Source organism: Rhea pennata, chromosome 7 (assembly GCF_028389875.1).
Source record: "Rhea pennata isolate bPtePen1 chromosome 7, bPtePen1.pri, whole genome shotgun sequence".
NCBI classification, from domain to species: domain Eukaryota; kingdom Metazoa; phylum Chordata; class Aves; order Rheiformes; family Rheidae; genus Rhea; species Rhea pennata.
In genome coordinates this window covers 7317197-7389285 of record NC_084669.1, presented here as the reverse complement: position 1 = coordinate 7389285, position 72089 = coordinate 7317197, and the positions used below count along the sequence as shown (strand labels likewise).

The following is a 72089-nucleotide window of genomic DNA, read 5'->3' as shown; positions in this document are numbered from 1 at the left end:
GGACAGTAAAAATTAAAAGGATATAAACTATCAGAGTTCAGGGAATAAGCCATCCTCTAACTGAGAAATGGAAGAAGAAAATTCCTGATAGGCAGGTTATAGCTCTCCACTATTTTGTTTCTTGCATGTTCTGGTAAAGTGTTTGAAGAATTGGCAGAAAAAAAACCAAAAAAAGACCTAGACTAGAAACGTGTGTAGGATTTGAGCTCTCACTAGTGATTTGCGTCCCAAGTAGTTCTGTTGCTAAGAAATAATGATCAGAAGCACCATTAACAGGTCATAGTTGAAGAGCTGTAGTAGCTCAGTGGCCCCTGTGAGGTAAGTTTAAGACCTCTGTTCCCTTAACACATATCCTCCTTGCGCTGGTCAGAACCAGAACTCTGCATTCTCTAGTTTTATCTGGAGTTCCTTAGTCCTACCATTAATCAGTTAAATTTGCAATTGTTCCTCTGAATTCCCTCAGTTGCAACTATGAGAGAGTAAAGTCATGAAAATTCAAGGTCAATTAGAACTAATAAGTCTTAATAATTTGATCACATTTAGCACTTTTTTCATTGAAATACTGAGGTCAAAGACAAGTCAAACTGCTCAGGAAACTTTCAGTGCTTTATCAGCACCTTTGAAGATCTGATGAATATTTTCAAATCGTTCCATTTTAATAAAGCAGTGTTTTAGTATATTTTCAAAGCACTGTTCAAACTAGCTTTAATTTTTTTGTTAATTTTTGTTTACTCCTTTTTTTATTGACAGATTAAATCAAATTTACCGATGAACACATTCAAATTTACTACTGCTGCAACTTATTTTTTCTCCAGTATATTATCTGAGACCATAAACTTTGCTATGTAAAAGACTAAGAGTCAGAGATGGTGCGCTTCTCCTTACTTCTTCAGATAGGAAGTTGAGAACCTGAACAAGATGGCAATCCAGTTCTATATGAGTGGGAACCTGTTGTTTTGCTTAGAATTTGACAATCCTTACTGTGAAGAATCCTTTCTTCTCTCCTTGGCTTATCCATAGCAAATAATCATAGCAGGCTTAAAAAGAGAGAGAGAGAGAATGCAAACAAACCAACCTGAATTATCAAAAGTGATAGCAAGAGATGACTTCTCTAAGGCCTCATGTAGGGACTAATCTGTAAATTACAAAGGAGGAGAAGGAAACAGCAAAGCTGGAGAAGAGACTGCACAAAACAGATTCTCATGTAGATACTGATGTCACTAAATATAGAGTCTCACAAGAAGCTGAGTATCTGTAGTAACAGCAACTTGGTATGGAAATAAGCTTGCAAATGGTGTAAAAATCATTTTTATCATGAGAAGCTGTGCAATAACCAAGGTACTTATCCTACCCATTCTGCATTTCAGGAATTCTTCCTCCAGCCTACTGAGAATTATATTTCAAGACCAAATCAGATTAAAAATACAGGGCCCAATTCCTGTCATGCCACATTTGACCACATATATAAGAGCAAGAAAGCTGTGTAAGAACAGCATTAAATACAGGGCTTCATTCTAATCAGTGGGAGATTTATCCTTGTTGATATGTTCAATGCATTGTAAAAGTCACATATAAAAGTGTAAAAGACTATGCACTGAGTCTACAGAATATATTCAAAAGAGTAGAGCAAAAGTGAAGGAAAATTCAAGCTAGCAGAATGACAGATAGAGAAGAACCAGTTGAACATTTTAGTCATCCATTAATAGGCTGTCAGCTGGCACAAATAACTATTCCTTTTACCTAGAGATCACTTTCATTCATACCTCTCCCTCCCCCATTTCCCCAGCCACTCAAAATAGGTCACTGGGGAAGAGGAAATCAGAGTGTTCCTGATTATAGGGAGAAATCAGAGAGGGTACAAAGTTTCACTTAGCTTTAGATTAGTCTAAATTAAATAGAGTGGCCTGGTGAGGGGTCTTAGCCTGTGGGGCAACCTGATAGTGAAGCTAGAATCACAGTCTATCTATGTTCTAAATTGATGGCAATGAAAATAATACTCCCAAGACACAAAAGTACACTTGTTTTCAGATTAATGCATCCTGAATGTGAGCTTTTCATCTCCTTTCTGAATGAGTTGACGTGCGCTCGTTCGTCTCGGCCAGGAACAGAACTGCAGTTTCATTATTTTGAAACGTATTTGTGCTGAAGTCCATAGGGCCAGTAGCTTGGGAAGATGAAAATAGCTTTCCACAGGCTCTAATTTTGGGAAAAGCTTGTTACCCTGGGTTGCCAAATGCATTCTCAATGAAATCCTCCATTTGCCTGTTGTATTAGGCTGTAGTTGAAACAGTGAAATTCTCACTGCTCTCAGGACTGATCCAAAGATCTCTGATGGCTCTTTGCAAGGAAAAATGTTACATTAAAAAAAAATAAAAAAAAATCACTGAGAAGCTTGAGTGCTGTCAGCTTGTACTAGCACTGCGTGTTTCCTCTTGTTACAGAAGTGCACGATTAGCTGCCAGATCCTACGCTCATATCAATTAGTTCCTGGAGTGAATTGTCAATTAATACGTGTAATGGATGATGATTTTACAAATGCTCTAGCTTCATTTTGTGTTTTATAAATTGTTAATAGAAGAGAATTAAAATATTTTTGATTAATACAGTAACAAATTATTTGGTACTTACAGATATTGCCTTTTTATTAGTGAAACTCAGCATATTTTTCTCACTTATCTGTGGATAGAAGATGTGAGATAGAAGATAATTGCAAAATACATCTTTTAAGATAAGCCTGTAACTACTGCTCTTTCTGTGAATGGTGAAACATTATACAAATTTATACAGAGATTTTTTTATTACACTTATTTCAGTGTGACTTACTCTCTTTTAATGGAACAGAAAACTGAAAAAATGAATTAAAAAGTTGGTTCAAACAGCCAAAGCACCATAATCAGTTCATTCCAAAGATATATTTTGATACTGTCAAAACATGTTCAGATGTTCTAGCAACAACTGATTTCACGAAGTATTTCAGTTCTGACAAAAATGTGTTCTAACAGAGCACATCTTATTTCATCAAAGCTCCTCCAATCTGCTGTCATTTTATATTTCTCATTAACAATAGGCTGTTCAAACAAATGAGACTTATTTTTAAAATGTTTGTCACTATTGTTACAACTCTGTGCAACCAACTGTCTTTAGTCTCAGCTGAGAGAAACTTCCCAAGCATAACTGATACGAATATTGCTGACTTAGAGGTACTATCCTTGGCTTCATTTGTTCATACACCTTGATCAAATCTCTTTCTTTATCCAAGCATTAGTTTGCTATCATCTCCCTGTTATCTATGTCTCTGACTGAAACTTCATCATGAACAACACTAATTCCATAGGCTCAGAGCAAAAATAAACTACCAGGACTGTTTGTTCCAAAATCCTTGATAAATTGCAATTAATTCATTAAATTCAGCCTACCTAAAATTTTCCTTGTACTTTCATCCTGATACTATAAATGTCATTCCTGGACATTTAGATACTACCATGTACTCACAAGCATCCTTGCTGTCTCATGAACTGGCTGTATCTTGAAATGAAAAGATGAAGGCCCTACATTGTAAAAAATTGACTTTGTAACCTCAAAAAAGTCATTATGAGCCTTGGAAGAAAGCTGTTAAATGATCTTTTCTTTTTTTTTTTTTTTTGGTATGATACATACAACAATCTCTATTCTGGTTAAACACGAATTATCATCTTACTTATAGAGTACTTTTAAAAAATATTACAAAACAGAAGAGCTGTAGAATTACACAGCCATCCACTAAAGTGAGAATACAAATTCCCCAATCTAATAGTTATTTGACTGAGCTAATATTGAAACACTTAATAGCATTTAAACAAAAAATGTTGAAATTTCTTTTAAAAGTAGTACTCTGATCAAAATATTTAAATTATCATATTCATTAGACACATCCTGTGTTAGGAGTGAAACTCTAACTTTGTAGTGAATCAAATTGACACACACAAATATATTTGCCTTAAAAAGAAAATAGACATTAATGTGGGATATATTGGCAGACTGAAATATTCTTTGTCAGGGTTACTGCATTTTTCCCTAGAACAAGTTATTGTTTAACTTTCTACCATTTTCTATTAAAAAGGCAATATCAGTATTTTGAAAGAATAAATTAAATAGTAGCTTCAAATATGGCAGAAGCATGGCAGCAAGCAGGCAGAAAAGGCATGGTCATATGTCTTCATTTTCATTCTAAATATAAATGAAAACATGAGTGTTTGTTTTTAAGACTGCAGACCATAGCATCTAATTGATCCCACTTGGGAGACAAGGTCCGAATAAAGGGCCATTATATTTTGATGAGATACACAATTGCCTTGAACTTGCCAGGAGTTCAGGTGTGGGCATATCTGTGCCCTGAGCACTTGCAGGAATGTCAAGTTCTGCGCACTCCTGCTCAGGCATCTGCCTCATGTAGCTCTTGTAGGAACCAGCTCTATTTCACTAGAATAACTTCGCTATTCATGAACAATAAGGTTCAAATTGTACTTTTCTTTAACACAACATTAACTCTCAAAGAGCTGGAAATTCAGTATTCTGTTCCCTGAGCTTAGATTCCAAAGCAGTCACTGAGAACATTATATGAGCAGTAATCCCATTAAATATATCATCTTGCAAATATCTAAATCCAGTTAATTAACTTGTATTGCAAAAAAACTCCAAGATATAGTTTTCAGTGAGTAACTTCACATTTTAGGTTTCTAATTATATCAAAAGTAAATTTCATATCTCCTTCTTTATAAAAAAATTAGAGTTAAATCATCTAAAAATATATAAACAACTGCAAAATAGGTGCTATAGACATATAGAAATTAATAAAAACCTGAACACAATCACAGCTGGCTGGTTCCTTGTTAATCTCTTATCTTGTAGAGAGATTATATAAATGTTTGAAAATGAGGAACATTATCTGAGGGAAGTTGTAAAATGTGTTCCCCTTACTAGCTAAACAGGAACAAATGACTGGACAGGTAATAAATGAAGTAATACTGCATGACAAATGCAGTATTACAATTTCTGTACTAGGAAGCTGGTTTACTAAAGGCAAGCAATGGTGACAGGCCAGCTGGTAATGAGAAAAATACAAAAAATTCTTTGCAACCTAAAAATATTTTTAAAATGATAGGTAAAATAAAAGATATGTTTAAGGAGTATGAACTAAACTATTTTCCCTTTTTTATTTCCATAGTTAAGGATGAGGCATTCTTCCAGAGAGGATATATTTAAAATAAACTGCAAAATTATCATTTTATGTGATTTCATTTTATTTACAAACAAAACAAAGACAAAATCAACAAAAGGCCATCTCAGACTATTTCGAGATACTGCTCATTAAGTTCTTTTCTTAAAATCCTCACCTATGATTTCTCCTTCTTTTCCATAGGTGTCAGTGCCTCACTAAATCACCAGAATAGCTATGTTATTCCACAGCAGAATCAACATCTATCTGTAGGATACTGGCGAGGAAGAGAGGAGGCCTAGTAAATCTCAGCATGTTACAGAGCAGAATTCTAAGCAGGGATCGGGTATGAATAGATGAATGCAGTATTTTAAGGGCTGCACATGAGTCCCTTTGCTTTCAAAAGAAACAGTAGTTGGTAAATTAAAATATTTTAAAATACTTAAAAATAACTTGACACGACTCCAAGTTTAAAAAGAAAAACTCAAAAGCCTTCTTAAGGTATTTTCTGATACCACACAAAAGGCATATGGCCTGAGCACGTCACCTTACAGACATACAGATATACAAAGGTATATTCTGAGCTGTAAGATTCAGCTGAAAAACCTATTTTTCCCAAAGTTTCTGTGCAATGGAGGACAGATATTCAGGCTAACTAGCTAGTTGAGACAGAAAACATTCCATATGCTAACCGGTATTTTTTGTCTTAAACCCACCCCCAGGTCTGCGCAATATAGGATTATATTGGACATTGTCTCTCCTGGTAAAAATACAGTTATTTTTTATTGCAACTAGATATTTTTCATTGCAACATGTTCTCTCTCAGATCCAGCTGTACTACTTGCTGCTGCTCAGAGCCCTGTTGGCCATTACCATTCTCTTTGATTTCGTGGCTGAGCTACTAGTGTGTCTCACAGAAGATGAGTTAGCTTGAATGCTTTAAGTTGTAGATCTTTGCAAGTGCAGTCGTTTTCTCTAAAAGGAGCCTAGGGATCATTCACATGAATAGCTCAGCTTATGGGTTGAAAAGGATATGTATCAACACTCTAAAGTGAAAGTCAGCCAGGAGTAAGGCAGCATTAGCAAGATGAGACACAGATCCTGTTTGCTCTGTGGGCTCAGCAAGGTTTCTCAACAAGTAGCCTAACCTAGCTGTTTCCTTTGCTGCAGAAAGTGTTCTCCATGATCACGCTAAAGCTTAGAGTAAATCTGACAAATTTCTGTATCTTTTAATGTCCTGGGAACAGTTTTCTCATCTCTGTACGTGCAAGGCAATACTACGATTTCACTTAAATCAGTACAATTCTATGACTGTCATGATTTTAGATGGAACTGCCATCCGTTTCAGATCCTAAGGCATGGTCTCTCTGTTTCCAAAATGAAAATAAGGCCAAAGTTCAAAAAAATGCAGCAGAAGACCTAAACCCCGCTCTCCTTAAAAGCTGGCTGCAACAGACAATGCATTTCCCTGTTACAGTATGGGAGAGTATAATTTTGAAACAAATCAGCCACAGCATGTGGTTTGCTGTTTTATTAATTGAATTCTGCCGATATTAACAAGTGTTACTAGTTTTTTTCTCAAATTATGCCAATTATGATTTCGCTTATGAAAATAATGATTCATGTTTTAGATTGAGTTGTGTGAACATGAAACAAAAGCACTATGGAGTTAAACTGAAAAGAATTTTGAATTATTTCCCTTCAGTTTATCAGTACTTCAGGTCACAGTCCACTGACCAATTATCCAAATGGTGCTTGGTCTCAAAGAGCTAATAACTACTTAGTCATCAAAGAGGAGCTTTGGAGATTCACAAAACCTTCATTGCCACATCATCTCTTTACGCGGCCATGAGATATACTGTGGTACTGCAGTGTCACTACTCAGAGTGTCACAACTGGCACAGCATCACAGAAAAGCCACTGCACTAGAATATAGGCATACAATAAAAATTGTTTTTTCCCTACTGTGGGACTTTATCTCCTTAAGAGCTGCCTTTTCTCCGTTTAGTCCAATGTACTGGACTTTTCTGATATCTGTATCTTTGATATACCTACCTTACCATTGAAAAACTGTCATTTTATCAAAATGCTCATGCTCTCTGCCTCAGGCATACTTCAATACCCCAAGACTCCTTCCTTTAGGCATTTACCCTACTTCATTGATCTCCATCCAACTCTTATCTAAGTTAAATGCCCGAAGTAGACAACACACCCACTTTGTTACTTGCTCCTAATGGGAGAGCTACAGCCTATTTAACACCCTGGTAACTCTGTACTTGTGGCATCCACAAGGATCAATTCACATGCTCCCAGACTGTTGAAAACAATATGTTGTTCCATAGTGCTGGAATGGTCTGTGGTTTAACAGCAAGCTCCTGAAGAACAAAACGTGAGCTAGACTCAGTCTAGAAGAGTAAGAAAATAACTTTTTTGCACTGGACAGATAAAGGAAAGGGTATTCCACTCCAGATCTTGGGACTGCGATCCAAAACATAGAAGCATTTGAACACTAGGTAAAAGATATCTTATGATAGCATCTAATAGCATACAATTTTTGATATCTTGAGCTGCATATGCCTATGATTTTGGATCCACTCCATATCCAAGACTTGAATGTACAAATCCAGGCCCCTAAAGGAAAGAGAAAAGCCTTGTAGTTATGTTATAGCATCATCTGCAGTTTGAAAGTTATACAAAAATGAGAGTATTTTTCAGCTCATAGATGAAACAGCTGCTTCATGAGTTGAAAGTGACCTTGAACAATGTTGTTGTCTGTAGTTCAAAAAGTTATCTACTTTTGGCTCCTTTTCAGTGGTTGGGAAAATAACTTAGTGCCAGGAACTTCACCTAACATTTACCAGTCCGACAACAATTAGATCAGCAGTACAGGTATAAAGAACATTTCTTTTTTCTTTTGGATAGCTTAAGAAACATACATCATCACTTCTCCATCTTTGGCCTCTGGCAGTAATGCGGAGTGGCTGGGTAATTCACTCTTCAGTATTGTTTACTACTGTTTTTTCTTTTTAACTTTTTTTTTTCAGAAACCTCAAAAATACTATATCTTGACTTTAAAACAAATTCTACTCTTTCAATATGCCTAAATGTTTGGCTTTATTTTCAGTGAAAGGGTTAATGCCTCTGTTTCAGCCTTTTTGGATCAAGTTGTTGAAAGAGGGACAGCTTCATGCACTATAGGAACCTGCAGTAGAACCCTAATGACAGTATAATTAGAAGTATCATTGTGGTAATGATTCTTTTCATCTGGCAAAAGGCTTCAACAGAAAAGGTCTCTTATTCAGTTAGCTTCACCTGCCCACTCTCTTACCTCTGCAATACTCCTTTCCTAGGTCAGTATCAGAAGTTAATACTGGGTGTTTGACAAGGCCTCAGACTTTGTGCTCATCAAACTAATTAAAGAGAAACACATCCAAAGCCTGGTGAATTATTTTACTTTTTTAAAATGCTGCCCATTCATCTTGTTTAAAGATTTATCTGGCTCAGTGGGTTTGATTAACGAAAAGGACAATGGGGCTCTTGTCACTGCAACCTACAGTCACTTGGTTCGGGGTCAGTAGGTTGAGTGAGAGGCCTCCATCTCTAAATTTAGTCTCTTTCTACTTAAAAAAAACCTGAAGGATTGAAAAGTTACTGATTTTATCAGCATGCTGAGGTCTGGAAGAAAAGACAACAGCTGTCTTGATCTCAAACTTTATTCAACTATTTTGGTTTGTTTAAGTTAAATAGTACACAGCAGATCTCCCATGGACATAGATAAGTAGAATGACTTTACAGTAACACCAAAACTGACTCTGAATATTTTGGAAGCAGAATATGTACTCTGAATAAGGTGGAAATGTAGATTCCTTTAAATTGCTACTGGAGATGATTTATGATAAGCTTCAGATAATATACAAGCTTCCATAAGTTGCAAAAAGTATATGGTGCATATTAAATACCAGTGAACTTATAAAATAATCATAAAAGCTCTGATCCTGCAAACATTTTTGCATGTAATTAGTTTTACTGTCATGAATTTAGTTGAATTGGAGATTATTATTAATAAAAAAGAACTATGACTTGGCAAAAAAAATGAAATGAGATGAAAAAAACATTTGTACAATCACAGAAAAAATAATTTAGATTGTTACTCAGTCGGTACAGTTACTTTTTCCCCTTTGCTTCAAAAGACAGATGCAACCTCCATCAGATTTTATTGAACTCAGACTACTTCTCCAGGCCCTCTGTGTTAGTGCTGCTGCCAACTGTGTTGGGAGCAGCTGTGTGTTGACTCTATCCACTCCTCATCCTGCCTGCCTACACCTGCTTGCATGCCAGAGAGTAAGTAACTGAGAGCTATTGCCTCAGGCAACAGGCAGTGAGCAGTGAAGTATCCAGCACGGATTATAATCTGCCCTCTAGTGATTAATAAAGTTAACATTTGGCAGTGTCATTAGTATTATTTACACATTACATAATTACATATGTATTACACAATTATTATGTTTTGCAACAATGATAATGGTGATGCTTTACACCTTTCTAAGAAGTTCATTAACATAATCAATGGATTGAGCATCTAGCAATTTGCTGATAATTATGGAGTTATGATAATTAATAACTCCTACTGATATGCTTATAGCTATATAAGACACACAAATCTTGTCTATAATCCTAGGACAGCTACTGTTGCACAAAAGCCATCTGTAAACACATACTGAGATTGTGCAAAACAACCACTGAGTTGTTTAATTTCAGTGCTTAAGGCTAGCATCTTTGGTTGTGTAAATTATTAGTCAACAAAGCCCAGATCATCTCCAGTGAGGGTGAACAGAATTTTTCTTACTGATTTAAATGCTATAGAAGCAGGGCTGGAACACGTGTCTTCAGCCAAAGCACAACAAAAAGGTGTCAGTCTTTTGGAGGGACAGGCAGCACAGAATAACCTTTGTTCTTGTACTGCCTTTGACAAGCACAAGACTTTGTTATTGTGTTGTTATATATTGACTTTAAGACATGTTGAGTTTTTTTTTTTTTTTTTTTATCAAGAATTAATTGCAAAATAACTCAACAGTATAGGTCATGGCAGTGCTCCACGGCCCTGTTACAAGCTCTGCTTTAGGAATTTGGAAGAGTTTCTGTAGCTGTTCCTAATGTTGAACCTACTTTAGGGTAGGCACCACAGCCCCACTGTTGCCCTGCTGATTTAGCGAGGCAAGAACATGGCAGAAGGCATCATCAGAGTGTGCTGTTGCATCCAGCTGCTGAGTGGGTGCACACTCTGGCCTCATGTTTCATTCACTTGCACCCTAGGCAGCACTGACTCCAGCCGCTGGTTAGTGCAACTGTGGAAACACGCTCTGTGTCAACATTCACTTTATTCTTGCAAATAAAACACTTATTTGCTTGATCATTTTATCTAATCTATCATCAAGGAAATGCTCATGGATAAAGGGTTATTTATTGAATAGTCTTTTATCATACAAGTATATCCACTAAAGAAAGATTTCTAGGATTTAGTCTTGTGCACTTAAAATGTAAAATTCAAAGAAGTTTTATTGATAGACTTCCAGTTCTCAATAATATGCCTTCATTGTTCTATAAGCGTGCATTACAATTGGTCTTGTATTTCAGGGGTTAGGTTAGAGAAAAATAAATCTTTCTTTTGCTTAAAAAATAAAATAAAAAACTTGTCTTTTTAAAGCTGCTTTTAAATGCAACCATGCACTGGTATTGTCCCTAGACTTTATAATAGGTAAGCACTACAGTGGTATGCTTGCAAGAATAAGAAAGGAAAAGATTAAAGTGAAACGAGCTCACATGGTTGGGAGAAATGGCATTTTTTTCCACATAGCAAGTTAGATACAGTCAGATAACAAAAAGGAGATCGGACACTGAACTCAATTTTTATTGCATTAAATTTGCAATACCACATCCATTCATACCCACGAGAGAATTTTATGCAAGCTTCTGAGTTCTTTCACAGTGAAGTTCTGTAAGAGCCATTTACAATCATGCTGCCTATGGCTTTCAAGGCCTATATTTCTAAGATATTGAGGTAATTTTTTCTAGTATGCCATTAGTCATAATGCACCCACCTACCGAATGTCTGAATATTTCCTGCAGAGACTTTGGAGAGAAAGATTTCCGGTTGCTTGGAAGCCCTGCAAGAAAAATATTGTTTACAAATGAAAAATTCTGATGCCTGACATTCCAGGCAGCACTAAATGTTGGGTCTTCCTTCTTCATGTCTTTACACATATTCAGGTGTTAAGTATTTTTTTTTATCTCAGCGCAATTAGAAAAAAAGACCATAAGTATTCATAAAATGTCACACATTCTCCAAAGAGATGTTTGAGTTAATATAGGCCAGAAAGCTTTCACTTTCATCGTGCTTGAAAATGATAGTTTTTCAAAGGAAATTATGTCACCACTGAAAATATTTTACCAGAAGAAACTGCTGAGCACCAAATCTTTAAGCCACCAAGAAACTCTTGAGAATTTCCATTGTATTACAGCTTTCTGCAAGAAAAAATAATCTTCCTATTCTGAGTCAAGAATATCAAGGCCATGTTTGGCCAGAACTTGCCCCAGTTGTGTGCCCAGCTTGGTGATTATCCATGCTGTTAACCTTCTGAATCCAGTCTTCTGCAACTCCTCAGCTAAGTCTGGAATTCTTTGGGGCACCTGAACAGACACCAGGTCAACTGAAGGGCACCTCACCAAAAAGCCCGAGTTTCCTCACATAAATAGCAGTTGGGTGGAGACAGAAACTTGGTTGAAGAGTAAAATTAACAGCTGAGAGGCAGTACAAAACAGCTTCTGACACTATTCTGCAGCTGAAGCAGTACTTTAGATCTCAGTTGTTGCCTCTCGGGTACAGTGCCTGCTTGTTTGTGCGCTAATTTGAGCCGCAAGCTAAGAGGCTTGCTATACCCAGAGTATTCCAAAGACATACCTGCACAGTGGTGCTATTCAGCTTCCCATTCAACCCTGTGTGGGACTAAAACAGCCATTTTTTTTCAGCTGATGTCACTGAATGGAGTCGCAGGAGTCTTGCCACGCTCTCATTTTAGCAGAGCTTATGAACAGTTCTGAAAAGGGAAGAGCCAAAATGCAGGAAGACAATGCATGTGAATAAACAGCTGTAAAAACAAACAGGATCATGAAAGCAGAAATCATGTTAAACAGGTTCTTGCTATTGCCACAGTGTAGATATAAAACAAAATCAAGATATCCAGATTTGGATATAGAATGGATTTCAGCTCCAGCTAGACTTTTGCGACTGTGGCAAATACTTGTAGAATATTTGTTTAAAGTCTAGATCAAAGTCATTACTTAAACTACGTTGTTGCTTACACCTTTATAGAAATCCCAGTATACTGAAAAAAGCCTAGTAGTCAATAAAAGAGGAAGAGGAGTAACTCTCTGAGATAACTGAAGACTGTTTGCACATAAGGATTGCACACTGTCATAAATCAGACATACATTTTATCTGTCTAGCTTTGCAACACTAGTAAGGGCTATTCACCTGAGAAGGTTCATTATCTGAACACATACATCTTAAAATAGGATGAACAAGTAATAAGCACCCAAGTATCCCATCACTATCCATATTTCTGATCCTGACCCCCCCACACACCCCCAGGATAGGGTCAGAAATCAACAATGCTGCATAGCACATTAGCTAACTAGAGACATAAAAAATGACATTCCCAATTGATAGCATATATTCTTCTAGGAGATTGAACTGGGGCTATCTAACAGAGCTTTCTTTGTTATTATAGAATAGATCTGAATTAGCAAATAAATTCTGCAGTAGAGAACATTCTTGGCATCTGTTCAAGTATGTAAACAAAATAGTGACAATATATAAAAAAGGGCTGTGATACAGCTGCTGAGTTGTCTTTGTGACTTTTTCTGGATTCTTGAATACAGTCACTCTGAAAGTCTTAGACATTCAGTCGAAAAAGTATACAAAAGTCATAAACCTTATTTGTGTTCCAAGCCCCTCATGCTTCAGTAAGGTTGTGCTCTTTCCTGTAAAGGCAAATTAGGTTTTTCTTTCAATAACATTCACTTGTCATTAGAAAAATAACCTATGCTTGTCACTAGAAAAATATCCTAATTATGAATTCAGAAGTGACAGATTGTGAGATTCAGTTTGCAAAGATGATGTCACTGGTAGGGAACTGGTGGGTAACCTGCAATTACCTCTTTGAATAAAGACATCAGTGTGTATCTCAAGAAATAATGCCTAATGATATGTCTTCCAAAAGGAAATGGCGTTATTAATTACCTTACTGTGAACACACCACTTATTGACAGCTTTGAAGGCCATTCATCCAATTAAGTATAATGACTAAAAGGTTCATTTGGCCTTTATGGTTATACAGATGGGCTAAAAACGGAGAGCAAGATCTTGATTTCATTTATAACCTTATAAATATTCAGAAGAAAGTCAAAAACACCCATGCAGCTACCCTGGATTCTATTGCCATGATTAGAGTCAGACGTGGCAGGTAATGATGATATAGAAAACACTGTAAATTGATATCTCTCATACCTTGAAAACTTATTGTTGTGCAATAATACAATCTGTCATCTCTTCTGATTGTTACTAAGCACTTTGCTTCCAAGCACTTTCCCAGCAACATTTAATGGGGAGCTCTTTCTTGAACTACTGTCCAGGCCTGCACACATTTCAGTGACAGATGATTTACTTGCAGCTAGAGTCCCTCCTAAGTCACTAGATTGCTTTCTTTCTAAAAACCGTATCTTTTGCAATATTTTTCTTTAATAGATGAATCTAACAATCATTCTAAAAATCACTCATTCATACTACACTTTGCCTCAGTTTCACTGATCTGCCTCTGATTTTATCACAGACTGGTATAAGAAGAAAATTCCACTGAAGCCAACAGAATTTCTTTGGATTTTCACTTTTGTACACGAGACCAGGATCTGGGCTCAAACCTAAAGAATCATTTTTATGGATCCATCTCAGCATCCCTCCAGTCCTCATTAACATGCCATTTAATTATTAACATGACATTTAATTATTTTAATGGATGGCAGGACAAATCCTAGCGCAAGGCACACAGCTCAGCTAACGTCTCTAAGATAACAGCGCGGCTATTAACATTGCTTCTGCCATAACCGGCTTTTATCTTTGAACAGCAACTGGTTGCTAATGATATATAGTTATCATTTTCACATTTTGGAACATCAAAAATGCTGACAGACTAAGGTGGCAACAGTTTGTAAGCACTCAGGTAGAACATCAAAGACCTTACTGGCGGTTTAGTACACACCAGCAGTAGCAACAGTTTTAGATCCATCTGTACCACCAGTCTAATTGCTCAGAAATCTGATACTGATACTGAAATAACATCCAAGAAATGCTTTTGTGTTAAATGGAAAGCAACATTACAGCCAAACGACAAAGCAACTGCAAGTGCTTTGTTTCTATGCAACACTGAAAAACCAAGAAACTCACAACCTTGTAACAGCTGACATTGTGGAATAACTTAATGCTGCCAATAGGTCTTGAGAGAATGCTGAATTATATGTAAATATATCAAGTAAATGTTTTTAAGTGATAGGTCTTCACCTTGTGCAAACAAGTTGCAACAGAAGTATTTATCAAGGATGCCTGATGCAAAGAAGTCAGATTAATTGTTTATGCAGAGGCATTCAGTCTGCATTGCAATGAGCGGAAGCATGGACAATAAATATTTCTAGAAATTACTTCCTTCATAGGAATGACTGTGAATGAACTAAACACAATGGGAGCAATTTTAGGCATGATTTTAATACCTCCTGCCAGTTTGCATTGGTTATGTTTCAGAATATTTAGATTTGACATGAAGAATGGAGAGTAATTGTTCCTGAGAAGTCCAGAAATATGTCTGCTTGGTTGATGAGCCTCACATATACAGAACATGAAAAACACACTCCTGTCTGGAAACCCATCTTCCCCAGGAACAAAGTGATTTTTTGAACTTGAAGCTAGTAAAGTTATTGATCTCTACTTGCTGTGTTACCTTATTTTTATTATTATAATTAAGATCTGATACTGTAGCAGATAGTAGTTCCTGCATGAACAGAAGATGTGCAGAAATCCCAAGGACAGGTCTACTTTGCTTTTCCCAGTTACCCTTCGAAAGTTCCATCTGGCCTCCATATTCTCCAAGATAAGGCAACCATTTCTGCTACCATGATCTAGCGGTTATCAAAGCATAGTTAAACACAAATGGAGCAGATGATAGCTCTGAAATGAAAGTCCAAACTGTGTTCAGAGATGTGTTGTACATGCTTCAGAGTTGTTCAGTATCACAGTCCAAAGCAAAGCTTCAAAACCTTTTCAGTCTAGATAGAGATTCAGTCAGCTTTGGCACTGAATTTGTTTGTTTGTTTGAGACATCTTTTTTTTTGTGTGTGTGTGTGTGTGAAAACAATAGTGAAACTTCTCTCTGATATGTTTGTTTTCTGTAGTTCTGATACTACATAAGCAACAGGACTGTCAAGTGACTTTGCTTTCCTCATATCATTTGCCAAATAGCAATGAAGTACAGCCTTTACAAAAATGTAGTCATACATCCTCTTGTCTTACGTGGATGGTAGTAATGATTCTTACATACCAAAATCAGAAAAGTGAGAATAAGACACTCATTTATTTTTAGGGTTAGAGTTTGCTGAAATGGAAAGCTGAAAAACTAGTCTAATCAGTATGACCAGTCCCCCAAGGCAAACAGAAACACTGTAACCACCCCACATGACATCCTGTCACCCCAAACTCTTTCTGTTCAAGGCCATCAGCGGAAACTGAGGAAGGCAGCAGTGATATAGTTCCTCTGGGATCCCTTCACTCCTACCTTGCCAGACTCTGTGGCACACTTATGTAGTTATTTGTTTGGCCCATAGTAAAAACAAATAAACAAACAAATGACCCTCATATTCCATATAACTGGATGACTATTCAACAGCCATACTTTGTGAGATATGAATTCTAAGCATCTCTGTGAAAAATTCAAGAGGACAAGCTCACTGTGCTTTATAACATGTACAATAAGCAAAACTATCGTTTGATCTTGCACTTGGTTGCAAAGTCAGTAAGTACACATAATGTAGAAAGTTTCAGCCTTCAAAATTCTCAGAAATTCATTAGGGGAACAGTTTTAAAGATCATGTCATTTTGTAATGAAAGTCATGCAAAAGTCATGGGAAAAGACACTCCAAAATTATTCTCAAATAGTAAACAAAACATTGTTTTCCAATTAAAGTATTTAATTATGACAACTACCATGATGGGCAAAATAACAGAATATTACCAGTGAAAATCTAATTTCTCTATTGCATCCGAACTGAAGATCTCCTTTTCCAAATATGTTTAATAGGAAAAGTAGCATCACTGATTTTATGTGCTCTTTTTATTACAAAAGGTAATCGTGTAATCACGAATACAAGCATTTTCAGATTGCAGTTTAAAGTTAGAACTGTCTCCACAGTACAAAAATAAAAGCGTGTAATAACTTTTTACTTTCTAAAGGCCACAACATTAAGCTAAGATTTACATGAGCTTTCAATTTCCCAAATAAACCAAATTATACACTATCAAAGTGCCTCTGTATAAAAAAGGATGAATGCTTGAAATTAACAGAAAACATTGTTAAATGCCAGTATGAATAAAAATATTAATGGATAACAGTAATCTTACCACAGAAAAATTATTCAACTCAGTGCTTACACACAAAGACTCCTAGATACCATGAACCATGATAAATAAAATTAGAAGCAAAGCATAGGAAAAGGAATCACATTTCATGATATACTGATGTATAGCTTATTATACACCTGTGATGCAAATACCACTCTGCCCCACTTTCCATTATATGCTTCTTACTGGTCAAAATACTAATAGCCTTCTATTAACCCTGAATACCATTACATAATTTGTGATTGACACTATTTTAGAAAGATTAATGGGATTTGGGATACTTACACTTGTATTATTATATCACTAGCCAGACTATCTATTTATTATTCATGGCAGGCATTAAAATGGGACTGAAACAATAGTGTATAAACTATATCCCAGTAAATTATGTCCATTACATCAGTGAGACAGAAACAAAAATAAAAAAGAGATAAAAAATGTGTCTGAAGCACATTAAGAAAAAGTGTTCTGTTAATGTTCTTGCCTTGAGAAAATCTTCCAATGAAGTCAATGGGAGATTATCTTGGACAGGGAGTACTAGGCTGGCCTTAACACATTAAAAGATAAATCATACGTAGCTGGGGCAAGTCAAGGAGAAAAAAAAAATGTTACAGGAAATGTTTATCTTTTCCAAATCTTTCTTGAGGGCAGTGTTAAAAAAAGGTTGATGTGATTGAAGCATAATGTCATTACTTGCCAGGGGAAATACGGGATGTTAAGAGGCTGATTAACCTGCCTTCACAGTGCAAGCATGTTGGCCCTAAATTTATATCATACTAGCTTTTTATCTTCTGAAATTCTCCAACTGCAAATGCACAAGTAAACTCGAAAGATATCTTTTCTGCAGTTAAAGTGTGAGATGGCAGCTGTGTGCCATATTTAAACCCAGAGCTCATCTGAACTTTTTGCAAATCTGAGGAGGGTCAGCTCCAAGGATTTAGTTTAAATCCATGCTTAGCTAAAAGTAATTGAGGGCAAATTATGACTCTTTCAATTAGAGGAAATACAGAGTAATATTGCTTTTGTCAGTATTGCTTGGACTTGCATAGAATTTCTTGATGGTAAGAAAAGAATTTGATCTGAAACATTTATCCCTACATGCATTTATAAAACACACTGTTTATGAACTGTATGTATATTTTTATATGCTTCAGGATAGATAAGCATCTATTTGTCAGTGGCTTCCCCCAACTTAGTAACTAACACTTTGCTTTGATTTACAAAACAAAGTTCTCACTTTTAGTTGTTAGGAGTTTCTATTTTTGGTTTGGCAATACTCCTGGAATGCTGCAGAGCACAAATGGGAGCTGCACCTTCTCCCCATATATAGAAGATGGCTCCCAGGAACAATACACTAAGCTTTGAAGACTGCATGCTCCAATAGGAAGGTGCAGGAGGAAAGTTTCAAAGAACCTGACAAAAAGCACCACTCCAGCAGAAAGCCCTGAAGGCAAATATATACATGCCAGTTCATGCCTGTTAAAACTGTAAGAACAGGCTATTCCAGAGCATATATCATGAGATCCTCAACCTTGTCGACACCTTGATGTCTGCTGGAACATCAATGAACAGCATCATTACTCCTAATTCATTAATAAGGTCACTCGCTCTCAGGTGACTCTTTCCAGAGACATAAGCTTATTCACCTGAACATAAAGCAAGTGTGTTAATACCTTCTCCCAAAATGTGTGGAAAATAGCCTCATGTTAAAATTGCATCACATTACAGATTAAAAAATATTAGGAAAATAAGTTAATAAAATTACATGCTCCAAAGTTCAGCAATTACAGAATTAGTGCTGCCTTACTGTTCACATATTACATTTTCCACAGGATGTACAATGAGATGTACAATATACATTAAGAGCTGAAATTACACTTCTTGCTTTCTCTCTATCATCTCTCAATCTACTAGAAGAGTCAAGATTCATTTCCTAGAGACTTTTCTAGGAAATGCAACACTATTGCATTTGATGTGTTTCATACATCTTTTACAACATCTCAGTGAGATGAACTGGTCTTAATTCATTATCAGTTAATATAGAAGCACAGAGATGTTAATACAAGAAGTATACAAAAATTTGGGTGTCTCATTGGAAAGTTTTCAGATATTTTAGCCTTTAGTCTCTTCTGCCATGTGATCCTGATTCATCCCTGGAGCAGTTCTTCTGGCTGATGAATGAAGCAGAGATTTTTGCAAAGAAAAAAAAAAAAAGTAGTAGTAGTACTGAAAGAGTATGACTCCTAAGAAAGGTGAATAAGATCCTGGAGCATGTCATAGGACCTGTTTTCCAGCACTGCAGCAAGAAGTCTTAATACTACTACAAAAATTGATGGAAAGTATAGATATTAATCTATACTGACCTGATGAAAATCCATGACTTCACTGAATTTTGGATCAACTCCTCTGGAATTCTGCACTCCTCAGTCTAAAACTCACCAGTCCTTTGTTGCTCTGTGCAACAGATCATCAACTTCTCTCTAATCCAAAGTACATAAAACTCTTCCCCTCCTGACATTTTACTCTCTTCTCTAGCCTGTTTTTAGCTCTCTTTCACACCTACCTTTTTCTTTCTCCACTGTGTCTTTTTTGAACTTCTGTCAGCCTGTGTATATTTAATCACTCTAGGGCAATTTTCAGTGTTCCTAAAGGTTTCTCGATTCTGTTGGACTCGTGGGATTTTACCACAGCTCTTTGTAAACAGTTGCCTGGTCACACGGGCAGGTCTTACTTGAGCCTTTTAGGATTCTCCATTGTTGTCCCTAGAACCTGTTACGGGGAGGACTGCTTTCAGAAAAACCTGATCACATACATCTATATAGGCCATCAAGAACAGCACACTAGGACAGCAGGATGATTTGCTGGTTATACCACTAACCTGAATGTTGGGTGATTTCCATTTTTTCCCTTCATTAGAGCTTTCTGCATCACCAAAGCCATCGTCTGCAGAAGGACACAAATGCAAAAGATAAGACTAGAACAAAATGTAGGCACTCAAGAACAAAAGCAAGACTCTCGAAGTCACATATACACTTACGTTTTGGCAGTAAAAGTTCATAAATGTTTACAGCCCAGCATCACTGTGATGACTTGAAGGTTCAGGGCCTAGTTCTAATCCAATGCCTAAATTTGACTGGCATTGCCTTCAACATCAAACATTCGTCAAGAGTTCTGGTTAAGAACTCTTTAAGACACCTTTAACCAAGGTTAAGACACCTTTCCAAATGACATCATTACTGAATTAGAGAACCTCGATACTCTTAGATTCTCCTGCACCAATGAATAATCGACTACCTAAACTTTTCAGCACATGCCACTGAATGCAAGAAATTCCTACAACTGTATGCAGTGTGTCATGCCAGTCAAATGTTTTTAAAGTGAATCTAGAGAAATAGAAGTGGTGTAATTTACATGCTACAGTGAGCATACATGTTCCTTGCTTATCAAAACTTTTATTTCATTTGCTATAACAAAGTTTCCAAAATTGAAGTTTACACACAGGACCACCATTTACAAGACCCATTTTTGAGGTATCTGCAGTTAGTGGCCAATCAAGTACAGGAAAATATTGTAGAAAATTCATAGTTCACATACTCTACTATAAAACTGTCCAACTCTATAATACCTTCCTTACAAAGAACAACTCTCCTCTTATATACATCAAACAGCAATTTTCTTAACTGCAGCAATTTTATATGTGATGATAAATTCTGGTGGAAATTTGCCCAATAGTTTGAATTCTCCAGAAAAGTAGTGCAAAGAAAACCCTCAAACTTATCAATGTATCTTTTCAAAATTCATGTACAATTTAATACTTAAATATACTTGAAATTCTTTAGAAAAATTGGATGTTTGTGTTCATGATACTTGCATAGGTCTTTCTCTCCCAGCATTAGTGTCGCTGTAGTTTGCAGGATTTATCATATCTACTTACAATCACTACTTGAAAAATTGACAGGCAAAGTTCTTTTTTTTTCTAAGAAAAGTACTTTGTAGGGCTTAAGAAATATATACCTTGGTAATTGAATTTAGAAAAAGAATGCACATATGTGTAAAGGAAGGTCATTGTTACCTTAAGTGCGACAGATCCAGTCCATATTAATCTACACTGACTTGATGAAAATCCATGACTTCACTGAATTTTGGATCAACTCCTAACAACTGCAGTTTCTATGTAGATCTCAGCCAAAGATAACAAACTCTTACTATGGTGATTTTCAGATTGACCCTTTTGGGATAATATGCCTCATAAAAAGTAAGACTATAAAACTCAGTTGGTTCTTCAGAGTTTAAACAGTTCAAGTAAATCAATTGCAATTTGAACTCTGGTTGGCATAAGCCTTTATGATATTTTGAAATATTATAATACATCTTCATTTTTCTATTATTATTGTGTATTGAGTATCTTGAGTCTCCCTTAGAAAAACTGTAAGTCCAGCAAAACATCAGGTCTATTTCAAAAGAAGACTTGTTCTTTGCTTTTTGTTTTGCTTTCTTTGTGTCAAAGCATAATGTCTTTTTGAACCATGAGTTTTGCTTCAGTCCAGTGATTTGGGATTTCAAATATAAGTTGTAAGTTATAGCCTAAGCCTGTATCAACTTACTTTATGGGAGTCTGGAGTGCTTAAATAATGCTAAATTCATGATAAAATGTCAGGATTAAAAATAATTTATGTTTTATAACTGTCATTACTGTGGCCAAATTCCACTCTGTTTTAAAACAAGATTAAATATTTTTTACTTTATTTTCATTCACTATTATGAAAGTCATGACTTTGATTCTATGGAAATCAGAGTGCAGTTCATGTCCTTCTCATGCTTGGTTTATATCTTTCCCATCTAGCTTTTGTTGTGCTGGGTTTTCTGGTTTCAGCTTGGGTGAGCTTTGACTATTAGCAAAGTCCAGAACAATTAGATTAGGTGTTCTTCAGCTTCACACTCTTTGTTCTTCATTTATTCACTTTAAATATCTGTAACTAAAAGGAAACAATTAAAAAAAACAGACTTCAAAAAATTTCAATTACAATCTTTAAAAAAAGAAATGCATTTCAATAAATTTACAATAATTCTGTTAGTTCTAATCTTACTGTAATCCATGAAATTATAATTTGGAAATATTCAAGTCAGTAAAAGTTTCCTTTAAATTTTGAAGAAAGTCAAGCTAATGAGCTAGTCAATAAAGTTAGCAGCTAGTAAGCGTTTTGAGTAAACAGCTGTACAAGCCAGCTCCAGTCTTAAGCCAGCTTTTGACAGCACTATCCTTTTCTACTGTATAAGAATATTTTCGTTGCTTTAGTTTATTCTGCTAATTCTGATTAGTGATTAGTTCCTCCAGAGCTAAAAAAAAAACAAAAAACCCCCCAAAAAACAAAAAACAAAACAAATTGAGAAAATAGAAGAGAAATTTTTCTGTTCTTCCAATCTGTTTATAGAAACAGGAAGAGATCTATCATTGCTTAACATTTTGAAGGATAAGGATGAGCATAAGTAAATTGTTCAATTTTCCAATTAAAAACAATATTTCCTTTATTTAATAAATCAATTTAGATGAATATATATAGTTTTATTATATAAATAGCCTGTTTAGGGTAATTAATTTAAGCAGCATTAAGAAGAATAATTCCTAGATGTTTTGTTCATTGAAGTTTTAATTTCTCCACAAATGAGATATAATCATACATACCATATATAAATATGGAAAAAATCTATGTAACTTCTTAAATAATATATTAGATACAGTGTGCTTTATATATTAGCACATTTAAGTTATAGTAGCCAGTAAAAATCACGTTTCTTTCAGGGAAATAACTACTGATTACATTCAAAAGCTTTCTTATGCTGATGAACATTATTTAAATCACTTTTAACTATTTTGATTTAAATCAACTCAACTTGGCTAAAAAGAACATTTTTCTCCTGAGACCTGGAGCTTTGGTAGGTATTTGTATCTTACGGTAGATATTTGTTGTCCTTTATCTAAAAAAGATGAATTTCATAGAACTGTCCTTTTTTAAACAAGCACTGGCTGATCTTGGATGAGCTTTTCATCATTACTACCACAATCAACGTACCTGTTTGTAAAAACTTCACCTTTCCTTGGATCTATTTATTAGTTTTTAAAAGAATTCCATGCATTCTAAACCTCAATACTTACTGAACAGATCAAATAACTTACCTGTACTGCCCCTCTTTTCATATTAAGTTTTACTGCAATCTTGAATTTGCCTTTAGAGCTACTTTTCCTAATTTCAGTCTTGAAGAGAGGTTGTTTGGATCAGTAGAACTGTAAAAAAATTAACTGGACAGCAAATTCCCATGTATTTAGCTAATTTCACAGAGATGACAAAACTTTCAAACCAGGTACCTTAACACTATCTAGTAGGAAGTGTCACTGTTTCAAAAAAGTATTTAGACAACTACTGTAGCAAATTTTTCAGTTTGGAAATTCAATTTCTAGTACACTTGAAAGAGAAATGCTTCACAAACCTAACTTACATTTTTTATTGCATTACAAGAACGTGTATTACAGTAAGTTAGTATTTGCTCAAATGGTGAAAATTCATTTTAATTGAATTGTTTTTCTGAAAAGCTTCATGGACATAATAGCCATAATAGTTTTATAAATCATTTATTAGAAAAGATGGAGCTTTTCAAGCAGATTCAGCTGTAACTTCCCAGAATGTTGTACAAATTCTTTAGTAAGTACCAATGACTTTTTTGTGTGTGTCTGTATGACTGAAAATGACACCCAGTAGTTTTATCAATGGAAAAACTTGTTAAACTTGGTTCTCCTTTTATTGAATATAATCCTTCTGCTTCCCTTATTAAGAATTCTTTAATACCAGTACAAACAGAATTATGTGCACCTCAGATTCACAGTGAAGTGAGACAATATAATGGCAGTATGTTTTGATGTTTTCTGAACTAGAAAGACTACAGAACATCTCTACAGTGTTTTGGCATGGGGATAAGGATTCATAGTATAGCACATAAGATTTTTCTTTCATTCAGAAAATAGAAGTAAAGTAGACTTTTTGGAAAATTAATTCCACATAAAATATTCAAGTAAACTAAATCTGACCCATAGCTTATTCTAGCATTTCTGGGAGTCACCATTCGACACCGCTGCATGCTTTTTCATGTGTTCCAATTATCTGAAGGAAAAGGATTTAAGAAGTTAGAAAAACACTTATTTTGCAGTTTGGTTTTAAAAAACTAAATACAATCAGTAAAATTTGCTCTGAGTGAGTTGTTTTCTGTCCCTTGATTAATTTATTTCTAGAGTCAGAAGTGTTGCCTAAATGTTCTACTTATGCAAACCAGAAAAATGCTACAAGGTACCAAATACTGTAAAAGTCTCATGCTGAATCTGCAAATGTTCCTGGAATCACAGAATTTTCCTTTTGAGTTACTGATGAAAAAGACCTAGTACTTCTGACAGAATTATATTCTCTTCTGTCAAGATTCAGAGGGAAACAAAAGTAAAACGCTCCTGAAATTCCTCTGATATTTACACCTAGGCAACTTCACAGAACCTAATGGAGACATGAGGCTGTAACTCAACACATGATTTTGCATAAATTGGACCCATCTTAAATTACAGCATTCCAGTATCACTAACAGTGAATTCTGACCTTGATTTTAATTTTTAAAAGTTTACTTCGATAAAGCTTCTCCTTCTCACCTTCAGTGATATATTCAAAACAAATGACAGTTTCAAGTAACTTCAAAGTGTGCAAATGACAGCGCTCATCAGGGTTTTTGTACTTTGATACTATTTTAAACATTCGCAATACTAGGAACAGAGCATGACAGAAATGTGCTTTGACATGGGAGATGATAATGGGGTAAGATAAATGTTTTAAATCAAATTTTTGTGGTATGCAAAGTAGCTACTAGACTCTGCTACATTTAAAAGTGCAACTATGCAGACATAGGCTTAAAAATACACAAGTATATCTGGAAAATGTATTCAACGTGCAATTATATCAGTAAAGAAAATACAATATCCTTGGGCAGTATGCCATTTTATTTATTATTGTTCTTCAACTAACTTTTACAGCTTGGCAAAGTAAAAAAAGTGTTCTGTAGCACTTTGAAGCCAAACTAAAACTACAGGTGCACCAAAACCAGCTTTTGATAAAGTATTTGAATAGCCGAAGAAAGAGTTTATATTCACAACCGAATTTGTATAAATCTTACTTAAACTTTCTTGAGTCACGTTTAAGAGGGAGAAAAGTCCTCCCTCAACCACCATGTCCTGTAATTTTTTAAAGGCAAGATTTTATTTTTATATAAATTTCAATGTACCTTCAATAATTTTAGTACAATATTAATAGAGAAAGGCTGTGGAAATGATAGTAACAGAAAAGTAACAGAATAGACAGAAGTTGCCATTATGTTTTCTCATCGAGGAAATGGAAAGATGCTTTAAAATAGATACCTTAAATCAGACCTCATTATTATTATTCCTCTTTATTATGATTTTTCTCTAGGTTTTCAATAGTCTCCTAAATAAAGTTAGCTGAACAAGACCAACGTTTTGAATTGCTTACCTGTGTATGTGAAGAGTAGGCCTCAGAAGAAAAAACAGACAGTTGCTACTGCCATCAAGAATCCTAGACAACAAATACATATTTTTTGTGTAACTTTACATAAGACAAATCAAAACATTTTATTCATAAGGATTGAAATTTGTACCCAGCTATAAGTTATTCTCTATGTCAATAAACTAATTGCGGCTTTGTAAAAAGCTGCAGTAAGGGTCTGTTGCCTTATCTTATGTAGCCATTAAAAACAGTGCAAAGTGGGAATAACTGCTAATATTGAAATTTAGTGGCCTTTTAAGAGCATTTTGACCTAGTATAATAACTGCATAAATGACAAAGTTTGAAAAAGAAATACACTTGAGAATTCCACAACTTTGTACTTAGTACAGAGACAAAAAAGTATTAGACAGTTTAAAGTTTTAAACAGGAATGAGACTCCTGAATTTTGCACCTAATGAGTAGTCTGAGAACAAGACATTCATGGTAGTTGGTATATATGCTGCTATCTCTTGTCACAGGCAGCAAGCAGACAGTGGAAACTCCAAACCTACAGCTAAAATAAACACGTATTATACTTAAGGTAAGTGAGAGCTTTCAGTTTCCCAGAGATCTAAATAATTGATATCCAGCAGCTGAGAGGTAGATACTGGCTGCTATAACATACTGTGGTTTCATTGGATATCATAGAAACAGGGTAATAGCAATCAAAATGTCATGTTGAGATCCACTATCATACAGACTGCAAGGTGTACAACAAACTTGATCGGAGGACTTCAGACTGACTCAGCCGTCCAAGCCCCAGCTCTAGTTTGTCTATTAGAAAAAACTGAAGCCCTGGAAGTGTTATAATAGATTATAGCCTCATCTCTCAATGTCTTTTAAAGTGCTTTAAAGACAAAGCATGGCCTTCTAAAATATTTAATTAAGACTTGGCATTTGAGACTGTACAAAATGGTTATTTCAGCTGGCCAGTAATATGCTAGTAGCTCTGCCCAAGCCAGAATGACAGCTATTCTGTACGCGAACTAATTGAGGGAAGCACATCTGTCAGGACAGCAAGATCACATGTTGCAATATGCACCTGATGATCACCATTTCACTAAAAGATTTCCATTTTAAAAAGAACTCTACAATCAGTTATATTTGTATATAACTGAGATCATCACTCCCTTTTTTATATGTCACTCTTTGAACAAAGCATTAATGTCCATTAGCCTCTTGTCGGATTAAATTCAAAATTTTTCTTCTGAAGCAGAGTCAAAGGAGTTATCAAATAAAGCAGTGAAACATTCAATATTTTATGCATGTGTTAATTATCCTCTGGGTTAAAAACAAACAAACAGGGCCTGGTAATTCAAGTAATTTGTTTAGAGGGAAATTTTGAATATTTTTTTCCCAGACACTAGAGAAATCTGCTACTTGTGTTTACAGCACCTTGCACACCCTTCAAGTGTGACACTTACTGTAGCTAGTCAATTCCTGCCTCCTGCAAGGAGTTAGTTACTGCTTCTCATGCTTACCAAGCTAATTCCTCGCCTTTCATATTCCCTACACAATACTGTTCCCTTCTATAGCTACCTCATATAGTAGCAGTTGATCAAAGTTCTTTAATACAGCGATGATCTAAAAATTGTATTACTGCCATTCCCTCCAAAACTAACATTTTTCTTATCTAAACTCATAGCTCTCTATTGCTAATGGTCAGCATTCCTAAATAGCTTTCTCCTGCTTCTCTCTTCCTAACACCTTAGAACTATAGTGTTTGTGAGCGGAGCCTGGCTACATTTTTCACGTAAGAACTCCAGTGCTAGGGTTTGTTTGTTTTTCTTTAATCAATCTATATATTCAACATCAGAGTACAGCTCTCTATTCAGTTACGCAGTTGTGTTTTACAAGTTTGCAATTCTCTTAAATGAACACAGGGGAAGGGAAAAAAACAGTTTCTTTTATTATTCAAGTGAACAGGCTAGTGAACTTAAGCTGAATGTGGTCACATTTTTAAGTTAGGTGGGAAAGACACTGAATGTATTCAACAGTCCCTCTCCAAACTCAGTAACTTTACAGACAAGTTAATGTCACACAAGACATCATTAATAGATGTTGTCTTTTATTTGTAATGCTTTTAGCCAAAACTCTTTTTAACTATTTCTGTGTACTAAATCCAAATAAGAATTGTAAAGCCTGCGGCAGAAAGATAGCTGATCCTGGCTGATAAGTATTTGGAAATTTATCTGCTTATTTGCTTCCTTTCTGCTACAACTGAAGTGCCTGTATAGTTCTAAACCCTCATCAATACTTGATAACTCCGCTCACACCTTGACCTTTCACTGTGTTTTGCTCCAATTCAGACTATGACTTTGAGTTTTTCTTCCATTGTTAAAGGCAGTTTTCAGGCAAGCTCTTCAGAAACTTACTTTGATCTCAGTTTTGGCAATCAGCTCTTAATACATATTATATTTTTTACTTTAGACATAAGTCCCCATCCAAACCAGACAAAGAGCAAAGAAGAGGAACAGCCTCCAAATACAGTGACAGCTTAACTTGTTTCTGGAGTAATTTGGCACATTAGCATGCATAAGAATGAAGAGAACTGGAACAAATTTTAAAAAATGCTCTTAATAGAATGAGATGTTCAGAACTTAGAAGAATAACTAAGACCCCATTAGTAAATATGATTCTATCATGACGCAACTAAGCAACAAAATGCTCAGTCCAATCTTTGAAATCATTTGAAATAAAATAAATGTTAAATATAAGTCCATAACTTAATATTTAGTTTATAAAGACCAATAAAGTTTATACGTCAAACACTAAGGATAAGGTTTTCCTCTAAAGCAACTGGGCAATTACAATAAAAAGACTTACCAAAGAAAATACTTTTCAATATTTACCAACTGAATCTTAATTCAGATCATATAATTTGTTTGGTTTTAATTAGGAATTAAGTCAAGACCATATCTCACAAAGTATCAATATCTTTTTTTTGACTCCTAATAACAATACCTAGTATTTGTTGTAATCCGATTCCTATTCTCTTTTCTTCCATTTTATAAAGAAAGGTCACCAAATCTGATGCCAGCCTATTTGACAAAGGAGTGCTTGAAGCTATATACCCATGTCTAGCTGCACTAAAGTTCAACACAAAGGTTAGTACCTTTTTTTAAAGAAAGATCTTAATTTTCCCAGTGCTTTATTTTAACTTATACAATAAAGTATATCACATATTTTGACTATGTATATTTTGGAAAAAAATAATTTGGGAATTTGCATTATTACTTTACAATACTACAACTGAAATATTTGGGGTTTTTCTGAATCATAAAATTTTAGAGCACATTTCTATAAAGGAATCAAAAGTATAAACTGTATCAGCAACCTAATACTTTTTTTGTTTATACAAGTTTAATGATTTCATTTAAAAACAGCACATGAAAACTTCTTGAAAAACGGGGCATTTCTTCAACAGTTATCCAAATGCAATTGCTCTACAGATAAGTCCTTCCTTTTAAATAAACCCACCGACATTTTGTATTGGATGCTTAGTCTTCCTTAAAAATAAGTACTAAGTAGTCTGCAATTAGCAAAATGATAAAAGCTGATTCAATGGGGAAGACGTTTTAAGAGAAAATAGAAATACTTATAGTTGGGCAGTCAGCAGCTGTTTTTAAAGGATGCCATTAAGTTGCCAATATACTGACAAAGTTCAGGCCTCAAAAATAGACAGATTTTCTTAATGCATTGTAGAAGTACTCAGCAAATTACAAAAAATTCACTAAATTTAAATGGAGACCCTTGATGTCTCCTGCAAAGATGTCCCAGGGAGAAAGTTTTCAAGGAATTCATAATGTGAGCAACAACTTACTGGAAAAAGACACATTCATGACCTAAGAAGGCAACAAATGAATCATTTAGAAAAGGTGGCATTATGACAGATTCCAGTGTTTTATTTATCAGACTTCATGCCCCTCTGAGATAGGCATCTACATGAAACAACAATAGAGGTGATGTGGCCAGTTATGTGCTGCACACACCAGACTCCCTCAGACACTTTCTAACTTTCCTAAGAAAGCGGTTAGCTTAATGCCTACAAATAATACTGTGTCAGAGGAACTAAGCTGGCTGAAGCACTTTGTTTTCTTCCTGACTTCTGCCTCATACCTAGTACCTTAGAAAATAATCCATCTGCTAAACTGCACACACTTTTTCTTCCCCTGCCTCCATCACAGCAATGATCCTGTTAGCAAAGAATGCCATGTTAATTTTTCCTGTTACCAAAAGAATCTGGCACATCCTAGTCCCAATGCTCTTTCCACTCATTCCCTATTACATATTCAGCCTTACTTTTAAGGTTGAAACAAAAGACGATCCCAGGAAGTTTTATCCTTGCAAGTATTTGACTCTATTTAAATGTTGCATGTCTCCAAAACCTTTTTAAATTGCTTTTAAAGTATAAACATATCAGTGTTTAGCCACAGAAGGTTCCTTTCTGTTACCAACCACTGTCAGTTTATAAAAGTCTGATCTATGCTGCCACATGCAGTAAAATCACATTACAAATACATTACAAAGATCTCTGTGGAATATCCATCAGCTTCCAGGATTTAATATACTGATGTTTATATAAGTTCTGCATTGACAGTGTCTTAAAATGCCATACGGTTTTCAAATTGAACTGTATTTACTATGGCAGCACAGCATCATCATTATTCAGTATGTAGTACAGAAATGAGAATAACGACTTTCTTTAACAGATCTTATTCCTATCTCTCGTAAAATTATCCTATTACAAAATAATCCAACATTTAATTTATTAATGCAGACGAAGAGATGGGATTTGTTTTTCATGATCATTATTTATAACTTTATGAATGTGTCTAATGTTACATGAAAGGGCAATGTATCCCAAGAGAGCTGTAGCCAGAGCTTGCACAACACTCCTATAACAACAGATGAAACAATTTGAAATATATGGAAATGAAATTTTGATTTTTACTCTGTATGGTTCCATAAAGAACTAATTTCAATATATGTAACTGAAGACAGAAGAATTATTCTTCATGATCTTCTAGCTTACATCTAATTTTTGCAATAGCTCTTTAACTGTTAAATTATGCTTAAAAGAGCCTTCAAAAACCCTTCTCAGGAGGTTAAGACTATAAATAATGGTTAAAAACCAACTCCATGCTGGAGAAACTGGAAGACAGCTAATCAAGTTAGGCTCTTATATTGTCAACAGAATTACAGATTACAGATGGAAACTCATCTTCAATACACAGCAGTGCTTTAAGAAACCTCTCTTCCTCTTCTGTTCTCATTCCTAATCTGCGCACAAGTTAGGAAAGCAGTAAAGACAGTGAGACTTGAGGTGAAGCACTGGATGGAGACCTGAATAACAAAGCATGCGTAAGTAAATGTACTTCTCATAAACTGAATACATTTTCTCACAACCACAACATTTCATGGATATCTAAAAAAAAAAAAAAAAAAAAAAAAAAAAAAGTCATTATTAAGGTTCATTTCAAGTCCATAGTGCTACATTATATTACATTATATGACACAGTCAAGGAGAAGGTTAACTGCAAGGAAAGAAATCACATCCCAGTGAAATTCAAGCCTCCTCAAGCGAACTACTCATAAACACATTTCTTCTGAGCCAGGATTATTCTTCCTATGTCCTTAGCATGCAAGGAAACTATGACTGTCAGGGGACAAACTTGGCGGCCCTGCTGCCTCATAGAAAAGCAAAAGAAGAGAAGTAAAATCATTTTTTCCTGACAAAGGCATTCAAACACTTGTGGGAGCACTGAAAAAATGCCTGTGAGGCACAGAGGTGAGGAGGAAGGCCATAGTTTTCTGTCATTCTGGCTAGGTTCTATTCCGTCAATCAGGAAAAGTAATATGCATACTATTTTCTATATCAAAGCCCTGCAAAGTATTTGTCGTCCTCCTAAATGCTTATTTACTGTAGTACCAAAGATCTCATCATAATATTTACACAACCATAAAATCAGAGGAATAGTACTTTTACAAGGACTGAAGCCTTCATATAAAAAAGACATACATATTAGCACATTAAGAACATGCCTTTTTTAAAACAATTACAAGTTTTAGGGGGTACTGAAGAAGTCCCTTAATGGCTACCTTGCAAACAGGTACGATACTCATTCATGCCATTTAGAACTGCCTCTACGATCTGTGATCATGGTTTTCATATTATCAATAAATACTTGAGTAGAGCTCAAAAGTTATGTACTTTGCATAACACAGACTAATATCACAGTTCAAGAAATATTGTGGTAATGCATTGTGGTGCTTTATTAGTGTTAAACATGCAATATTTATTTAATAAACAGAAATCAAAATATTAAGATACCATTTAAATCAACTTAAAGGAGTTGAAGTTGCATTAATGAAATAAAAATAAGACTTTTCATGCATTATAAGTTTATAATTGTCATATGTGTATACAGCTGTGATTCTGTACCATTATTAAATGTATACAAACTACCATTGATAGCACAAGACAAAAATCAACTCTTTAGTTCTAAGTTCACATCTTTTACAAACTTCTTACATAACCTGGATCTTCAGCTTTTTATAGTACATTGTAATACAAGATATCCGGAAGCTTCTAAGATGAACAGGAATGTACCATTTGTAACACTCAGTGGACTCTTCAATGTACAAATTATGAAAGATAAATTAAATGCCAAATATCCTTTAGGAGACCACACCTTTTTCAACAGAAATAAATCTCTAAACCCTTCATAAACAGATTAAAGTGCTAGCTATTGCATATTAAATACTTCCACTGACTGTGTTTGGACTTAGAAGTAATGAATCCCTGAAAACAGGGTTTCAAAATGAAAGTGCTGACAGACCCTTAAATCTAGCATCATGAGCACAGCAGCACTATAATCCTTCACCATTTACTTTGAAGAGTGGAAGTTAGTCAACATGCTCTAAATATCACCATTTAAAAACCACAGAGCTAACACCTCTATCATATCTACAACAGTAATGGATACATAAACAGTAAAAAAGCATGAGCCTACTTTACAAACTTGATGTAGGGCAATAATTTTTCTTAAAGCTGGAAGTGTAAACAAACCTCCAGTGCAGCAGTAAACATATTAAGACAGCAGTTCTGTTTGTCTGAAGATACATCTAAGAAAGTGCATCCTGTACAGAATGAAATGCAAACTAGTACTTAATGAGCTTGAGTTTCATTAGGTCCCCAAATCGTGAAACATTTCTAAATGCAAGGCAACATTTTTACAGCTGGAAAATTACAAACAGCTCTTCAGACAGAGCCAACAGCAATGAATGTAGTTATGCAAAATCTACGGAGAATGCTACATTCATTAATAGGTGTAAAACCAAGCCAAACATAAAACACATTATCAAGAGGTTTTGCGTGTGTGTGTGTGTGCGCGCGCACGCATGTGTGTGTCTGCGCATGCAAAATCCTCTTTGAATAGCAGAAGTTCTAATTTCTCATTTACAACTCTAAAATATGGCCTTGATATTTGTTCTTTCAAGTAAGTAAAGTACATCGCTATCAGCAGAGCTATTTCCAAGTTTATATAGATGTATCTTCATGCTAATTTTGAGAGAAAAGATCAAAATGATGTGGAGATGTTCAGGATTTTCCTCCTTAGATTTTAAAAGTACAAGAAAGACTGATCGTAAGTGGCAAGTTATTACAGTTTTAAAATGATCAGAAAGTATAGAGTTTTATACTAAGGGGAGAAACAGAATTTTGTTTTCCACTTATAAATTATGTTGTATGGAATGTTTTCATTTGAAAGCTACATGGTTTATAAAAATACACATAGTGTGACAATGCTTTTCAAAACTTCTTTCTAAACAGAAAACGGTGTACATTTAATATCTTTTAGGAATTGCTCTAAAAGTAAGTTGTACCTTTAGCTATATGAACTTTATAAAAATATAAATGTCCCATTCTAATCTTTTACCTTTTCCTAAATTGCATTTGTCATTCTCCTCTCTTTCCTGATAAGCTGAATAGATCAGATAGAATATTCAAAGCTTCAGTAAGTTTCTTCACTAATGCACAAAAATTGATCTTTTCACTACCTTTAATCTGCTTATCATTCTTGTTATGCAAATATGCCAAATGATCTGCTTTTAGCCAATTCTACATTTTGATATTCTACATTTACATTCTAAAAGAAGTGATTTCAGAGGTGCTAAATATAGTAGAGTTTCATTTTAATAATTATAAGTTGGCTTGCAACTGAAAGTCATCAGAGTGTACTCTCTGGTGAGTTTACTTGTAAATTCCCATTGGTGTGTATGATTTAATGATCATAGATAATAGATGGTCTCATATTGTACCACTGAGTTTCAAAATTATTGTAGAATTCAAAACAATTGCACACTTCCCCATTAACAATATGAGAACACCACCACTTCAGCCAAACATTCTAAAATGACTGAGAACTTTTATGGAAATACTGAATAACTGAAGTACATCTTGATGTAATTAAAAAACTAAAACCTATCTGAGTGCAAAAGTTTACTTCCAACAGTAAATATACCATAACTTACTACATAACCTTTGGCACTTTGAATGTATTACTACAAATTTACAGTCATTTAGATCTTAAGTAGGTCAAAAGAACATTCATATGGTTTATGAGGTACAGAATTTGATAAATCCTTAGGCTGCCAAAAGAGAGACTCCCTTATGAATTGGGCACATCTCTTTGTCACAAATGTCTAAATGCAAAGTACTACAGTTAGGCAGGGCTTGACTGGAATCACTGAGGCTCCACTTAATCACAAGTGACAGAGCACTGGCACAGGTTGCCCAGAGAGGTTGTGGAGTCTCCTCTGGAGATATTCAAGGCCCACCTGGATGCAACCCTGTCTAACATGCTCTAGGTGACCCTGCTGAGCAGGGAGGTTGCACCAGATGATCTCCAGAGGTCCCTTCCAACCTTATCTGTTTTGTGATTCTATGATTCTATGATGGATCCAAACATAGGGTGGAGAATGCTCGAACTTCACAAATTTTAGGAATACACTGCTATGGAGATGAGGGGTAGTTCTAGTACAAGTATCCTCTTCCACATCATGTTCCACAATGAAAACCAAAAGAAGAAGTTGAAATTTGAGAGCCGAATTTTTTTTTCCTAGGGAGAATAATTCTGTGCTGTCACAGAATACTAAAATTGTCAAAAGCATTCAGATAGTAGATTTCATCACGTATTTTTCCAGATCATAATTATTCAAGATGATTTTACTAATCTTTGCAATTAAAAAAAATGAAAATATATACAGACTTTTAACAACAACAAAAAATAACCAGAATTTCAGCCCCTTTTTTTCCCTCAGAAACAGCCATTATATAATGATGTAAGAAAAAAGCAAATGATGTGGAGGAAAAGAAGAGGAAAGGAAAAGACAGTCAGTCTTCTTATATCCAAATCTAGAATATTCTCCTATACAGATTTTTATATGTTTTTACTGTTCTGGAACAATGGACAATCCAACCAAGATGACTATGAAGGAAATAAAAATTAAAATCTACTTATGTTAATATATGTGAGGACATATAGTGGTGTATGGTCACCACTATATTTTGAAAATTTACTGAATAGCAGGTATCTTTTTCATATATCATCTTATAAACAATTATTAAATGACCAAGAATATTCTTACTATATTCACCTTTCATTTACCTTGGTGAAAACCGACTTTTTAAAGTACTTACAAAGAATACAGATCTTTTCTTTTAAATGATAAGCTTTTCTAAGTACTCTGGATGCGTTTTAGCAACATAACCTATTTTTAAAGGCATATACCTTATTGTCATAAGATTTAGAAAACTTAAGACAGACATATATCACGTGAAATTCAAGCTTAAATTTTTATATGTTCAGAATTATCATGTATATTTAACTCAGTCTATTCATTTCTTCTATATTTTTAGTGTACTAGACTTTGAAGTGTCCCTATCTTTATTCTATACTTTTCTCCAGTCCTAATTCCAACTATTAAGACTGTTTGAAGTACTTTAACATATAAAAAGGCATGCAATAATGTTGTACAAAAAGATCCACAAAAAAACGCTTTGAGTTCACTACCAAAATTCAATCATTATACACAAAATTTGGAATTTAATTGCAAAATAACTGATTCCAGCATGTGCCCTTACTGAAATGGATTGATATGTTCTATATTATTATACAAAAAGCACATTTTATAGGATACAGTATTTACTCTTTTTAAAGATTGTGCATCACTGTTTTCCTTTAATATGTATAAAATGAACCACATACTCCTGCAACAAGCCACATTTAGATTTAGCAAAGCATATTATACTGACTTGAAAACGGTGGTTTTGATGACATGCTGTAATACCAAAAAGAATAAATTTATGTAATACCAATAATCAGTCAAGAAAACATTTGAAATAGCACAGGCTATCCCAGCTGAAACTGCCAGATGATGAAAACTAAACTACCATATAAAACTACATGGACATATTTAATGTGTATTATTTTCTCTACTTCAAGTAATATTCTGTAGCTAAAAAAGATGTTCACCTGATGTACAACATTATACCATTGTTCATTTAAAAAGTTATTTAGCTAACATAACAGAATATTACTTTTGGCAGTCCTTGCTAGTATTTGAAGTAAAAAACAAATGAAAAATCTAAACTGTAGTCACCTCCTCCCCTGATTCCTGGAATTTCTTAGGAGAAAAGGAATGAAAGAAGTCAAAATGTTTAAGTATGATTTCCTTCCACTAACACATTCAGCAGAAAGTATCATCAAGTATCATCTTAGCTTTTGGAAAATTTGCCAGCTTTTCGAGAAGGTTCATATGGCACTCTGAGAATACTAGGTGTTTCTTCCATTACTCGTACAAGAAGATTATCAATGTAATCCTCAAGTTCACGGATATGGGTGTCCTTCTTCTTAAGTTGCTCTTTATGTTTCAGCAGCTCCTGCAAAATCTCTTCATAAGTAAGATTACGGTATCCTGCAGTGGCATCAAATGGATTTCCATCCTACAAATAAGAGAGGGGGGAAAAAAAAAAAGAGCACCACCAAATTTTATTAAGCAGTTCACTACTCTGAACAAGTTGACAGGTTATTGCTTTTCATATAGTTCTCCTGTACACTGCTTGAGCTAATCAACTTTTCTTAGACTATACAGCTCTATTTCCTCTAGAGTTTTTCCCTCCAATAGCCCTAAAACAGAAGACTTAACTGGAGATAGGGTTGCCTGTTTTGAAATAAGTATCCAAACTCATCATCTCAGAAAACAAAAAAAATTTATCAGAAAGAAACATGCACCATTAATGTACATGTGAGCAGTAAGCCCAGGAACAGTCAGAAAGTTCATCTGGAAAACCAACTATGCAGTAAACCTTAATTGTAGCAGAAAAAGAGAATGCCCTGAGAATTCAAGCCCTCCCATAACTTTCCTGCGGTTTCACCTTTTGAGAATACTATGCAAACCATTTATCAAGCTTTAAATGACATCAGGCCTCATCTATCTTTTATATGTCATTTTTAGTCATTAGTGTAAGCAAGTTTCCAAGCAAATCTCTTCTGTTATGAATTCTGATGACTCACTAAATACAGGTATTATCAGAAATGGGCAAATTAGTCCCAATAATAAAGGGCTACATACAATCCAAGCACTATAAACTTGAAAGTCGTATTTTATATCACGAAAAAATAGTAGTGACCTTAAGTAACTAGACTATAAAATAACTGGAAATGTATAATTAAGATTGTGAATGAAAGTATTAGCACTGTTAGACCGGCAAAGTAGTTAGTTTTACCTAGTTCAGAAACTGAATCATTTTAAAGATATGGAGCCTCTAACTAAATAAAATAATATAATCTCTCAAATCCTAAACCTCTAACAGGACAGAATATGAATACAAGATAGCTATGGTTTACAGTTGAACTAGTCATTAAAATTGATAAAGTACGCACAGCTAGGAAGCACATCATATGATAAATTCATTCACAAGTGCTTGGCTTCATTTCTTTTCTTTCAGTATAGCTCAATATTTACACACTGGCATATATCTGATCATTAAAATATGCAAGGGGCTAAAGTTTAAAAATAAAGGTAATAAACAGTGATGGTTCACTGCAAATAGGTTGAAGCACTACAGATCTGCCAGCATTTCTCCATCAATTATATTCTAATAGCAGCTCTTGAAAATACATGTTTTTCAGAATTTCTCACTACATTTGAGATGTCACATTCACCTACATGGATCTAGTCATTAACTATAAACTCACAAGAACAAGTTAGACTATTTTAAGTGATCAATAATTCCCAACTTTATAGAAATGCCTAACTTGATGAAATTTATAAATTGGTTAGTAATTGATTTCCAACAAGTGTAGAAGATAAAATGGCTTTACTTTGTGGTCATTGTATGTATAGCACATCTTTTTCTACAAGAAGGAAGTCAAACTTCCTCCTTACAATACTAAACTTTTTTACACATTGGAAAAGACATTATTAAAGCTTCCATATCTAAAAATAAAGGTCTGCTTTATTTTCTGATTTGGCAGAGGAACAGGAACTAAAATTTCATTTTTTTTAATTATTATATGAAGTTTACTGGAAAAAGTATGTAATACATATGCTTTAAAGATATTTTGTTATATACATGCTAGGTATAGAACTTTCTGGGAATAAAGTATTATAGTAAATACACAAGAAAATTCTAGTCATATGTTCTCAGTACTTAGAAATAAGTACTGCTAAAGTTAAAGAGATTTTAAATATTCAGTCTGTACAAGTGACAGAAGAAGGAACAACCATATCCTTAAAAACAGCTACTAGAATTTTAATATAAAATATTAATCTTATAATGAATTGTTAAGAAAAGAAGATTCTAAGTAACAAGCTATGTAAAGAAGCATTTTCTCTCAGCTGCATAGTATTATTGGGGTACAAACTGACATCCAGAAGAAATGGAGGAAATGAAGTTAGATAAAATGAAGGCCTGGCAATCTCTGATCACCTCTTTGTTGTTCTAATGAGGAATTCTGCTCTGGGAATATCATTTCTGTTCCTTTCACATCTTTTGTCCTACTTACTTCATCCTTCTTTCAGTTCTTAATTAGGCCTTAAAGAGCTCGTGCTGCCCTTTCAACTGGCTACTGCTCCCATTTAAACACTGCTTTCAGAGACAGGTGTTGGCACCAGAGTAGAAGACATAAAAACATAATTACTAAATGTGATGCACAAGGAAGAAATATAATAACTTGGTGAGGACTATTATTGCAGAATCTAATATAAATTACTTCAAACACCTTAGAAAGTAATCCTGAACGTTAAAAAAAAAAAAAAATCAAATAGTTTCATTCAAAACTATGGGTGAAAGATACAGTTTCTTCTCCTTCTAATTGTACTTCGTCTTAAATGAGCACCACCTCATAATCCTGCAACTGACATTTAGCATAGCTGATATTCCAAAAGAAAAATCATCAAGGACTTCTTTTATCACCTTTAAATCCTTTAAATAAAACAACTTACATCTTATTCCTTAAAAGAATTATAGTAATGCTTTTACCAGCAATAAATTACATGATTTGCGGCAGTACATTTGCAAGCACATAGAAACTGTAATTATGGTTACTTTACAGACAATAGCTGCTAAGTTAAATCAATTTTTTTGATGTTGCTTTTTGTCAGAGATTAAGTAACTGCCCAGTAGAATTCAGTTTATTATCTGATCAAAGGCAGCCTTCATATACTCTGACATCTCCCACAGTTTCTTACATTATAAAAACTTGGGAGTTTATAATAACATCAAATGTTATTACAAGTCATTTGCATAAAACAGCAAAAAACAAATAGTACAAAGTCTTATTTGCTTGTGCAACTTCTTTTCTATATGTTTTAAAGGTTGAAAACAAACCCACTTTTAGTGATTTGATCTAATCAGAAAACAAAATTCTAGTAAGGCTACATTATATTTCAAGCAAAGAAACGATATTTTTCCTCTTTTCTTTCTTAGTACACAACTTATTCTAGGTACTTATAGAGTCAAAAGAATATTTTAAATAATAAATTCTAGTCTTTTCATTTTCAGTGTTTTCTGAGAGGCTGTTCATTTATTATTTGCATTGTTAATCCTGTTGTATATAAGTTCATTGCTTTCATTTTGACTGACTACCTAAAAAAATGTCCTCAAGCCTCCAACCATAGTGACAGGAAACACCTGTTGCCATCACTGGCTAATGCAGAATTATCTACATGACTCTCACTTCTCCAGACTTATCTGAAATGCCGCAAAGCAACAGTGTTTCCTTTTACATTCTGTGTAAAGATCTCTGATGTAGAGAAGAGGGGAAAAAATAATACCAGAAGTTATCCAAGTATTTTGCATATTGAGTGTAAAACTCTTCTTTATTTCCAAGTCTATCTTGTTCCTTTCTTCGGCCTCCAAGCAATGAAGAGATTTTTTTTTATTAGAATTTCTGCATGTATCAATCAAATGGGAGACAAACAAACATTTCCTTATAACAGGTCAAACAAAAATAACAGCTTATATACTTCATGTGAGTCACCAGTTAGGCAGTATTTACTGATGGCTTTCCACAATGCTTTTAACTCACCATCGTTTTCCTGAGGTCCTCAACGCCAGAAGGATTCATATTATAACTGTGGGGAAAATAAAAAATCCAAGTATTACCAGTGCACACTTATCTGACCAAAACACCTTCTGGAAAATAATACTGTTTTAGGTATATAGTTGTGAAAACAGTTCATTTGAACTGATACATTTTCTTGACTTGTTGAACCTATGAAAAGTAGGACAATATTCAAAGTTAAAAGAAATTTTCATATATTCTTTGTTCACAGTTTTTAATATTTTTTATATTCTTCTTGTCATATCATTTGAGTAGAGAACTAAGAAATGCAGAAAATAAAATTAGAGATTGCATTTCCCTACCTCTTCTGTAATTTTCAGACTAACCACAGCTTCCAAGCCATAAGCAGATATTTTAAATTACATTTTCTATAAATAGGTCCCCCTAAGATGTTAAAAAAAACCCCAAAACCTAGAACACTTAACATGTATTGTCAGTTTTCATGGCAATTGCTACAGAGAAATGTCTCTTACAAATTCCAGTGAGATCACCAACCTAAGTCAGAGTTGAAAAGCCGTCTCATACCAGTAATGTTAATTTTGTATTTAAAATTGAGTAAAAAAAAATTATTTTATAAACCTAATGATTATCCAACATATGCAGAAAGCAAAGCATGACTCTGCTATGTTGAGATCTTTTTTCTCAGCTGAAAAAGTTCAGCTGATATTGATTGTCAAAACATCAGGTCTAAAAAGGTCCACTGCTCTCTCAGATTGATTTAATCTGCAAATATGTTCAAAATCAAAGCTACTGTATTCTGATGTACTTGCTGTAACAAGTTTTGGGAGAATGCTAACTCTTCAAAAAATGCGTCCAGAATTTGAATATGACTCACAAATAATATTTACTTGGTAGCATCCTAGCAGACATCATTATTTCCCATCACAGTATCTGCTATATAGTTAGACTGTATATTCTGGCTAAGAGCGAGGTTTGATGACAGAGTTTCTAGAAAATAGATCTCTGCATTTGGCTGCACTGAACTTGTAAAAAGCTACTAAGAAACATGAAATATTTACAGCCTTCAGAAGTAATAAGTTCATTTCTTTCTTTTCTTACTTATTCTTTGTATTAGAGAATCTCAAGGGCCTAGTGCTACTGATTAATTCTACAGCACATAAATTGATACATGAAGGAAAAAATAAATTAATAAAACAAAGCAATCTTAGGCTACAGTTGAAAGAATAATTTAAAATTTATTAAAAAACACTTTTTTATTTTAAAAGTTGCTTGAAGAAGGGAAAATCTATTTTTGCATTTGGGCATTTAGAAATTGTCCATTGCTCTTCGTTACCAGAATTTATAAGCCATATATTTCACAATGTAAAAGTAGAAGGAACATAATTTATGAATACATATTTATTATGTCAATTTTTTTTAGGTTAAAAAGTAGGTAGTCTTTTGCCTACATAAAAATCCAACAAACCATCTGCAGGACTGAGGTTATTAAATAAAGATTGGATTACATGAACAGTCACAACTAGAAATAAAAAGGTGTCTGATGAATCAAGTTCTGGCTAATTCCCATAATACCTGCTTGTAACAGTGATCTCAAGCATCCTGCCTAGTTTGGTAGAGAAAAGTTCTGAATGAGGGGCCTCTTTCATCGGGTATTGTCTAAAAAGCTCAAGGCAGGAACCCTCCCTCATAGTCTGCCTTTCAGTTTTACACTGATGTGTCAAACACATGATGAACTTGCTTCACTCATGGCTGCCTTTTGTGATCTGAGTACAAAAAAAAAAAAAAAGAGTTAACTGGACTGGATCGAATTAGCTTGGTGAAAACCAAGAATGTCTCTATTTAGCAAAGTGTGGCATTCATTTGGGATATCTTTCATTTGGGACTGTTTCCTCATGTTAGACAAGATATAGAATAATACAGCCTGACTGCTCAACTGAGTGAGTTTCTGAAAGGTTAAGAAAGCAAGATCTTTTATTGCCCTGAATGACTTTATAGTTTCTGTGAAATAAGTTTTGGGATTCTTTTTCATAACAGCAGCTTAAAAGAAAAGCACCAGTTCAACAGCTAAAAGTCACATTAGAATTGTTGGGAATATGGATTAATTTTGTCAACTAAAAAAACCTGCCTTCATTTCTGTAATATTGTGGACATTAAAACTGCAATTACAAAACAGCCTATCTATCTGTGTATTTCACATGTAGTAACTTGAAAAAAAGTGAAAAAGAATATTACTAAAAAAACTCCCACCAACAGAACCTCAAACCCATGAATACTGTCACTTGTATTTTAATAGATATGTGGAAAATATACTGCATCTCAGTTTAGCAGGAAGAAATAGGTGCTCTAAGATTGCATATAACATTTTAAACTCAGATTGTCTACTAACTAACTTGTGAGCTCCATGGTCTCATTGAGCCTAGCAGGGTTTCCTGCCAGCTCTTCTAGCCTGAGGTGAACATGAGCAGTTGCAGACTCTCACAGCTGTACCTGTAATTCACTGTCTGAGAACCTTGTAATACCTTTAAAGAACACACTGTAAAATTATGAATGCATACAGTTGGAATTTTTGCATATATTATGTATTGAAACTAATGAGAGCTTTTATTTTATTTAAATTTTGTCACAATAATACACCCTTAAAGTTAACATCTTACTTGATTACTCGTAATAATGTAACACAGAAAACACGCATCTAGGATTACAGAACATGTATTGTGCAATGATCCTAAACCGCCTTCAACTATTTTTCTTCTTAACTTCCTAACAGCATTCTGAAGCAATTATAAAAAATATTGACATATTTTACTGTGTTACAATCACAATACGTAACCTAGTTATACTAGTTCTGTCCCTATTTTTTCTCAAGGTTCGATAAACTGGTAGTGAGGTTTTGCTGTGGAAGCATGACAAAAACACGTTCACAGCTTGGGAGAAAGTTTTCAGTTTGTTTTCAGAATGTGGTTCACTGTAAAAAATGTCATTGTGGGATTCTATATTTATCTTTCCTCAATTACTACCAAACTAAATTTGCCCTTCAGGGAAAAAAGTGATGAAAAAAATAGTACATGCAAGTAATGGAGACAGACGTACCACAACTCTCTTTTTGTGGACTGTTTTGGATGACTATATTATAATAGTCATATGACTATAACAACCATATTATTTTATATTCGATTATTATGTTCCTTATTTAAATATATTTCATTAGAATGACATGAAGCTCCTCTTTGGTAACACTGATTCTTTATGAGGTTGTTAAATACTTGCATCGAAATGATTATTTGCCATTTGTGTAGAAACTGTAGCATGGTGAAAACACACCAGACAGTAGCTCCGTTATCAAGGTGAGGCACTCCAGAAACAGGGGCTGACCAATAATGCTAAGCACATACTTACACTGCGAACTTGCAGAGCTCCATGTTGGTAAAGCGGCTATCAGTGCCTATATCATCTATTTTTAAGATTAAAATTATCTTCAGTTTAGGCTGTATCACAAACTCAAACTTATGACTGGGTAGTGTAACTTTGTCCTTTGAAGTTTAATGGTAGTTAAAAATTCAAAAATCAGGTCTGGTGACTTAAATATTTAGTGTCTAAATGCCTAGAGATTAAAATAATGTTTAAAAAATCTTGCATATAACTGATTTAAACATTTTACTGCCTGAACCACTTACTCTGACAACATAATGAATGGCAATCAAACTTTTAAACTGTGCTGTATAGAAATCATATTTTCTTAAGGAGAAAAAGCTTTTATGTATCTTTCGTTACTCGTTTATATGACCATTGTAATGTATATTACTGGCAATTAAAATGAGGATATTTATATTAACCTTTACTATTCAAAATATTGAAATCTGCTTGAAATCTACACATATCCACTATATCACATTGTTCAGGGTAAGCTTTCAGTTTTTTCCTTTAATATGGAATGTCCGTGTACAGGTAATTAGCAAAGCTCTACTATGCTCATTTTTCTAACCTTAGAGTTTAGAGATTATTTCTATTCCTATTTCTTGGTTTTTGAACTAATTGTTATTTCATTGGTTACATATTTTCTTTGGATTTTATCAAAGCCTTGAAATATTAAGATGAAGTTATTACCAATGTTCTCAAAAAACAAAAGAAATGAATAAAACTAGATAGAGCTGATGAAATTCAGAAAGATAGTTTTCCATAGAATACTATTAGCCTGCTGTGTCTGGCAGTGCAGACATCACTCTCTACTCTGAGAAGGAATGACTCTCATGTCTGGCAGCTATGCAAGTACGGCATAAGCATATTGCCATCTATCTTCCAATCAGATTCTGGGTAACATCACTTAAGACACTTCACTATATAAATTGCCCTGCTCTCAAGTCATATTCCAAGGCCTTCTGGCATCTGTGCAACTCCACGAGGATATAAAGAGTACTATTTTTTTGTTATTATCACTCTATTTTCTTAAAATTACTACAAACTCTCATGGCAAGAGTTAAGAAATTGCCCCAAACTCCAAGCTTTGAACGTAAGACACATTCTTACTGTAAATCATTTGTTCTCAATCCACATATTCTTTACATGAACTCCTAAAATCACCTACCATGTTATATTTGATTTTTATATATATATATATATATATATAAATATATATAAATATATATATATAAAATATATATATGGAGGGCAGGCCCTCCATAGAGCCCTTTTAAAGACAACAGAAGGCTCTACGAAGGTAAAGAAGTTACCACCTCAGAATTCAGTGCTGGATAATGGTCTTGAAAAAAATGCTTCAAGGAAGCAGCTTTTTCTCTTGTGGCTCACATACATCTCAAATTCAGTGCAGTGGAAACACTACAGTGCAAATCTATAGAAGCATATAAGCTTTCACACAGCTCAAAGAATTTAACAAAGTTTTCACAAACTTCTGTTAAAAAGAGTTATACTAATTTCTGTTTTGATTAGCTAAGATAAACAGTCTGTGGCTTGTTCAGAGTCCTACATTAAATATTTCCCAAAATGGGAATAATTAAATCCAGGTCCACTGTCATTCTAATCAATAAATCATAAATAATCTAATCTTTTATATACTGGGCTTAATCTACTCCATCATATTAAAAATCAACAAGGTGTTATATTTCAGTAGCCTTCCTAGCTATCTGTATGCCTTTTCACTTACAAAAGACAAAAAGGAATACTGAAAAAGAATTAAAAGAAAACAGAATTAGAGACTAAAATGTTTAACTTTCATTACTGAATATACAAAACAAGATGTTTTCAAAGACTAACAGCAATGCAAGATCGGCAAAAGGCAAATAACACTTAGTCTAAGCACTGTGAATTTACTTTTTTTTGCCTGAGAAAGGCAACCATGAAATACATATTTTGAAAGAATGTCTTGCTGTAGGTGTTTTAGATGCTTAAAAAAAAGACACAAGGTATGATTTGCTATTTTCTCGAACATAATGGAGTCATTCATATATGTGTGAAGAAACTGAAAAGTAGGTAAAAATGCCTAAGTGGATTCCTAACATATGCACATATATGAACTACTTCATTTTGAAAACAGACAAGAATTTGGTTCTACAGTAGACTGGTTGCTGATTCTAAGGGGTCTGATACTACTGGAGACAGACCAAGGGAATTGGAGGCACACAAGGCTGCATTTATGAACTTTGACTTTATGATGGCTAGTCCTCTCCTTCAAAAAATAGAGATATCTTTAAATAATGGAACTTTCACTTGCATACCACGGGGCAAATTAATCATGCAAATGCAATTCAGGGCTTAAGAAGCATTCTAAACTCAAAAGTGAGCTTACACAGTGTACTCAACTGAATTTTAAGTTTCTGGAAGCAAATAATAACAACTGTATATATAAAAAAATAGTATTTTTAAGCATTTATGTAAGCATCTTTTTTTAGGCACTTGTATAGCAAACTAGAGAAACTGAGTATTGAACAGAAGGTTCTATGGCTAAATAACTAATGAGATTTTTTCCTCAAGAGACTGCTAACAATCATTTATGCCACTATACTCAAGGTTGTGCCAGCACTTCCACTGGAAGGTGGTACTTTTAGAGGTAAGTCAATCAAAAGACCAAACAATATAAATTGAAATTTTGTTTTGATTGGAAGTTCAAGAACAATTTTTCAATTATTTAAAAATAGCTCTACTTCTTAGCTCTTAATATTAAAAGAATGAATTTTATCAATTTTAGATACTTTCTGCATTTATTAATAAAGAAACTCTGTAACTATTTAATGTTTTTATTTAAGCAAATAGAACAGCCAGTGCATTCCTCTTTGGATATATGATATGCCTAATATATACATACAAAAAAGATTTCAGATGTTTAGTGTGCACCAACACACAATGAAAGGTTGAAAAAAACTTGTCTAGACTAATTTTTGCAACAATATTTATAAAGCAGACAACTAATTAGAAGCAAGTGACTGTTGATGAAGAATTTCCAAAAGTCAAGACTAAGTATTTCCGCAATATCTCTTTAGGAATCAGTTGCTCTAACCTGTCATAGTAATGACCCAAATAGGGTTATCACTGCTTTTAGTTGGAAAAGATTTCATCACTTTCTCACCACAAGTGATCTTTCTAAAACAGATGATAACAACCTTGGAAGAAGAAACTAAGAATTTCTACATGACTTCTGCTTGTTCTGTTGTTTCTTGCTTTCCTTCATGTAAGATATTTGTTCTGTTAGGAAAGATGCTCTAACTACAGCTTTACAATATGGAATTCACAAATGTTAACATTCTACAGCATTACTACAGCCCTGTTATATGCTCTCACAATATACTATCTAGACATATTTTAAATAGAGAATCACATTTGACAAGAAATATAGCAAATACAGCTAGTCAAATTTCAGTAGGGAACTGAAAAAAATCCTTTCCAGTAAAGCAATACAGAAGTATACTGCTATTGAAAGAAATGCAAATGTTGAAAGAAGGAACAAAATCCTGAAAATAGCACCTGCTGTCCACCTGCTATCATTTTGCGAATAACAGAGAAAAATATATGTTAAAATATGTCAGAATAAACTGTTACTCTAGCAAGCATAGTAACAGACTTGTTAGAGCAAAACATTCCTAAACAAGGACATAATTATGGAAAATATCTAAATAGTGCGATGTATTGTACACTGGAAAAGGATGAGCAGCTTTGCAAAGAACTAAACAGCCTTTATAACCATTTGCTCTAAGAGGGCAATTTCTGGGGTTCATTTCTATGGAGTTGTGTCCAGTAAGTGAGCATCTAGTATAATAGACATGATTGAAAGCAGTTAACAGTCAATGATTTTTGATGATGAAGTTAGTGCACTAACAACTTATCTTCATTGTAGTTTAAGCTAACGTATTCTACTTTACAACTGCAGATGGCTAGTGCTATTTAGTGTTAGTAGATGGTCTACTAAATAGCTCAGCTGACAAGCAGTAACCTAGTAAGTCAGAATAACACAATGATTTTGCAAATCTGAACAAGAAATTCCTAAGTTTTCATGTCATCTTCCCCTCCCCCCCCCCCAAAATCAGGTAATAGACATCTCAAAATGTAGACACTAGCATGTTGCTTATTTCAAACATTACAAATGCTTGCATGCATTGTGAAAGACAAAACTACAGATATATTTTTTTTTGAAACAACCAACATCTGAGAGGCAGTCAACTCTGACTGCTAATTATGATGACAGTATGGAAGAGACACGCTGAAGAAAATAATCACATTTGGAAATAGCAAACAAAAAAAAATACATGCAAAACATACAGAGTTTAAGTAATTTTTTTTCTTGAGATGCATTTTAAAAGTATGGCTGAAGTATTAAAGCAACACTGATTTAAAACAATATTTTGTACTTCAAACTCCTATTGACCGATAACTGATCTTATGAATATAAATATTATGAATAATTGATGCCATGAATCCTAGTAAGACATTTTTCTCCCTCACTATTTTGATGCTCATCTACCGTAGTCCCTAGGACACAACATATTTTTTGCAAAAACATCGAGATAAAGTATAACCAGCATGCAACACAAGTTTTATCTTATTTTCTCTGAGTTTAACATCAGAACAAGAAGACAGGTTTGTAAGGAAAAAAATCCTGTATTTTCCTGCCCAACAAAAATCTCAGTCTAAGGTTGACTACTTTTCTGCATAACTCCATTCACAAGTATATTAATGGACAAACTATTATAAGAAAGAATGAGAGAAATGTTATTAATTACTGAAGCATGACATGTTGCAAAAAGTATTTTCATATTTCCTTGGATTAACATTTTCCTTTGGGAGTTACTTTCTTTTAAGAATATTTTATCTATGAACTGCCTCTTATGACACATTGCTGGACTTTCTAAACTGATGAGATACCTCACAATGCTCCAGTCACGGCAGCGCTATTTAAAAAGTGTTTTTTTTATATATGTGTATTTATATGTGTACATGTATATATATTTTTATATATCTACACACATATATATATGTGGAGGAATATATATATGTGTGTGTAAACATATATATGATATATATATAAACACAGACACACACAGACACACACACACATAAATAAAATGTTTCTTAGAAAGTACATAGGCACCTGTCAATTCAATTTTAAATTTCCCAGATCTGGAATTTGATCAGACTAGTAACAACCTGTCAGCTTTAAATATTGGACTATTTGTTTCCCCGTGTCCAATGCCTAAGATCTTGTTAATTACCTAAACTCCCTTTCTGTAGGTCTTGTTAATTACCCATCTCCTGTCTCAGAGGACCTTGTTAATAACTTGTACTATCTCTCTAAAAAGGACCTAATAACACATTAAAATTAAAGATGTTTTTCTTTTAGCACCTGCCAAATGGTGTAAATTGAGAAATTTTCACATCAGTTTATTAGCCTACTGTAGTGTATTTTCCTAAACACAAACAATTTCAGAGAAATGATGCATAAAGGTTTGGTCATTTCACAAAGAATTCTTATTTACCAGGAGTACCGTCTATTTATTTAACTCTGTTCAATACAAAATCCATGTGGCTACTGACTACAAATTAACCTCTTGAGAGCCATGACAAATAGCAAAAGCAGTTGTAAGAATGGATGCATTTTAAGAAAATATTAGGTAAAAGTTTCAAAGTAGTGTATTAGTAATTATGAAGACAAACTTCATTATTGCTAAACGATGATGAAACATTCTAAATCACATTGTGTGCTTAATAATTCTTCATTGGCTACATGATATAGATCATTTAGAAATAATGTATTTTGTAACATCTATAAAACCACTGTTTTTTTCTTCACTGTGAGACTACATAGTCAAGAAGGCAGCTCATAAATCTGTAACGTTCATTTATGCCAGACAATAAAACAACATCTTAACACTTATACAATATGGCATCTACAAAACCCTTAATACACATAGTGTTTAGAAGAGTTAACAAACTATGATCCCCATTATACACATCAGAAATTGCAACAGGGAGACCTGGGATTTACCCAAGGCCACCGAACAAGCCTCTGTCACAGCTGAGACTGTTAGAAATTAGAAGATCTTATTTTGGTGATTTTCTGGCATCTCTTATTCTACATAAATCTTATAGGTTTTTTTTCGGAATTTCTATTAATTCTTCCTAAATAAAATAACAATGAATCATGATTTTCAAATAACTCTTGTATACTTCTTGCTTTTAGGGGAAAAATCCTGTAACCTTTGGTAAACAACTTCTAAATTCTCTTTATCAGTAGCCAAGATACACAGGAAAAATGTACTTATTTTCATTCTTTTAATTATTAAATAACAGTAATTATTGACAGTAGTTATTGGCTGTATGAATACAGCCAGCTGGCTCTTAATGATTGACTTGGTTAAGGGCAAAGCCTCTGTTCAGCAACTCACTTAGCCAACAGTTAGTGATACCATTATGAACCACTGCTCTGCGAATCATTATTGCTTAGTCAAGAATATCAAACATAATTAATTAGTACGGCCTGTAAGCGGGACAAAAAGCTCATCAAAACCCCTGAAATGACTCCCACTAACTTTAAAGACCTTGGAGTAGGCCTATGGAGAATTTACTCTTTCTTTCAAATCTGAAACAACTGTAGAACAGAGCAAATGCCATGTCTCTCTAAGCCTTCTCACCTCTGCATGAAACTAAAAACATTTCATGCTGCCTTTTATATGAATAAAGACTTGAAGGTATTCCAAAGACCTTAAGGAAAACAGTAGAGTACACCATCATAAACTGAAACTTTTTTTTTTTTTTTTTAATCAATTAAAATCATTGGCCAAGAAATCTGATAAATTAACTACAAGCTCGGTAAACCATGTAAAATGTGAACATGTCATTCAACCCATCAACACATCTATTTTGGAAAAAAAGAAAAAGAAAAAAAAAAAAACAAAAAAAAACAAAAAAACTTTAACCACAACCACATATGGAATTTGAACAAGGAAATCAAACTCTTGTAAACCAAACAGACTGAAATGGGTTATGGAAAACTCCTTCCTGGGCAAGTTAACCCAGAATTGTCCCTTAGGGGTATCCTGCAGCTTCTGAAGCACCTGGTTCTAACAGACAGGATACTGTAATGAATGGACTTGCTTGGCTGATTTAGGAAAGTAATTTCCTACTTACAGTTATTTCATGATATTATTCACTGTATATAGCTATTAGAACCCCCCAAAAAGCGTTAACTATACAGCTAGCAACGAAGGAACCAATATATAAATATTTTTACCTCACGGGGAGAAATAGACCTTCTCACCTGTGCATGAAAATATGACTTCATCCTCTTATGTATATCCAGCCATGTGGGATCCTTTACTTTAAACTATGCCTCAGCACTGGAAGAATTCTCCCCCAGAAAGTTAGGGGCTTTGACCCCTAGCAACTCTATACATGGTGAAAACACTACTGCCCCAGATTTTCAGCCTGTCCTTCTGTTAAAACTTGCCCAAGTCATTGAGCAGAAAGGAATGCATATCTACATCTCTGCTGTTTCAATACACAGTCCAGAATCACACCATCAACTGCTGTTAAAAATGATCTTTGGCTACATCAGTAAGTGGAGCTTACCAGTAGGAGCAAATCCAGAGTAAAATAACTGGTGCTGAAGATGACACCCAAACAGTATGCCCATTTTAGGGTTGGGTTTTCCCTGGAGACTTTGTGCTCGTTGGTCTGGTCCCACAGACCAAATGCCCACTTGTGGCCACAGTGCATGAGGTGCACTCCTGAGACACTTCTTCCAGTTTAGACAGGAAGTCCAGTTCACATGCTCCAGGACCATTTCATGCTTCAACCCAAAACATAGAAGGTGGGGCTATCTGGGAGATTCACCTCCAAAATAAACTCCTCTTCCACACTAGAACACTAAGTTTGACACAACTAATTGTTATGTCTGTAATTAAAAAGATATTACCTGTTTGATTGGTGAAGATGGTGCCCAGCAAAAAGAGCTTAGAATGTTCTGTAAATAAAAAGCAACTTAAAATCTAAATTCTCTGTGTATGCTTTCTGCATACCAAATTTGTTACTCAACCTCATTTATTTTGTGCCCACAGATTTACACAATTCTTTCTTCACAGTATTCTAATTCTCAAATTTAAAAATGGATTCTATTCAACATGTCCTCCACAGATAAAAGGTAAACTTAAACTGTAAATTTATTAAATATGCACATTTTGTATTAGTCTCTACTTCAAAAGAAAATCATTGTGTAAGATGCATATGAAAGTGAACTTATTTTTAAAAATGTTCATAGACCATAATAATGGTACATATAGAGAGATTCCAACTTAAATTACTGAACAATAGATATTATTCCATAATAGCTGTCTTATCATAAACACTATGACCTAATCCATTTTTTGGCTTTGGACAAAATAATCTATTTGTCTTATCAAAAGTTTATGTCTACAAAAAAGTCAAGAACTTGTAAAAGAGACTCATACAAAGAGGGGGAATGAATAGCTAAGAGTCCTCCTGAATGGGCACTGTGATGAGCTTTTTAATTACAAAATAAAGGCGGGGGGGGAAGTCTACCATGATTACTGCTAAAAATTTACATTTATCAAGATACGCTGCATTCAAGAACTTCAAAACATTTCACTACTTATATCTAACATCTGTCTGAATACTTCTTCACTTTAAAAATTAAATGCTATTATAGTTAAATTAATTCTGTTTAAATGAGCTTATTTAAATGAAAGTTTAACTTCTGACAAACCAAGCTTCATCCTTACTTTACTCTAATTTAGAGAAATTCTTTATTAAGTAAATAATATTCTAAGCCTTTGCCTGTAAACATGTTATTTAAGAGAGTGGAACTAACTTGATTTACAGAAGACACTAAAAAGATAATTCACTAAAGTCTACAGGAGTGTCTACTAACTGTATCTGGTCTACAGTTGCTAAGGAATTTTTGCTCTATTTCAGTTTATTTACCTAATTCACATTCAAGATTAATTTTGTTGAGAATATGACTATAAATTTAAAACAGGAGTGTATGCATTCCAACCTATGAATAAAGCTGAGTTGGGAAAAAACAAGATAAATCTGTTCTAAAATCCTAAAAAACAAGATGACAAGAAACAAATTATTGTTTTTTTAAGAAAATACTACTATGTCAATAATTAAGAAACTAATACACAAGGAAAGGGCAAATTTGTTAGAACCATGCCTTCCATTTAAAACACTCATTTTTTACACAACCTTCAAATGTTGAAGTATTTTAATTTTACATCCAATTTCTAACCCAATATAAGTCATGAAATTAAAATGAATCATTACATTTTTTTAAAAAATGCTCTTAAAAATTTTCTGGTATTAACATACAGAAAAATTAAGAATTCAAATGAATAAAAGCTGAATTATTTAATTGCTGAAACATTTTCCTATGGGGTACACAGTATATGTGGTGTGTACATTTATACCTGCACATGTATATATTTTCCTACATATCAAACAAAAGCAGAAAACACCTGTAGGATGCATTTTTTTTTAAGGAAAACAGGTAAACTGTTGATAGACAAAGATTGAAGTGGATTAATTAAGTCAAAGTTTCTTATCAGCCCCTGTAACTCAATTCACATGGCTTAGCATATACATTTGTGCCTTATGCAAAGGCTTGAATATATAGGAATTCAAAAACCTACAAGCAGCCAAATGAATTTAAGCATGATAAATGCCCACGTGGGTGCTCTCATTTGGAAACAAAAGTCTTTAATTCTTGTGGTTTAATATACGGAATCTAAAACTAAATTTTCCCAAGTGGTGACATGCACAGTGCTTAATGTGTTCTCATTGCATTATCCTCACCCCTTTATTTATTCTGTTTCATCTTTCTCAAGTTCCCTTCTAAAATCTTGCCTTAGACTTAGGTAGTGTAATAATTAGCAATGAGTATTCAGTTAAAAGACTTTAAAGAAAAGCCTGTCACGAAGCATAAGCAAGGTCATCCAAAAGCCCAAGTATTTGAGAATGCTCACAGTACTTATTAGCAATATAAATGTAACTTCAAAATAAAGTAAGATCAAATTATATAAAAAGTTCATAATTTTTACTTAGATAAGCAATGATATATATAAAACACAAAGATTGTGTTCCTCAACACTTCACTTTTTCATTTATATGACATGTTCAAGATATCAGATCAAAATACAGTAAAAACCTACCTTGAAGCTGGCAACAGGCTTGTAGGCTTGAAGTTCGTCATAAACGGATTAGTTGAATCATAATCAAAACTCTCCTGATGAGTTTCACCAAATGCACTAGGTGATTTCAAATCAGTAGAACTGTCTGATCCCCCATTGCTAAGTTTATCTGACCTCCTGTTATCTTTTTTTCCAGTCACTCTTTCAAAAAGGCTAACTTTCTCTTTTTTCTCTTTTTTAATTTCTCTTCTGATTTCAACAGGTTTGGAAAAAAAACTTATGTTTTGATCCCATGTTGCTGGGCTTTCTTCAAACGGATTCTTCTGTCTTGGCAGTGTTGCAAATTTCTGGGGTAATGAAGCACTCACATTGGTAAATGGGTCATTTTGTGCTTCAAATGCAGTTTCATCAACTGTGCTGTCAAGCTGGCTCATTTTAGAAGTATCAACACTTAATGTCCTTCTATGTGGAGACTTTAGACTTCCTGTAAACAATCTGTCATTAGTATAAAATCAATGAGGTTTTATATCATAATTTATGACATGCAAAGAAGTTCATTTTGCTTCATTTAAAAAAGCTTCATTTTAGCTAAGGTCTAGAAAATCTGCAATCGAGTCTCAATTCAAAATACGGTTGAATAATTAACCAATTTTATAAAAAATAAACAGCTGAGGTTATGTCTTTTTTGTTAAGAAATGTTTAAGGAAGCAACAGACACTACCGTAAACATTTATTCTGTGTGAAAACTAGGTATTATTGAGAAGCTGGCTGAGAATAGTGTGGCATTTCAGAAGAAGTAGTGTATTGTTGCACAGCTTTGAACAATAGGAAGTATTTTCAGTTCTTTATATATATGTTGGGTCTAACACTTGATAATAACGATGATAAGTTTTCAATTTTCTAAAGCAGACTTGTTTTTCACAAGACAAACTACTTTTGCCTAGAAGTCCATCTAGAATTCAATGTTTCATTATAACACACTTTCAAATAAGAACATAATAAAACTGGTAAATTATCATGGAGACCAACTCTTATGCTTTGAAAAGCATTTACAAGTTACCACCAAATAATGGAAGTGAAAGAACTAGTCCAGTAATAATCCTTAACTTTTTGGCCTTGTCGCTGCTTTGTAAACTAAAGAGATTATTGAATGTTTTCATACTCAAAGTATTGAACTGTAATTACAATGGCTAAAATTAAGCACTAAGTGTTTTACTTACCACCTTCATCAACCGAACCGAAAGATTCCAACTGACGCCTGAAAAGATGAGAGTAGCCAATTGCACTGGATTTTGTTTTGTCTGAAGAGACGTGTGAACCTGTTAAATCTGACATTGAGTGAGCTGAAGATAGTCGCTGAGGTCCCAAAAGAAAAGGTTTTTTTGGTTTTGATTTCATTTGTACTTCACTACTGTATACTTCTATGTTTGCATCAGGTACGTGAGTGCTTGGAATGATTGCAGAGGATGTATCTGAAAACGTTCCATCATTTTTTCGACCCTTCATTTTGTCTTTCAGTTTAGCAAAAGGGGATTTGGTTTTGTCCTTCATTGACAAATCAAACATACTTGCTGTCATGTTATTCCTCATAAACTGAATATTGACCTTTATTTCTCCTCTGTCTTTAGTTCTCTTTCCTTGTTTGGACTCTAGGTTAAACCACCTTAAAGGAGAAAAAGAGCAAGTTACATTGTATTTTCCGGAGGCTAGTCATTAAACTATATGTTATTTCATTTAATATATCTGGCTAACAAAATTCAAAAACATGAATACCAAATTCTATACAAAAAATTAACATATTCCTGTATTGAAAATCCTTTTTGTCTTCGTTCATTTATTAAGCTTTTTTCTTTCAAAAACAAGTGAAAACCTTTTTGCACCGCTCTGTTTCAAGGACCAAAGTCAATTCAATGGAAGCGTTCTAAACTTCGCCAAAGGGCTCACATCTGCTTACAAAGCAGAATTTGTATCTAACATTAGTTATAGATACAAATAAATTTTATTTTGCCATTTAAAAGAACACTGACATTTTTCAAGTGGCCTTTACTTAGCAGTGATATATTACCTGAATGTATACTACATGCCAGATATTTCACCCAGTAACCTTTTCTCCTTTGATTTTACTTAGGTTTATATGCCAGCAAACATTTTTCCCTCTGTCCCTTCTTCCCAAGGATATTTCAACCAGATATACGTCAACCACACTAGCAAAAAAATATCCGAGGCCCTTGAATGATGTGCAACTACAACCGCCAATGACTTTGATTGTAACTCCATGAGCACCAGTGTCAGAATAGAGAGCACTTATGTGTACCTAATGCTTTCCCATTTTTTTTCATACCACCAGTAGCATTAAGTTCAGCATTATACCACAGACTTTGAAACGGTGCACAGACCTCCATTCTGTGAAGTGAGATCAAAGGTGTCATCATTTGTTTCAAAAAGTCAAGTGTGCTTCTTGGCTAGGTCCAACAAAGGTTTTATCTAATCATCCATGTCTTATCCCTTCCCTATAGTGCTCTGCTGTCCCACTGAAGCATCTGCAGAACTATGGCTCATTCTTTCTTCTACAGCTTCACCTAAATGAATGTGTGGCAAACAATCCCTACTCCACATATATCATCAATAGTCTTTTCCTATTTCAAAAAGGGCACAAGAGCATATTTCAAATGCAGATATAGGAGCCCCAAGAAAGTGTCCTAAACCCATCTGACTGTTTTCATCCTCTCTATTGCCATTTTTCCTCTTTTTGGAGCATTTGAGAATTTTCCTAATACTTCTCCCATGAGCTGGCAAGTTCTATAGGACTTATTTCATTGTCTGGTATCATGAAGGGAAAGAAGCACACTAGTTGCCAAACTCACTGAAAAGGTTCAGGGAAGAGAAGACAAATCATCTGAAGGCCAAGTTCTTTTACCTGTCTAGAGACAATGCTACAGCCACAAATCCTAGAAAAGTGTGCAAATCCTTCCCAAATGTGTTAAAGAATTTTTTTATATATATACACACACACACATATATCCATACATACACACACATATATATAAACAAAAATATGTATTTATAACTCCATATAAGCATGACTCCATGCTTACATAAACTAGACCAGTAGAAAGACTTAGCTAAATTTTGGAGTGTCAGCATCCTCACATTTACCGCATTACTATCCTATATAATAGTGCACTTTCAGGAGAAATGCGTGCACACATTCTAACACAACAGTACATTCTCATGATGGAATAACTTTTGAACTGGAGACTAAAAAGTGAAATTGCCTACCAACAAAGATGTGAAACTGATTATGCAGTTATACATTCATTATTCAACACTGTCAAATATAGAAAACAAGGTCAAAAAAAGGAGAAAAATAGCCCTCAATTTCCTTTTAGATTTCATAAATATTTTTAAAGGTGACAGCTGAAATTATGTTTTCAGGCACAGATACCATTTTTTGAGCTGACAAAACACCTCTAAAGGTGACCTGCCAAAGAAATAATAAAGGGGAAAGAGTATCATTACTTTTTGTTGCTTTGGGATGTCCAGATTTCATATGCCATACTAAAACAGAATAATAAAGAAATGTAAGACCTCCTCTGTCCTAACACAGGATAATGTGGATCCAGACCAGTGGACCCAGAAGTTCAAAAATGTAGGACAATTAAACCTTTAGGAAGAAGGGATTTCTTCCGTTTGTGAAATAATTTCACTTATATATATAATTTTAAAAGATGCAAATTATGAAATATGTTAACTGTATGAGGAATGCACATCATTTTCCCTTTTAGTTTGTAAGATTTCGCTTCTAGGTTACTGATTCCAGAAACTCTTTAATTCATCTAGTCTTTAATGAAAACATGAATGACAGAAGCCAGTCGTCTTTATTTATTGCAAAACCATACGAGAAGGTACCCTACCTTCTTTAAAACTCTTCTTTAACAGAAAAAAAAAAGAAAACCCACAACCATAACAAGCACACCTTTGCCAATAAATCTCCATTAGACTTAGACCATATATTTTCAATTAAAATATGTTTTGCTTGTGCAAGAAAAAACATCCTGAAACTGAAAAAGTCCTTCCCATAGTTATTTATAGTTACTAAAATTAACAAGAGATATTGTTTACATTTACAGAGAGAAAGAGATAGCACACGCACAAGAGCGAGCTAGCAAACTTATTGTTTTAAGAGGTTTAATGGGCAAGATTTAATGGACAGAGATCTAAAACAATGTCCTGTAGAAGGACCTCACTTTTTGAGATTCAAACTTAATGGCTCAGCCCACAGTGTAAGGAAATGTTCTCTCCTTCTACTGCTTCCCTTCCTTGCACAGGTCTCAAACATTAACGCTTTACTTCTGATAAGATTCATAAATTTTCATTTGTTTCCAGTTAGGAACACTGAAACTTTAAATTGCTGTATAATATTGCTAACCTGTTTTAGAACAACGTCAAGACATAAACTCTTAAGCTTCTGATGTATGGAAGGAGCTTTTCCTTTTAAAACAATACAATATTGACATTCTTAATATGAATTAGCAAGTATTCTGCGTCACTATCAGTATTCACCTGCTAATGGCACATCTACATATGCTATTTTAACATTCACTAACTCTGAAGGAGAGAATTTCAGTACATAAATAGTACATCGCCTTCGCAGTTTGTACATTTGTTTTCAAAGTAGACTTTGAAGACTTTATACCAAAAATAAGCAGAAAAGCAAATAAAGAATGTATTCTCACTCGAGTAAGACAACAGAATCTCACAAGAGACCAGATTTCATACCTGTTGGGACTAGGATCAACACCACTACTGATTCCAAAAGAATTTAATCATAAACTTTTTACTCAAGCAAAATTCCTCTGGACTTCAGTGGAATTTCTGTTTGAATAATGATTGCTGGATCAGATCTTTGTATAAGGCACATATATTTAATTTTATAGGAATTTCATGGAAGTTTTTTGTTACCTTGGCGAGTTCATCTCATTTTATTTATAATGAAGGTTCCATATGCTTCAGCTCAAAACAAGAGACTATGAGAAGCAGACTCAGTCCATGATTTTCTTCAAATTCAAAGGCAAATAATTATTTTTTTAAGTAGATGAGAATAAATGTGAACAGTAATAAGTCTTGTGTGGAGTTGTACGTGAATGAGCAACTGAGTCTGTAAATGTTTCTCGTTAAAATTTGCTTCTATAACACATGGATGTGAGCAGCAAATAGAAAAACAGCATTGTATATAATATAAAAAAGAATTGGAAAATAAAGTCCACTGTTTTCAGATAACAATATTGTGGCCCTAAAATACTAAATTCCACTATACTATTGCCAATTTTGAGAATTGTAATGTATTATAAAAGTCAATAAAACTTGCTATTTTGGTTTTGTTTACAATACCTTCAGCCACAATAAATGCTCTATTTGTCAGGCTGCCATGAGCTTATTCTATAGAAAGCCTGCACAAAATAGGAAAATAGCCAATAACATACACGAACAAAACAGGGTGGCTTTTATTAGAGCAGATGCCCTTTTATTTAATACCCAAATATTACATTCAGTCTTGCAGAGAGTCTTTATTTAAACAGACCTTGTACAAAGTCTGGCAAATTTTCTCAACTTCAAAGAAAGCCCTGCTGCCTTCTGAATCACATTCATACCTCTTGCTCTCACTTTCAAATGTTCTGTAGGACAATGTCCTCCATACATCCTCTAATTTCTACTTTTCCCCTATGGCTTCCATCAGAACATATGCTTTTGAGGAGTGTGCTTAGCGGCTTCCTCTGTCTCACAAAGCGTTCTGATTTTTTTTTTTTTTTTTTTTTGGCAAGCATTATATAAATTGCCATTGTATCTTCTGGCTTTTTTTTGGGGGGGGGGGGGGGGAGAATACGATCAAGACTCAAGGCTGAATGAACATGGCTATTTGTAACAATGAAGAAATTACTTAATCTTGGTCAAACCTATGATTAAGCACGGAGGAGAAAAAAAAAGAAAAAAAGAAAAACTTCCCCTTTTTCTGTGAAAGACAGTAGCAATCTTCTGCATACTGCTGAAGTAAATCACATAGTATTAGCAGTGCCAAACCTTTTACCTTAGCAAAGGTAGACATGAAGGGGTGAAGAAAATTTAAGTAACATACTATAAGTGAGCAAATTATAAAATTCTGGCCTGCCTGTTCCATCTATCTGGCTAGTGATCTACAAACACTTTTATACTTTCAACACAATTTCTTCAACTGTTCTTTTCCTTCCCCTTTTTCTGGTTTCATTTTCAACTCACTTTTGCTTATCTATACTACTAACATTATGGACTTGATCCTACATTCAATAAATATTTAAAAACCACTATCTTGTTTTTCTTCTAATAGCAGGAAGCTGTTGTCATGGTGTCTTACTCTCAAAAGCTGCTATGGAATTCGACAGTTCCAAGACTTAGCTCTCTCTCTTGTCTGAAAAGGTTTCACTCAAAATATTCTCCTTGCCATATGACTAACACTATGAGTAAGAAAAATCAGTATATAATTATATACATACAACTGTAGGTATGTATCTCCAAACCCACTGGGATGCTTATCTATCATTTCAACAGGAATTCAAAGTCTTCTAGCCAGCACATTCAACCTGCAGATAAAAGATGAACTTCTGACTAAGTTTTCCTTCCACTATCCAACATGGTAATTACTAAAAGAATTTTCCCACATATTCCTTCACTTCTCAAATATGTCTCTCTACCTCCACTCTACCAGTAAATACCTATTGCGTTGATTTATCTTGCTAAAACTATTAGATTGCATCCAATAATTACGGCAAAACCTCAATTTTAGTTCATAAATTATTGAATTAATTCTACAAAAAGCTACAAAACCAAAATGTTATTCAAATCTTGAATCCTCAATTAAAAAGAGTAGTCTAATCTGCTAAGCAACTTTACCCTGCTACAGACTGATGGGGGAAAAAGGAAAATTTTCTACATCAGCAGGTATTTCCAAAACTACACCTAAAAAGACAATCAAAATCCCATCAACAGAATATGTCCATCAATTATTATATGAGAGAACTACCTCTTCATCTTAGATTACTTATGTTTAAGTTAGGTACACTGAAGAAATTTACTTCATAAAATCTCACTAATTTAGTACAGACATTGGGTAAAAATCAAACTTAAAACTGAGGATTGCCTATCTAACATCCTTGTTAGCAACAAATGCACTTTGAAAAATGCAGAAGTCTGTTTTGTGATAAATCATTCACATACCATACCAAGAGACTTCCCAAAAAGTTGGTAAGTGGCATAATTCAGGAAAGGGGCAGAGCATAGACTACATAGGAAATAAAGAAGAAAATGAATTAAATATTAAAATAAATTATGACATTCAGAAAGATGAATACTAATACTTTCTGGAATCCAAATGAAATGAGATATACAAAATAGTTTAAAAATAAATATTACTCAGCAACACTGTAACACCACAAAACATATAGGAACGGACACAGCACAAGACCTAAAAAGGTTAGCTAGCATTAATTGGAATCAAAATAACTAACCTGGTCTTAATTTACACTATTTATTATTTGGACTAAGGATTATGTGTAAAAACTTTTATTCTAGAACCAAAATAACTGAAGACTGAGAATTAAGGCTGGTTCAATTATTTCTAGCGTGTGTGTGTGTGTGTGCGCATGTATGTGTGTATAAGCACATGTGTGTACAGAAAATGGAGCACAGAAGAACTTCAATCCAGATGGCACTCAGATTCTGAGTCAGAGTTATGACTTATTCAGAGTATCAGCTTGCATTTGTTGTTGAAATGTAAATGCTGGAAATATTATTAGATCCTTTCGGAATACTGCTATAATTTCATCCAGCTACAACTGGGCTCAACTTTTTGGTTTCCCCCCAAATATATACGCCTATAACCATCTTTCCTTTTTGTTTCCAGCACTAACTTTCCTTCATATTTTTCATTCACTGAATGAGCCATGAAAGAAGATAAACAAAGCTGTTACAGATCCTCCAGATTTTTAACATTTCTGAGCCTTTGAGAAACACATCCATCACTACTTTTCCTACTTTTAACTACCGCTTTTAGGAAAGTAGTTTTTTCTCTTAGTCTACACCACAGTATTTTGATAATTTCTTTTACAGTCAGACATTTCAAACACTATTTACAGTTTTATCACTTCAAGTCAGGTATCTAAAATGCACTTTGCTGGCTTAAATTTAAGACTCAAAATCTGTAAATAGTGTTTATACTTTATTATGCTTTGTATAATTATTTTTTAAAAGGCACAGGTTGTTAACAAGCATGATTGTCATGGGCTCAGTGCTATCTATTTACTAGTAGTTGTTTGCTTATATAGAATTCAAGTTGCATTTGAAGACATCTACTTGAGAGCCTGTCTCTTGCTTATACTGCTACAGAGAGGACATGGCAGAGGCAATCAAAAGGGATGCCTTTCCATATAAAACAGGGAGGCTGCCAAGAAGGAATTCACATTACTTTGGAGGAAGTCACAGCATTTTCATCACTTTCAGGAAGCTCAGGAGTGAAAAAGAACTTTAAGCACTTACTATAAAGGGGTACTGATAGAGCTCAATCTTTTTTTGTGTGTGTAGGGGCTACGATGAGTTATTTGTGACTATCTTATATGATTGTTGGAATCAGAAGAAAAGCACCTTCAATAAGGTCAAGATACTTTTACTGTACTGTGCTCAAATAAATATTTTCCTCAGTGGTGCTCGCAATTTGAAAGGGAGTGGGATAATAGAGAAACCAGGGAGAAGGGGAATTAAGTCACAAATCAAAAAAAAAAAATCCTCCAACAAAATTTCAGTAAGGAATAATAACTAAACTTAAAAAATAAACCCTCAAGTTTTAACATTCCAGACAAGCATTGCATCTTAAGTCAGCTCTCCAGGAAATGTAATAAAGGGAATGGAATTAGAGGACAACAAGTACTAAGTGAATGCTGATGAAAGAAGTAACATCACGGTAAAAGCTAATGGAAATCCATTCTTGTAATACTGTGTCTGTTCATTTAGCACATAAAAGAAAAAAGACTAATCACAGATATTAAGAAAAATTACTAAAATAATTGTAGCAAGTTAAAATCTTAATAAATGGACTTTTTTTATTCCATAGTAATTTGAAAATTTGTTTTAGATTTTATATTATGCTTTGCTAGATCATCAGTGGTATTAAGGCTAATGAAAACTGTAACTGAGTAGAAATCACTATAAAATAGATATATGCTTTAAAAACAACACTTTGATTGATTATCATTTAAATCTAAACTGCAAAAGCCATAGAGGTGTACTTATTTTGCAACAGCAGACAAAAAAAAAGAAAAAAATCCCACAACAACTGTGAAGCGTTTATCAGGATGCATTAGAAAAACCAGGATCTTACTACAAAAATAGAACCATGACAGAAATCTAATAAGACTTGAATATTTATGCTAAGTACATCTCCAACAGAGTAGTGTTTTCTGAGCTTTTCAAACACTTAAAAAAAGCTCTACAAAATCTCTCAGCATCTGGAGCCTGTATAGCACAATAGATGAAAATTCTAGTTTTCATCTCTAGAGACAAGAGCTTGAGCAGAACAAGTGAAAAGAGCCTCGCCATTTCTAACTATGGTGGTGTCAACAGCGACACCAATATACAAAGCTATTGTCATTCAAGCCAAATGATGGGCACTTCTGCACCAAGACATAAAGACCTTGAACTAGCACCCTGCAGACGCTCTGGCTGAGGTCTCTGGATAAGACCTAGAAAATGACCATCTGAACCACATCTGGATCCAACTGTTTCAGGAATTTTCACTTTTAAGAATGTGAAAAATCATCAGTTTCAGAAAGAAAGAGAAAGGACACTGAATGACGGTGTGTACAGAATTTTCATTAGGAGACTACATTAAATATACTGCTTTATTTCATTAGATCTTGTACCTGAGCAAGTTTATTAGAACATAAGATGTACAAATCCTATCATCAGGCCTCTGCCTGAAAACTTTATTTCAGGAAGTATTTTTTTAAATTCACATATTTTTTAAGGTGTCAAAAGTAAGGGAAAAAAAACAACAGGAAATGGATTATTTTTCCCTAACATGTTTTTGAAGATGCAATGAGTTTGTAGATATGTTTCTTCCAAATTAAAAAAAAAGGAAAAAAAAGAAAAAAAGCTGATTGTCACACACCCCACAGTCTTCCTAAGAATTCTACATCAGCTGGTAGCCTTCACTTCTCATACCTCTTTACTAAAAAAGCACTAGGGAATTGCTGACAGGGTTCAGCATTGTGTAGAATATTAAATATCTTTTTTGCAATACCCTAGTGACTCTTGAGTCTGTCTCTTACAGCACCATATGTACAGCTGTGTTGGAAAGAGGAAGCTATTAAATATATTAAAAAGTAGAAATATTACCAATAGACACTTCATCAAATAACTGGATCTCATTTATCCCCAAACAAAGCAAGAAATGTTAAGGTTACATCAACATAAGAAAATAACTCTGGATTTAATAACACCACAAGCCTGTTGAACATATTTGAAAGTAAAAACATTGCTTAATAGAACAGATTAGTGTTTCTGAAACAATGAATATGGCTTTCAAGTATCAGAATTCTTTGGTAATAAAGATATTGGATTTGGTCTTGAAAGGCACTGGGTATCTCAGTTCCACACCACAGTCATAGCTAAATGATCTTCAGGTCTAAAAATACTACATTTATTTTACTGCCAATTTAGGACTCAAAAAAATTTGTACCAAAAAGGATTTAATTAAAGGAAAAAAAGGAAGCAAAAGCATTTGAGATCACATTTGCGTATATATTCCAAAAAGTTTGCCCTCCTCTTACATATATGTATAAATATTGCATCCACAGATCTTCAACTAATGTTTAAAGAAAACAATAACATACGTGCACTGCATGAAGACATAAAAACAGATAATCATGATAATTTTTCAAAATCAGCTAAATGCTTAAAGACTGAAAATTATTTTTTTCCAAAAACAAATTAGGGACACACTTTTCTAGGTTTCTAGGCACCTAAACATGCTGATATTAAAACTAGTTTTTCAATAGTTTCTATCTCACAGGAATTTAAATGGGCATTGAATGAATATGTGGTGCCAAAAATCCCACTAACTGCCTATCTACACTTTTACACATATGTAAGACTTTTACAAGTATGGCAGTTAGGCCCTAGAAGCCTAAGACTCATCAACTTTTAATAAGATTTGCAGTCTTAAACGCTCAAGTAACTTCTGAAAACAGGACTTAGGCTGTTTGTAGAATTTTCCCCATAGGCCCCAACCTTCTAAACTATAGCTTGCAGGCAGCATGGCATTCTCATGGAGCCTTAGGAATTTCAGAGGTGGTCTAGGGAAGTACAGTTGCACATTTATATAGAATATCATATGGCGTGATGTCTTCTTTCACACTTCAGAGAAAGAAAAGAAAAAGAACATATGAAGTCATGCTAACTACAACTTCAAATAAAGAAATATTGAAAATATTTGAATGTATAATCAGCTCTCATAAGAACTATGTTAATTACGCCAGTTACAAATTTTTGCAATAGTTTTGTAACATTCCAACATCACTTTCAGTCAACTGATGCAAAAGTATATGGTTCCATAATTGGAAAGTCATTCTGTTTTTCACAACAATATTAGAATAATTCACATTTTTTGCTCCAACTTATGGGTACTGTCTTTTTACTATCTTATGGGTATTATTTTTTTACTGAGTTTTTGGATTCTGTATCATTTTATGCCATTCATTCACTTTTTTTTCTGCAGACTAGATAGGTGTTTAAGCCAAAGCAGTTCCCTACTGAATTGTAAGATAAATATTTTTAATCATGAATTATAATTAAGATGTATGTCTAAAGAGCAATGAACTCTCTTGAATCAAATGTGAACAGAAATTAAGACCCAAAGGCTACAAGCAATACTATGTATTTCATAAAGGTAACTGTACCGCTACTGGACTGTTCTTAAAAAGATGAGCAATTTAAAAGCATATTTCTTCACACCATGAACCCACAAGAGATTCTGTAAGGGCACATGGCTCCCTACTCTATGGTTAGTGAATATATAGCTTTACTAAAAATCTGGAGGCAGAGGAGGGGAAAAGGGCAAAGGCAGCTTTGACCTATGTTTGGTCTTCAGCCCTAATAACTGCTGCACAAAGGCAGATCTGGGTTTTTGAGATGGTTCCTGCAGAAATAACAAGTGCAGTTCAGGCTCTAATCAACAAAATCTGCCTAGTGTTGCTGTAATGATTACTGCCTCCAACTGTCTGCTCTGACACTCTGCTACAGGGCTATGCCTCCACAGCAGAGTCAGCAAAAGATAAAATATGCCAGCATCTTAGTCACATCAATGCGAAGTCCAGCATCTTAACGTAAACCCACCATCACTAACAGCTTCAGCAGAGATACCAGACTTTAATTTTAACAGCTGACATGTGGGCATAGGTTCGTTTCTGTCAACACTGCTGAAGAGACATTAACCTCTAGACAAAAAGGGGGAAAAGACACCTGGGCAGAAACTTTGAACCACTGCAGAAAGATTTGTCAGCATTTATATGTCATTCGGTAAAGATAAATAGCTTAGAGGTCTCCATGCTGTTCTTGTACTACTTCTTTGGGACAAGTGTAACAAAAACAAGTATGGGGACAAAACAAATATGAGTACTGTAGAGGCACAGGTGTGCTGCAGTATATTATACCTATACAGTTTATTCCCATATACTTCAGAAAACAACTTGTTTGAGTACTGGACACACTAGAGATTATAACAATTTCTCTACTTTAGTTGAAAAATAGATTCACAAAAAAAAAGGTAGATACATTTACTGCACAGCCTAATAAATTGCTGTGATTATTATATTTTTTTCTTTTTGCATTCTGTCAGAATTTGCTGGTAAATCACAATTTTATTAGACAAAAGATCATGTAGGTGATGATGGAGGCTACTACAATAGCATCAATTTTTCTTCAGTCTTCTCTGTAGAGGCCTGCTCTACGAGCAGCTAGCAGGATCATAGTCTAATTGAGATCACAAGAGTACTAAACTACTGTGGTAAGCCTTCATTTAGTCAGTTACTAACCACTAAAATGTAAATAAAAAAATACTTAAAGACATTTGGTTACAGTAACTGAAGAAAAACAGTTTTTGACAGAACGATGCCGGGCTTCCTGCGAGTCTGTGTCTCATACATGGTTCAAACTGAGGTTCAAGTTGAATGCAGATACAGCACTGGACAGAATGAAAAAGTCTTTAGAAAAACAGACAGTAATGAGACCATTGACAAAAAATGTTAATGTTATTGGTAGTCCTTCTCTATGCGGGCTGACCACTGTGATTACAGGAAACTTCTCTTTAGAGGGTCAGTCTGCAAAGACATAATTGTTTATGCCATGGACTCAGAATAAATTGTAGTACAAAGAATTATCCTATTTTCATTTCAAAGTACTTTGATTAAAAAAAAAAAAAAAGAAAGGCAAGCATACAAGGAATAAAAATTATAATGAAAGGAATCTATCACTTACTCTGTTTTCCTTCTTTGCTTGTCCTCAAATATATCATTCAGATTTACTGCCACCTGTCCCAAAAACTTATCCAGCCCCACCAATGACCTGTGCATGACAATCAGGTACAGGACATATTTTTCTGGATTCTCCTGCAGGAGTAATCCAGGGAGCTCAAAGGAGGCCTCTTCTTTCCAAACTGGATCCAGGGTCTTCTCAGCCACCGAGGTGGAATACTTCTCCTTGCCCAGCTGAATGATCGTGTAAGCATCGTTGGTGCCACTTTTGCCTTTGGGCTTCAGACCTTTGGCTTGGAGGACTGTAACTTGCACGTGAGTGGGGAACCACTTCTGGGCTTGCTCTGCCAACATCATCTTTGGAGCACTCGGTGGCAGCAGTACCACCACCACGGTCTGCGAGTCCTCGTGGACAGGGCACTCGGCGTGCACACACCTGCCAACGTCTCAGGGGCTTCCTTTCGCCATGCGCCCCTCGACACGCGAGACAGCGACCGTCCCCCTAGCGCTCCCCGGCCCCACGGGCCCCCGCCCGCCGCCCCATGGCGCTGCCGCAGGCCCCGCGCCAGCCCCGCTCGGGCCGCCTCGCCTCGGTTTCCCCCGCGGCGGCGGCCGCGGAGCTTCCCCGCCGCAAGCCTGCGCGGGCCGGGCCGGGCTCAGCGCTCCCCGCCGGCGCGGCGCCCCCACTCGCCCGAGGACGGGGCCCGCGCCGCCGCCCTGCCTCCCCGCGGCATGCCCCGGGCAGGCCCTGCCGCCGCCGGCCCCGCAGGCCTCCCCGGCCCCTTACGCTCTGGGTGCCGCGGGCGGCGGGCCGGCAGGGCGCCCCGCCGCCGCTCCTCGCTGCGGTGTCGGCCGCGCCGGCGCAGCCGCCTGCCCGCCCGCCCTGCCTCGCTCAGGCTCTCGCCGCGCGCCCGCGCCGCCCGGCCTCACGGGCCGGCTCCGCCGCTTCCGCCTTCCCCATGCTGCCAGGCAGCGGCGGCCTCCGCGGCGGTCAGAGGGCGGAGGGCAGGGTTCAGCCCCGCCGCCGCCGCGGTGCCCGCCTCGCTCAGCTCCGCGGCGCGGCCGGGCTGCGGCGGCCGGGGCCGGGGCCCCCGCGGCCGGGAGCGGAGTTTGCGGGGAGCCCTCCAGCTGAGCGAAACGTTGTGTTAACGCGTGGTTGCTTTTTACTCGTCTTCAGAGGGGAGAGAGATCCCTGCTGGAGCGGTGGTGAGGAGGGAGCTTGTACCTAGGTGGGTTTTATTGCCGTTTCTGGCAAGGCAAAGGAGCCCCCCCCAAAATCTGGCGTAGAGGAGGGTGTGAGAAGCTCCCCCAAAGGAGCCCAAACCATAGTGCGTGTTTCAGAGCGCAGATACCACCGTCTGGTCTTCGGTAGGGCCCTGCGATGAGGCGGTCGCTGGTGTGCTGGGGAACAGGCCCGAGTCTGCTGCCTGCCTTGGTGCAGGCTGTTTCAGGAAATTCTGGTGGTGCTTTATTTTTTGCCCCACCCACTCATCTGCCCTGGCAATCCTGTTTATTTTAAATGGAAAAGCAAAAATAATTGTTAGATGTTTTGAGAATACACAATTTGGAGGCTGTTACACCTGGAGGCTACGTATGTGTGTACACATGTACCTATAAGCAAAGTCACCGGTATTAGCTTTGTTCCTACAGAAAAGAAGAAAAGCTCACACAGAATTATAGTTACAAAACTCTATATCCCACCTGTGCAAACCATAAGAAGCAAGGAAATTAGCAGCCAAGACAGACAATACCTCATCTACCACTCCTGAGTCTCTAGTTCATGGCTCATGGGTTAGGAAGCAAGAAAAATCTGGGAGACCTTCTGATACTGCTCAGAGCTACAGGAAATTAAAACGTTATAGCTGGAGGCCATCAGGGAGAGCAAAATACGATGTTGCCCAAAACACAATGCTGAGAGAGTTATTGTCCAAGGTCAGAAGAGGTTGGGGACCACTGGTCTACACCTAGTCATTAGTTTCCCTTTACAGTCTCAGACTCCAAACTCATATTATCTCTGTATATAATTTAAAAAACTATTTGGATGACCCTTAAGTTTTGACTGTGAACTGGACTTTTGTCTGCATACGCTGATAATTAATACAGTGTTGGCATGTCTCTCTTTTACATTGTATCTGATTTTTGTTCATTTTGGAAAACACAAGGTCTAGTTGTAAATAATAACTTCAGAACAGTTCTTGGTATCATATTTAGGAAAAAAATGTGAATTTATTATGTAGAGCAGTGATTTCTAAAAGAGTTTAAATTGTATGGTTATCTGCATGTGTGCAGATTGGTGAGTTATACTAATGGTCAGATTAAGTCTGCATATCAACTCTTTGGTGTAAATCACCTTCCCCCTTACCTGAAAATTTCTTGCCCTTCTCTCCAGCTGTCATATCAAGTATCTTTCCCAAATGTTTGGCAATGTGTTACAGAAGTAACACAGAAGGTGACACAGAAGGTGAATTGCTGTGTTGGGGAAAGAGTAGTAGCATTTGAGGGAAGGGGTTGGAAGAGCTAGAAAGGATTATGACAATGGAGGAAACTGAGGCAATGGGGGTAATTCATTGGATTCTTGTTAGAAACCAGTAAGACACACGTAAGTCACATTATTTCTTAAATGAACTTTACCACATACTAATTCTGTTCTAATAGAATATTCTTCACTGCACTAAATATAAGCCAGATGTGATTAACATATCAAATTAAAACAAGAAATGAATTTTAGATAGGCAGAATGTATTTATTTAATCTATGTCAAACATCATGTCTTGCATGCTGTGTCTTAGGAAAAGTTTTATGGATTATGGATAATGGGTAGAACTTCTTTTTCCTGTCTTTTATTGGTGTTCTATCATTTCTCATTATTGTTTGTTTCTAAATTGGGGCTAACTTGAAGCTTTGTCTGTCACCTGCTGCTCAGGGGAAGGTGAAAGAACTTTTGTACATACAAATACTATCAACACAAAATGCAATCTGTCTTTCCTACTTTCAAAATCAGTTACAAATTATCAATCCTCTACCATTTAGCAATCTGTCATGTGATAATAATAGAGTGGTGACTTTCTCCCTCTTTTCCCTCCCTCTCTCTGCTCATTGATGGAACAGGCATTGGGAATACACCCTCTCACTCCCCCAACCCAGCGTTTGAAGTGAATTCCACTCAAAAATGTGCAGTATGCATCTTACTCCCTCCTATACTCCTCTAAGGTCAAGTTGCAATCAGCCTTTTGATTGCATCCTCTTTAGAATAGGGACATTGTCTTCTTCTTGCATGTAACATGCAATAAGATTGGCAAAACACCTCAGCTGAATAATGATCTCTCCAGCAACATCATGTTATCCCTGGCACCAAGTTAGAGCATTAATCCAGAAACAACTGAGCTTTCCATTTACTCGGTCACCGGTACCACTCAATGGCTGTATACACTGTGAGTTTTGCTTGTCACTGTCCTTGATGATTTAGTAAATATCACACCAGAAAGTCCATTTTGTTTTCTGTGCACCGTTTTGGTTATGAGACTGTACTGTTCCTTTGCTTTTGTTTTTTCTCCCTATGGTGAGACCAAGCACTGTAGATGCAGGACAAACAGTGCAGGAATATCAGCGGTCATTAATATTAAATACCTTACCGTAACACTACAGTGGGAATGCTAATGAGGATGACTCATGATCTTTGAGAAACCATTTCTTCTGTTTGAATTTGAAGTGGGCACTAACCAAACAACAGTTCACTTGGGAAGGGGAAGGATACTGTGAAGCTGATGGAGATGATGGACAAATTGTGTTCCCACTGTCTCTTCACTGACCAGAATAAGCAGACAAAAATAGGTACAAGTGAAAAAGTGCTAGAACTCTGAAAGAGCTAATTAAATCTCAAAGAACACTTAGGTAAGGGGAGGAATTTTTCTGAGATTCTATTTTGGCAAAATCTGTAATTCATGCTTTCTCTGTGAAAAGGACTCATGGCTTTTTATGTGCCAAGGCCACCATATTTCTTTGTTAGCTCATGTTGTCAAAATGCGTCCCAAATGTTTTTTTTTTTTTTTTTTTTTTTTTTTTTTTAGGAAGGAATAGCTAAGTGGACTGACAAGGTGAGAGGAGAGAGACAGGGAAAATATCTACAACTGGAGGACAGGGAGGGATGGAGCCAGCAACAGCATAGGACACAGTACAAATCAAAACTGTAAAAAATTTTCTGAGGCCAAAGCTTCCAGCTTTGATGGTTTCTTCTTCAGCAGCAAGAAGTCTGGGCTTGTTTTTCTCAGCTGTCTTTCTACAAAGCTACACAGATGGCGGGAGGATGGAGGAAGAGACAAGGCAGGGAAGGATATAGGAGCTACCAAGTGTCCTCAGAGAGAAATCCTCTATTACAATGCAGTTCTCAAGGGAGCTGCTTTTGAATGCAAGTTCTGGAGTTAACATTTTGAACTCTTAATCTTCCAAGAGAAACAAAGGACTTAAAAAATCATAGTAGGATATCCTCAGAACAATTGGATTTAGACAGAAAGCAAAATATAATAATGAGAATGAGTTTTAAAAGTTATTGTTTATCACAGAATAACAGTGAATATCTGTGGTCTATTTAATATGGAACCTTAATCCCCATGTGTGCCATCTATCTCCATTACATGTTCTTCCAGGCATTTCTGGCCTAAGAAATCCATTTTGATTTTCCTTTTTTTTTTTAAGGGGGAATTCTAAGAATTACAGTGGATTTCTGTCAATTTCAGTAATTTGAAATACCCTCTTAACTCTCATTCTTTGAGCCAACAGTACATCTGATTAAATA

At 35.0% G+C, this 72089-nt stretch overlaps 1 protein-coding gene across 1 annotated transcript; it reads right to left on the bottom strand.

Annotated features, from left to right (window-relative positions):
- Positions 1 to 31846: 31846 nt before the first annotated feature.
- Positions 31847 to 67805, bottom strand: RAB11FIP2 (RAB11 family interacting protein 2). The gene is made up of 5 exons (XM_062580252.1): positions 67302 to 67805; positions 54965 to 55407; positions 53766 to 54228; positions 40099 to 40144; positions 31847 to 36509 (listed from the first exon to the last, which is right to left on the bottom strand). The coding sequence occupies exons 1-5, from the start codon at positions 67652 to 67654 to the stop codon at positions 36282 to 36284; spliced, it is 1533 nt and encodes a 510-aa protein (XP_062436236.1). The 5' UTR covers positions 67655 to 67805; the 3' UTR covers positions 31847 to 36281.
- Between the last annotated feature and the right edge of the window lie 4284 nt (positions 67806 to 72089).

Coding starts and splice junctions, on each gene's coding strand:
- RAB11FIP2 (XM_062580252.1), bottom strand. CDS start 67,654: ATGATGTTGGCAGAGCAAGCCCAGAAGTGGTTCCCCACTCACGTGCAA. Junction 54,229..54,964: donor CGGTTCGGTTGATGAAGGTG/GTAAGTAAAACA, acceptor GATTGTTTACAG/GAAGTCTAAAGTCTCCACAT. Junction 36,510..40,098: donor AGGACCTCAGGAAAACGATG/GTGAGTTAAAAG, acceptor TCTTATTTGTAG/GATGGAAATCCATTTGATGC.